Source organism: Bos mutus, chromosome 23 (assembly GCF_027580195.1).
Source record: "Bos mutus isolate GX-2022 chromosome 23, NWIPB_WYAK_1.1, whole genome shotgun sequence".
Lineage (NCBI taxonomy): Eukaryota > Metazoa > Chordata > Mammalia > Artiodactyla > Bovidae > Bos > Bos mutus.
The window spans coordinates 39,605,172-39,668,363 of record NC_091639.1 but is presented as its reverse complement, the minus strand read 5'-3'; the positions used below and the strand labels follow the sequence as shown (position 1 = coordinate 39,668,363).

The 63,192-nt window shown below is 45.8% G+C and overlaps 1 protein-coding gene, 1 long non-coding RNA gene and 1 pseudogene across 7 annotated transcripts; 1 reads left to right on the top strand and 2 right to left on the bottom strand.

The window, feature by feature from the left end:
- Positions 1-3,135: 3,135 nt before the first annotated feature.
- On the bottom strand, positions 3,136-50,524 carry BNIP5 (BCL2 interacting protein 5). 4 transcript variants are annotated; one of them, XM_070360867.1, is made up of 12 exons: positions 46,795-50,524; positions 24,739-24,985; positions 17,179-17,804; positions 14,535-14,599; positions 14,061-14,301; positions 12,880-13,011; positions 11,301-11,362; positions 10,766-11,003; positions 9,813-9,944; positions 8,935-8,999; positions 7,094-7,336; positions 3,136-5,366 (listed from the first exon to the last, which is right to left on the bottom strand). In XM_070360867.1, the coding sequence occupies exons 2-12, from the start codon at positions 24,768-24,770 to the stop codon at positions 5,331-5,333; spliced, it is 1,872 nt and encodes a 623-aa protein (XP_070216968.1). In that variant the 5' UTR covers positions 24,771-24,985; positions 46,795-50,524; the 3' UTR covers positions 3,136-5,330. The 4 variants fall into 4 exon arrangements, with proteins under 4 accessions (XP_070216968.1, XP_070216969.1, XP_070216970.1 ...); XM_070360868.1 differs by having other exon boundaries at positions 24,739-24,957; XM_070360869.1 differs by lacking the exon at positions 24,739-24,985.
- Positions 15,668-24,730, top strand: LOC138984920 (uncharacterized). 3 transcript variants are annotated; one of them, XR_011462172.1, is made up of 4 exons: positions 15,668-15,754; positions 17,738-17,900; positions 18,490-18,540; positions 21,256-24,730. It is a non-coding gene; the product is annotated as an uncharacterized lncRNA (long non-coding RNA). The 3 variants fall into 3 exon arrangements; XR_011462171.1 differs by lacking the exon at positions 15,668-15,754 and adding an exon at positions 16,362-16,474; XR_011462170.1 differs by lacking the exon at positions 15,668-15,754 and having other exon boundaries at positions 17,674-17,900.
- Positions 50,525-59,169: 8,645 nt separating the features above from the next.
- On the bottom strand, positions 59,170-60,896 carry LOC102273382 (heterogeneous nuclear ribonucleoprotein A1-like; annotated as a pseudogene).
- Positions 60,897-63,192: the final 2,296 nt, after the last annotated feature.

The window sequence follows — 63,192 nt, the reverse complement described above, 5'->3', positions numbered from 1 at the left end:
GAGACCACATCTTCTCCTGCTATTTGTTTTTTGTTCACACAGTACACAAAAGGCTTGACCTGGAACCAGCGGACTCCATCTCGGCCACTCACGGGAATCCCCTGGAGGCGCTGACCTGGCCAGAAGCCTTTACCAGCTTTTACCCCGGGGATTACTGGTGCAGCTGGGGGAGCGGGCGGCCCTGGCCTTCCCCAAGTCCTGCTGTGCTGACAGAGGAAATGGGAGGCCGTGTGTGCCCTCCCCTCCCCTTTCCCAGCCCAGATGAGGGCAGACTCTGTCTGCTGTTCACACCTCAGTGAAAACGGTCCACAAAAAGGAGGCCTTTAACTTCAATTTTTGCAGCCTGTCCAGAAAAAAAAAAAAAAAATTAACTCACTGCTTGTGGATAACCTCTGGCTCCAGCCAGACCCAGTAAGGAAAAACAGGCTGTCCACAGGCCTCAGATGCATTTGCTCAACAAATCCTAGAATGCAAATCCTAGAAGACTAAGTGGAAGACAGCCCTGCACTGTGGCCCCTGAGAAGGACGCATGCAAATCTAAGCCCATCTAAGGTGGGTGGGAGGCTATGGCATGGAGACGGGTGGACCCTACACGGAACAGGACCATGTGAGGGAACAAGAGGCCACACACATCCTCTTCAGACGGATCTCCCTGGAGGAATCTAAGTACCTTTGAGAGGCCTGAGAGGAACCAAATCTCAGGTGTTCTAGTGTCCGCTGCCTTGTTCAGTTCTGTGGCCCCGCCAGTCAAGAGAGGAGCCCCGGGAGTCAGGTAGAGCAGCCCTGCTGCCTTCAGTCCTTTCCCTAAGAAGGTCTTGCTGTTTGCGAGTGACTGTGTGCCCAGAGGCCCTGGGAATGTGAGCCGGGAGGGAGGGTTGCAATCTTGCGCAACTCAGGAATGCTTATTCCCTGGTGTGAAAAGGAGAACTGAATATAATATTAACTATTGCTCTAACTCAAAGCCTGTATTTGAGCCCAGATGCTCTGAGGTAGTTAGAGAATTGTTCTTGCCTGAATTCCAGGGTAGCTAGAGAGAAAAAAAAAGATACAGGACTCCTTGTTAAATTTTAATTTCAGATAAACAATGAATAATTACCTCATGTCAGGGTACCCCCAGCATTGCAATTATTTGTTGTCTGAGGTTCAGGTTTAACTGGGCCACCCATATTTTTCTTTGCTAATTTTGGCAGCCTTAATAGTTCCTCTCTCCTTTTTATGCCTTGGGAAAAAAAAAAAAGAAAACAGCAACAGGAATGGGTTGTGTTTTGAAATCAGAAGGTGTCATTGGTGCCAAGGCCAGAACACTTGCTAGTTTTCCAAACAAGCGTATCTGAGTGACGCACCCCCTGCGGCCCAGCTATCGCCCAAACTCAGCCAGTTCTCTGCTGACCCCCTTACCCCATTATCTCTGGGTTTGTTTTTTTGTGGAGTTGGGTTTTTTTGTTTTGTTTTTTTTGCCACCCAGATTGCACAGGATCTTAGTTCCCTGACCAGATATTGAACCTGCGCCCTTGGCAGTGAAGTTGGAGTCCTAAGCACTGAACTACCAGAGAATTCCCACACGTATCTCTGACCCACCCAGTTAGCCTCCTGACTTGTCAGGACACTAAGAGGTTAGTTAATTATGTCCTGTTATCACTCGCCCACCTTTCAAAAGCCTTTCAAAGCAGCAGGGTCTCCCCTGTGCCTCAGTGCTCTTGAGGCCTCCAAGGTGAGTGGAGGGAACCCCACGGTCCTGTATTCCTCCTGGCACAAGACTGGCACTGCAGCCAGTGAGGCCTGTGAGTGTCCCGAGGGCAGGGGTTGTGTCTTGCATCTGTGGATTCCACAGAGCTAGCACTAGACCCGACACATAAATATTGGTTGAGGGTGGGCGGGCACTACAGAGGCTCTCAGAACAGCGCCCTCGGTGGCTCTGTCTGTCGCTGGCTATGTGACCTGGAGCACTCCCAGCCTCAGCGTCCTAGTCCGTGAGACAATGGTAGTGTGGCTGTCTCCTGCCCTTCTCAGAGCATTAAGGCACACCTTCAAGAGCTGGGGAAAGGAAACTTAACTTTTGAAAGAAGACAAGCTATGCATACAAGTTCCCTTTCCTCAGGTTGCCGCTGGAAGAACTCACATGTTATCTGAGACAGGGGAAAGGAGGCTTTAGATGACTTTCAATGGAGACCACATTTTCTGGACCAAAAACCAGGCGCTGTATTCTGTCCATTTTTATCCTGGTTTGAGTGGCCGAGTTTGGGTACCAGAGTTTAGGAATCAATAGGACAGATGAAGCAGCATTAGGACTGGCCCAGATTTTCCCGGACATACAATTCACTGTCACCTGAAGAATCACAGAGTTGTAGAATGGCGGGTCTGGAAAGCAAGAATCTTGTCTCCAAGGTCATCAGCCTGAAGGCAGCTGGATTAAAACCCAGGTCACCCAATGCTCAAAACAGGGCAGCTTTTTTTTTTTTTTCACTGCCTCAGCAAGTTGGCACCACAAGGATGGGACACCTGAATAGCATCTGGACAGGGCCCCCAAGCAGGGAAAAAGAGGCAGACCCCCGCAACCTTGCAGGCTCTGGACTGGCCTGGACATGGCAGGTGGCTCCATCTTGCTTCCACGGTGAATAATCCAATCCAAGTCAGACTTCTGTGCAAACCAGTTTCTTTATTTGCTCAGATAACACAGTACAAAAATGAGACTCAGATGCCAGCATCGAAAACTCATACCAAATACTTACATAACTTAAACAGCATCATTTCAAATAAGAAACTCTGTACAGAAGGTGCCTGACCTTCTTCTCAAAACTGATTCTGATCTTTCACATTTTAGTGCTGTGTTCCTAAACACTGCCTAAAATGAATCCATAAAATAAATAAACCTCCCCCACTTCTTGGGAGCAGCAATAACACTAAATGACTTTCAGAATCTAAAACTTTGCCTCAAGTTTGAGGCCAGTCCCTGCTAAGTGCCCAAGTCTCTCTGCCCTTGGCTTCTCCCCCACCTCAGCTCTACCCTATGGGGCTCGTCATAAGAGCAAGACAGTGTCCACCAAGGATAACAAGGATGGGTTGGCCATCCAGGTTCTAACACCCTCTCCCCAATGGCCATGTGTTCTAGGCAGTGTTAGAGGGCTGTGTTCATAGCCCTGTCAAGCATTCATGCAGATAATAGACACATGCCCATTTGACCAGCTGAGCCAGGCTGTTGGAACTGTTGAGCTGTGTAGAAGACAAAACCTTGCTTTGGTGCAAAAACAAAAAGGAGCCCATTTCTCAAGATACTTTTCTGCCATCAGCTGGAAAATCATCATCATAAATCTATAAATCCACAATGTCTCAGGAGTCAATGTCTCCTGCAGTTTGGTGCTCTTGAGCAGTGCACACTCATTCAACCCTCCCTGGCAATCTAGCTTGAAGCCCTCTCCCATTTCCTGAAAACTACCCAGATTGTAGCTATCATAAGATTAGCAACGTATATAGACATGGCACTGTGTAATTCCAGAACTCTTTGTGCTGATTTTCTTAGTGACTTTTGGCAAATCCCCACGATTGAACCCCATTCAATTTCCAAATTTAGTTTTAAATATCATTGCATGGATTATTTGGACTTCCCAAGTGGCTCAGTGGTAAAGAATTTGCCTGCCAATGGAGGAGATGCAAGTTTGATCCCTGGGTCAGGAAGATCCCCTGGAGGAGGAAATGGTAACCCACTCCAGTGATCTTGCCTGGAGAAACCCATGGACAGAGCAGCCTGGCAGGCTACAGTCCACGGGGTCACAAAGAGTCAGACATGAATTAGCGACTAAACAAGCAAAACATGAGATGGCAGAGCTGAAAGGCATCAGCTTCATTTCTCGGTTGTAGAATTACAGGACAAAGGGCTGCTGGCTGCTGCTGCTGCTAAGTCGCTTCAGTCGTGTCCGACTCTGTGCAACCTCATAGACGGCAGCCCACCAGGCTCTGCCGTCCTTGGGATTCTCCAGGCAAGAACACTGGAGTGGGTTGCCATTTCCTTCTCCAATGGACAAAGGGCTAAGAGGATTCTAAGAAAGGCCAGTTGACCCCACTCTGCTGCTTCCCCATCTAGAGGCTGCAGGGTTCCTGGGAGGGTCTACAAATCCATATGGGCACTAAGTACTGTTGGCAAGCTGAATAGATTATATGATCCCTGTAGCTGCACAGCTGTCACGGGCATGTGGATGTTCAGGTGAGAGACTAAGCATAGATGTATTTTTAAAACTAAAGTCAGTCAAAGTCGTTCAGTCATGTCCGACTCTTTGCGACCCCATGGACTATCCAGTTCATGGAATTCCCCAGGCCAGAACACTGGAGTAGGCAGCCTTTCCCTTCTCCAGGGGATCTTCCCAACCCAGGGACTGAACCCAGGTCTTCCGCATTGCCGGCGGGTTCTTTACCAACTGAGTCACAAGGGAAGCCCATGAATACTGGAGTGGGTAGCCTATTCCTACTCCAGGGGATCTTCCCAACCCAGGGATCGAACTGGGGTCTCCTGCATTGCAGGCAGATTCTTTACCAACTGAGCTATCAGGGAAGCAAGAGACTTATTTAAAAAACTAACATCTGAAAAAAGTATCAGCAGCTCTTCTACATGACATGGGCATATTTTTAGCCCTGATGAACCAAGAAAACACGTGATAAACAAACAAACAAACAAACAAACAAACAAGGGTACATAAGTCAGCACTAGGCCCTAAGGCTGGCCCCAGAATGCAGAGGCCTTGATTTCTGGTCCAGGGCTCTAGACCACTGGTCTCACAATTCCAGTTGAGGACCAAGGCCTCCCAGAGAATGTCTGGCAGAATTGCCTGGATCTCAGGAGTTCCATTCATTCATTTGGTCATGAATGAACTTAAAGATTGCCTCCAGCTATGTGGGGTGGGTATATTTAGCCACAGAGTGAAAGCACTTGCTATCTCTCTTTAGAGATATTTTAGCATAAGACAACCAGAAGGGGTCTGATGGGTCACTAATCCAGCCCAGAATCCAAGGTCTGGAGAGGAGAAGGGACGTGGGACTTATACAGGGTTTTGCAGCAAGTTTGGAGGTAGGTCAGCACGTGGAGTCCTGGTCTCCTAATTCCCAGTCCAGTGCATTTTCCCCCATGGCCTTTGCCTCCAGTTTTGTAGACGAACACCTTGTTCATTCTCTGTCTCAATGAGCCCACGGTGGTGCATGGACACAGAATGGCTGTCCACGCTTGTCTTCAGTCATGTCTGTGAAGCACTGGATTGGGAGAACATGGAGCGTTTTCAGGGTTTCCTGGCTGAAGCTACTAATGTTTGCATAGTTCAAGGGAACTTGAGTGCAAAGCACAGCTTTCAATCTGGACTCTGGATCTGAGAACTTGTGATGTTCTGGGAGGAGAAAAAGAACACAGATTTTAGCCATAGTCCAATTACGTATGGGTCCCACCCTGATAACAACAGACTTCTCATTAACCCACTAGCTCCCACCTCTGGGTCTTTGCTCACAGAGTACCTCCTGCCTGCAGTGTCCTCTTGGTCCTTTCTCCCCATCTACAGCCTCTCCATCCTCAAAGGTCAAAATCAATGCCTGCTACCTTCTGGAAGGCTCCCAGAACCAACTTGCTTTATTGGCCACAGCGCTAATTTGGCATTTAATTGATATTTACTTTTATTATCAGTCAACAGTCTGTCTTTTTCCATTAGAACCTTTCACAGGCCCTCAGAACCTTTCACAGGCATCTTACACAGCTGGGCTAATAGGAGGCTCTCAATATGTACTGATTGGATGGATGAGTGAATAAATAAATGAATGGCTAGCAAAACCAGAAGATACAGTGTTAGGGCTACTGAGGATGTCAGAACTGATGTCTCTATAATATCTTCCACAAAGAGCTCAGATCACTCCATCTGGTGTTACCTAATCCACCTTAGAGGGCAAATCGTCCCTAGTCTCCAGGAGAAGACAGTGAGTCTGAGAAAAGAGAGGTCTAAAGTCATAACGGGTTCCCACCAGGAAAGCCATTGAAATGATGAGATACAAGTATCATGAAATAAGGCCTGCTTTCTTGAGAGACTTATCACAACAGCTTCTAAAGTTAATTCCAGGGCGAGACAAAGGGTTTGAGTAAGACTGACATCATTGCAATAAAGGTCCGGTTCCCCAGGGGACCATTTGGATCTGGAAGTTCTGGTCCACTTTGGCGAACTCCAATAGGACGTTTCATTGCTTTAAAATCACAATTTCCCTCAGTAGTTTCTGCACTTTGCTACTGCTAAGTCGCTTCAGTCATGTCCGACGCTGTGCGACCCCAGAGACAGCAGAGACGGCAGCCCACCCGGCTCCCCTGTCCCTGGGATTCTCCAGGCAAGAATACTGGAGTGGGTTGCCATCTGCACTTTAGAAGTGGTTAAATGTTTGTAAGCTGGTCATCTTAAGTGAATTTGAAAAGGGCGGGGAGAACTTAAGAGTCCAGCAGAAAATTCAGATTTTAAAAAAGATAATAAGTTTTCAGTAATAAGTTTTCTGTCTACAGGGACCATTCCAGAGCCTCAGGGAAGGAAGGATTATTAGGGAAAGCCTGAAACCAATCAAAAGAGTGAGTGATGGCAGAAGAGAGGCTATTCATAATCAGTCAAGGCAAGGTCCTTGAAGAATGTCCTCTGAGAAGCCTTTCAGAACCAAACAGCCCCAGGGAGCCTTCTCATCTACCTCACCATCCCTTATGTAATCTTACTGTACTTTTTTCTTTAAATTTTATGACCGTCTCAGTTGGCAAGCCAAACAGCCCAACCCCTGAAACAGCAAGAGGGTGAAGCTAAGATAGTAGCTGGTCCGATATTCCATACTGATATCAAGAAGTATGAAAATACCCCTCCTGTTGGAGACCAGAGCCAAATAAAGGAGGATGCTAATTAGCTTATTAGCAGGTAAAGCGGGGAGGCTGGGAAAGATAAAGACCCCTGTGGTGCAGAATTGTCTCAGAAGGCCTGGACAAGGAGGTGGCATTTGAGCTGGATCCCACAAGCCCTGAACTAAGCAGGGGAGGGGAGAGGACACAGAGCAGGTCCTTGTGATCTGAGTCTGTCACGCCCCGTGCCACGGGGCCGGTTCTCACCTGCTGGGCCTCCTCGTATGGGAACTGGCCGTAGCTGGGTCTCCTGTAGTGTAGGCCTGTGAGACTGAGGACGGTGTGGTAATTGTTGCCAGCACCTTGGTTTCCCAAGCCAAAAACGAATGGGTAGGTTCTCTTGGGCTCGGTGGTGTGGGCCCCTCGGCTGCGCAGCGTGGCTACCAGCTTTCTGAGGGAAGAGACTGAGGGCTCGTATAAAAATTTCTTAAAGCTTGGGTGTCGCTTGATCTGGAGGCAGAAATGAAGGCAGGCCATCAGTGTGGCTGGCAGGTGGGTACTCCCCTCCCACTAGCACCCCCCTCCACCAACCCCACGCAGTCAGGCTGGGCACCTCCCTGTCCCTGGGACAGCACGCCTTGTTAAATTCCTCCACCTTCCCTGGCCTCTCAGAATCTGCTCTGCAAGGTACAGCTCCAAGCAGCACTACAAAGTGGGGAAAAAAAAACCCAAAAGACAAAATCCAGGTCTTTGGATTCAGATAATGGATGCTTAAATAGGATTCACTAGCTGTGTGACCTCTCTGAGCCTCTGTCATGTGTAAAATGGGGGTAATAATACCTTCCCCCAACACACTATTGTTGGGGGGAGAGGATTAAGTGAGATAGTTTAATGTTTTGTGAAAAGTGGATATTGGGTGAATTTCAGTTCCCGCCCTAAGCCTCCTCCTCCTAATACCTAAATGTCTTAGGTTGGGTTCCCCCAGAGGCAGATCCAAAGACTAGGACTTAGATGCAGCTCCCTTCTGTGGTGAGTGATCCAGGCAGACACGGATGGGGGAGTGGAGACAGGGGGGCAAGAATGGGAAGCACCCCCTCCGGCTGGCAGCTGAGCCCGATCCCCTTGGGGCACTTTGGGAGCCCCCCAGTTATCCCCTCAAGGTGGGAGGGAGCTGGGGTATGTACACACCAGCTCCCATCAGCCGATGATTGAGGGCTGCTCCTGGCAAGGTGGAGAGTGTCACACTGGCCTATTGTATGGGTGTAAATGGCTCCGGAGGGGCCAGTCTTCAGGCAAAAGGATGCAGGTGCTGGCAGTCGGGAGCTGGGCCAGGTGATCTGTGGTGCCAGAAGAGGTACCAATAACATTGGCTACAGGCTCAGCTGTGAAGAATCTGCCTGCAATGCTGGAGACCACCTACAATATGGGAGACCACCTACAATGCAGTAGATGCTGGTTTGATCTCTGGGTCGGGAAGATCCCCTGAAGGAGGGCATGGCAACCCACTCCAGTACTCTTGCTGGGATAATCCCATGGACAGAGGAGCCTGGTGGGCTACAGTCCACCGGTTCACAAAAGTCAGACATGATTCAGTGACTAAACCACCACACTGATCACTCATCTATGACCTGCCTCTTTGTATGTGATCTGTGTCTGTCTCTCCAAGTAGACTGTGAGGTTTTCAAAAGCGAGGAACCTTATGTTACAAGCTATCTAGCAATAGAGGGAACTCTAAAAGCTTGAAAGAATTAGAGGCCTTATAATTGCTGAAGCATGTGCCAAGACAAAGTGAAGGGCAGATAGAGGACGAAATCAGAGGGACTTGGGGAAGGAGGCTTCCTTGAGCTGAACTTCAAGGATGATTTGGACAGGGGGAAGTTCTGGTTGGCAGGTGGAGACACAGAGCTTTCCGTTATTTTAAATTAACATTGATCTCCTCTGCTGTGTGTCTGGCATATTCTATATATGCACTAAAGTTGGCAAGTAGGTATTTATACTCCATTTTGCAAAAGGGAAAACAGGCTCACAGAAGTTATGGGGCAGGCCACGGTCACCCAGATGGGGACTGAACTCCGGTTCAGTCCTTGGAGGGACTTAGCACTCCTCACCTGCTTTCCCAATTGGCCATCCACTTCTTGGAGAAGGGCCACCAGCTCTTGGATGATCAGTTCCTCTAAGAAAAATAAAGAAGGATTGAGGGACTGTTGACAAGTTCTGCAATAACCCATCCATCGATCCCAGAAGTATTTTGCCTCTAAAACACAGCACACAGATTAGTTATGAAGAGCAAAGAAAAATCTTCCCCTAAACTAGAGCTGGAGCATGAGGGTTTTGTTTCGTTTTGCTTTATAGACAAAGAAGGCTCTTGGACCTGCCGAGCCTCACCTGCCACCACATTCAGCTCCATTTTGACAGATGGGGAAACTGAGACCTTATCTAGGCTGCAGAATAGCCTGCACCATCAGCCTGGGCCGTAAACAATGGCGTGTGGGTGGTGCGGCTCTTACCAAGACTTAATTATGAATATTCGGAATATTTGGAGACCCATAGTTATAAACTGTTGGCAACTTGAAATCAGCCAGGGTGGGAATTTTATACCACAGAAATCTGCAAAGGCTACAAATCAGGGCTTCCCCTGGACCCCAAGCCCCTAGTGTACCGGAGCTTGTTTGCAGTAGGCCACTAGTTATGAGATCCAGAGCAAGCTCGGAGTCTTACATGAAACATTCACGCGAAGCAGTGGCATGCCGTGGGGGTGAAAGTGCATCCCACAGAAGGGACAGACACTCTCTACCTGAAGAAGGCTGTCCACCTGCAACTCTGCCCCAGTTCAAAGGTCAACCCTTGTCCTCTCTGCCCTTCTAGAGTCTCCTAGGGTATTTGTAAAGCCACCTTCCCAGTTCCCTACTAGGGTTCAGCCTGTGGAAGCCATGCAAAGGGGAAGCCCCGGGGCAGCTGTCCCAGGAGAGAGCAGGGTGACACTAACTGGATTCATTCGCTCCATCCGGCTGACGTCCCGCTTCCGGCTTGTGGCTTCTGGCCTGGGAGGATGCTTCTGGGGCTCCAACTGGCTCCCCTTCTGTGGGTGGGGATCCCTGGAATTCGAGATCCTCCGGATCTGAGGGCAAAGAGGAGTTGGTGTGAATGTGTTTGCACCTGTCTCAAATCCACCAGCACATCACTGAACCCAGGTTCTGACAAGAAGCTGTCCAAAGTCTCTGTCTTAAGAGGGGTCCTGGTTTCCCAGGCTCCTCAGGGAAGCCCCAGGCCCCTGGACCTGCCTCAGAGGAGTTCACAGTGCTCTTTGTCCCTCCAGGAATTGCATTCTCTCTTCCACCTACCCCCTCTGCCTCCTTATATCTGGGAGGAAAGCAAGCAGGCCTGCCAACAAGTCTCAGCAAGTGAGCCCCCTTCCCCTTTAACTTGGTAAGCCTTTGCTGAGTCCCTTAGCCTGTCTGAACCTCACTTTTTCCATCTGTCAACTGGGAGAGTTGTAAGGGGGGTTAAATGAGATAGTATGTGTGAACGCAGCATGCAGCGGGCACTCTGCCAATGTTGGGGGGGATTGTTGTACCCCAATGGTCCTCACACCTTAGTGTAGTGAAAAAGCAGAGGCCCAGGACATGTCCTACTTCATCAAACCTGAGTCTCTATTTCTCTATCACCTTTCCAGGTGATTCTGATTTATGTATGGTGATGCTCTCATACCATATTTGTTTTTAGGTGTTTACGATGGGCTGGGGGAAAGTGTGTGTTGTGGGGGGTGAATCCTGGCATCAACCAACTCCTTTCTTCTCTTGTGCCCCCACACCGCCCTACTCTGCTCAGAGTGAAAGTCAAGACTGAACGGTACACCACACATCTGGCCAGCCCTGCCCTGGAGGAAGCCACGGGGCCAGAGGCAGCCTCTGTTACCATGGCAACCCTGGGTCTGCTCACCAGAGTCGCTGGAGACGGAGGGCCAATGGCCACCGACACACAGGGGCAGAAAGCTGGGCTTCTTGGGTGGCCGGGAGTCTGGGCTGGCAGCACCTGCAGCCCCTGCTCTCTTGGGGTCCTTGGAGCTGTGTTTTTTATAGAAGGCTTTTCTGAAGTTTGACTTTCTCTCTTGGCATTTCTTCCTGTAGGCTGGGGCCAAGTTTTCTACAGCTACCTCCGGCTCCTGGACTTGAAGTTGCTGCAGGGGAGATAAGGGAAACTGAGTCAGGGCCCCTGACTTTACAAGTCAGCTGAGACCAGCAGCCCCAGAAACGGAGACCCACTGTGGGCCAGATGGTGTGGTTAGGGGAGAAGGGTGATGATGCTCAGAGCTGGGGAGACAAGCACAGCCTGCAGCAGTTAGGGGAGGCTCCGGGAAGGAGGGGAGAAGGGAGCCAGGCTCTGGCAAGATGTAGGATTGGGGGAGGGGCTGTGCCAGGTTGTGGGGGGTGTCCAAAGTGAGGGTCAGGGTCTACGTGGGGAAAGTCTTCCTCACCTTGCCTCTACACTGCTCCTCTGCATCTTGGAGTAGGGCAATGATCTTCTGGATGAATTCTTCTAAAAAAAAAAAAGAACAAAGGGGATGCTCACACTTGAGTGCTGAGAAAAGCTTTTCTGTGGTTAGTCTTCATTTCCTAAGACCCGGTGGCTCCCTGGGCGATTCTCACAGGCCTCCAGGGTGGATGCTAATGAGCTTGCATTTGAGGTCATCCCTGGCCCAACCCATGGTGGGGACCACAGATTCCCCAGAGGTGGCCTGAGGGCAGAGCTGGTTTCATGGGAACATGTGCTTAGTTGCTCAGTCGTGTCAGACTCCTTGTGACCCCGTGGACTGTAGCCCTCCAGGCTCCTCTTTCCATGGGGACTCTCCAGGCAAGAATACTTGAGTGGGTTGCCATGCCCTCCTCCAGGGGACCTTCCCAACCCAGGGACTGAACCCAGGTCTCCCACATTGTAGGTGCATTCTCTACCATCTGAGTCACCAGGGAAGCCCCAGAATACTGGAGTGGGTCGACTATCCTTTATCCAGGGGAACTTCCTGACCCAGGAATCAAACCAGGGTCTCCTGCATTGCAGGCAAATTCTCTACTAGCTGAGCTACCAGGGAAGCCCTGAGAACATATTCATTTATTCATTCACTTATTCATACCATGGGAACATATTCACTTATTCATTCATTGCTGTGGAAGGGCCTAGATGTGCCTTGTTATGTTTAGGAAAACAGCCGAGACCCCTGCCTCCAGGGGAAGGTGTCTCAAGGCCTTCTGGTCCCAAATCCCCGCTCCCTGTTCCTTCCTCCACTTCTAGGTAGATCAGGGGCCCTTCTCAATTCTCCTTCAAGGCACGTCCTCTGTGAAAAGCAAAGAAGGCAAAATGGGAGAGGTAGGTAGAGCTGATCTTCAGACAGACAGAAAGGACAGTGATTACATGACTATAGGCTTGGCTCCACCAATGATAAAATAATAATGATAAAGGTGGCAGCCACCATCAGTTCAGCTTCTCTCCTAAGGCCTCGCCCCCTCTTCCTAGCCTCTTTATTTCTCCTGAGGCTCTGCTCTCAAGCAGGGTTACATGACAACACTAATAGTCACAATAAACTGCAGCTGACATTTTTTTTTAGCAGCTCCCAGGTACACCTCTAAATGCTTCATCGCCACTAATTCATTGAGAACTTCCACCAACTCTAGGGAGTGGGTACTATTCTTATCCCCAATTTATAGATGAGGAAACTAAGACCAGAGATGAAGGAGCTTGTCCAAGATCACTCAGCTGGAGAGGTCAGAGCTCAGGTTCAAATCCAGGTTCTAAAGATGTACCTTCTACGGAGCCCTTGCCACAGGCCAATGCTTCCCTTGCATCTCCTAGTGTCGGCCTCCCCAAGGAGGGCATTATTACTTTTGTGGTTTTACAGCTGAGGCTCAGTTTGGCTTAGGGCCCGTGTTCTGGACCCCGAGCTGCCTCCCCAGCCCACAGTGCTCAGAGGCAGGAAAGGACAGGTCACTGCCTATCTCTGGTTCAGTTTCTCTTCTGACATTTTCCAAGGGGCCTCTGAGAAGAGAAGAGTGGGTACTGACTGAATTCTGTGGCTCTGTCCTGCTGCAGGTCCTCGTCGGGTCCCCCACTTTCTGCTGGGGTGCAAAGCTCAAAGGGACTTGGATCTCCACCATCTGTAGTTACAGCCTCTTGCACTTCAGGTTCTTCCACACCTAAAAAGCAAGAGGAAACGGTGGGTGAGCTTCACCAGCCTGAGGGTGTTGACTAATGCACAGAAGTCAGCAGAGACTCAGAGTGCGCTCCATGGCTAGCGCATGCAGAGGCCTTTTTGGGGTGGCAGGGGGCTGCTGGGCAGGGCTGTGGCTCCGCTGTACTGAAGACCAAGCTCCCTCACCCCTTTGCACGTCCATCCGTACAGCTGTGCCTGTCCTGGGCTTCTCCACCACCACCACCACCACCCTCTTCCCCTGGAAGCTCATCCCGCCACCATCTTGGCTTCACCTGCGAACTGGAGAGTAGATAGATGCCTGATGCCCTGGCTTGAATTAGACCGATTGCAGCCAGGCTCCGCCTACATGAAAATATCTCCCTTGTGGCCTGAAATCCCACCACCGGGGATCCACTCTTACTAGTTCAACATTGCTTCCTCCTTTTTAAAATGTGAATTCCCCTGGCCAGGATGACCTGCTAGGCTGCTCCTCCCTGACACCAGGAAGACCCTCTCTCCCGGTAACTCTGGCTCCATCGTGATGGGCCCCGTGACCACACACATGATTTTACCTCCCGAAACCCTAGTTCCCTCATCTGTGAAATGGAGATAATAAGCTGTACTTCCTAAGATGAGGACTGGTGGCCAACAGACACACAGCCAGAAAATGTCTTATTTTTACAGGCGAGGAGATTTGAGGCACAGAGTTAAGGATTATACAGCCCAGCACCTGGATCTCCTGCCTCCCAGTCTCCAGTTCCCTTCTGCACGTTACCCGCTGCCAGGGTGTGGAAGCTGAGGCTGCAGAGAGACCACGCTAGTTGGTGGAATTCTCTGAACACAGTTTCCACCGGGGGCTTAGCTGGGTTGCCTAGACGATGAGGGGTGGTGTGTGGAGGTGACCTTCTGGCATTCCTTTTGCCCTCCCCACGCTGCTCAGGGCAGAGCAAAATTTAGAACTGGGACGGCAGCTCTGCACATGGCCAATTCAAGCCGTAGGGAAGGTTCCAGCGCGGGAGGCAGTGTTGCTATGGTAACCGTGAGCCTGCTCACCAGGGAGGCTGGAGCTGGAGGGCCGATGGCCGCCCACACACAGGGGCAGAAAGTTGGGCCTCTTGGGCTGCCGGGACTCTGCGCTGGAAACACGGGCGGCCCCTGCTCTCTTGGGCTCCTCGGAGCCATATTTCTTAAAAGAAAAGGCTCTCTTGAGGCTAGACATTTTCTCTTGGGATTTCTTCTTGACGACTGGTGCTGGGTTTCGTGGGGTCACCACAGACTGAAGGGCTTGATGCTGCTGTGGGAGAGATGAGAGAGAAACTGAGTCAGGCCCCTGACCCTCAGGAGAGGGGAAAGGTCCCCAAGAAGCAGCCGAGGAGCACTCAAGGGCTTCAGGGTGGCCCCAGGCACGGCTGGTGACAGAGGCCAGAGCAGGGGAGCAGGGAGGCCCGCAAGCACAGGTAGGGTCTGAGCGAGCAGGAGGGAGGGCAGCGTGCCCCTGGGCATCTGTGCGGACGGTTCGCGTCTCACCTCGTCCTCCCACTGGTCTCCCACTTTTTGGAGCAGCTCCACTATCTTCTGGATGATGATATCCTCTAGAAGAAAACCAATACACCTGGTTAATCTTTGTAGGCGCAGAGAGGACTCTTTTTAATGACTGCCTTGGCCTTCTGAGACCAACTTGGGACTTCTGGATTAAGTGAGGGTCCTCTTAAAACAGCTCCTTTAGGCCGCAGACTGGGGATGGGGGAGCACAATCTCAGGGCCTGGTCCTAAGAAAGGCTTGGAAGGTCCACAGGTGAAGGGTACTAGGCCAAAGCATGCAATTTTACGCAGAAGTTTCGAGTCAGTCCTTCAGGCATTCAACTTGTACCCCACAATTTCCTTTGAACTTTGCAGATTTGTAAACATCTACTTTGAGTTTGTGACCCAAGCTGTGTGACCTTGGGTAAGTGTCTTAACCTCTCTGGGCCTTCATCACTTCCTCTGTGACATGTGACTCATAAGTCCCATCCTGGATCCCTCAGGAGGCTGTCTGGCCATCAAAGGAGACTACGTTTGGAAATACCTTACAAGGTTAGAGATGATTCGACCCACAAAATTTCAGCCAGGGAAATGATGGAGCACCAGCCCATCTGAGGTGGACAGAGGCACTCCAGCAGGCAGGACACAGATAGCCTGCCACGCTGGTGCCCCAACCACACTGCCAAGTCTTTACACAGAAGCCCAAACGATGTAAATGGTTTTCTTTTGATATTCCAGTTGACCTACCCAAAGACAGTGTGCCCAGAGTGGCCTCTGCTAGTTGCAGCTGATCAGATTACACAAAAGAAGGTGCAGACAAGATCCCCTCTTCCCAGACTGTCTGCAGATGTTCTTACCCCTTGCCTCTCATTTATAAACCCTGTTAGGCTTTTGTTCCTTGACTCAGTCTACCAGCCATCTCCCTCTCACATGAGAAAACAATCATCCTGCAGATTTCCTGCAAAATAACCAATTAAATGCCTTTGAGCTACTCCTTGACAGATGCATAGCTCCTCCATTTTCATATCTTTTAAAATATGCCCCTTCTTAGTAGGAAATTAGATTCATACAGCCTTATGGATTTTATTAAGGGCAATAACAAGACTGGGGTAGTGTATGAGACTGTCCTTATTTCTTGCAGATGTGTGTCTAAGTATTTAAGGATGAAGCATCACTTTACTTAAAGGGGTTCAGCAACAATGAAGCAAGGCTGACTATTAACAATTGTAAGTATGTGAATGTGCACAGAACTATTCTTTCCACTCTTCTATATATTTAAATATTTATGTATATATATGTGGGTGTTTATATATATATATGTATATATTCCTTCTATAAATTTTAAATGACTTAAAAAGTTCCCATGCTCATTAACACATAAGGCAGAAGCATTTTCCAGAGACCAGTCTAATTCCTGAGACTCCCTTCTGTGAAACTCTAACATAAATGGACCAGAAGCACCAGAAGAGCCAAGGTCAAAATTGGCACATGCATTTTGTGAGGTCTAAACATCCAAGGTCCAATCAGTTGTCTGGAGCAATCCATTTTGTTTACAAACAGTAATATCGAGCTTTCTGAGCTTGTCTTCTTGCTGGTGACCTACGGCTTGGAAAGAAACTTTCCAGACTCTAGCACCCCCACCTTCGAGGAGCAAGAACTGGTGGAAATCAGAGACTTCTCCACCGATAATAAAGATGAAACCAAGTGTGTGGGACTGTGTGTGGGTGTCAGTGAGATTCTTCTGACTTTGTTAATCAACACAGTGCATGGAATTCACAGCAGGCCAGGCACTGCTGGAGCCAGCTCTTGGCTTAACCAAAACAATCAGAAACCCTCCTAGGTTTCCATTTGAAAAGAGGCTGCCTCAGCCCAGACATCTTTCTCCACTCTCCCACCCCCAAGTATCCTGGATCTTCCTTGGATTTCTTCTCCCCCTGAAAAACATGGTGAGTTTTGAGTCCTGTAGGGCAAATTTCCATCTTCCTCCAGCTGCCTGTGGGACATTCAACTCTAGGACACGAAACATCAGAAACGGAAGGCACCTTAGGGACCAGCTCACTCATTTTACAAATGAGAATCAAAGATATCAGAGAGGGATAGCAACTTGCTCAAGGTCACACAGCAAACTTATCCCAAACTTGATGGAATCAAGTCTAGAACCAGCAGCCAGTTGTTTCTACTTCCCTGTCATCTACCCCAGGCCTCACACGTAGATTAATGTTGAGGGATAGAGCTTCCTGCTCAGCTTCCCCTCTGCCTTCATATTTCTCCCTGGCTGTGCTCCTCAACTCTGAGTACTTAACAATAATAGCATCTGCCACTTATGAAGCCCTTGCTGTATGCCAGCTCTGGACTACGGCTACCTGTTATAGTCTCCGTTGTATCAATGAAAAAAAAAAAAAATTGAGGCTCAGTGAGGCAAGTCTCCAGCCCCAGGTCACCCAGCCGGTGAGTGGTGGAACTGGGGTTTCACCTCCAGTTCTCAGCCCCCTGCACCTCTGCCTCTAAGAAGAGATTTTGTTCCTGATGGTAAGCCCTACCTTCCAAGTCCCTTTCTGTTGAGAGGTTTGAGGAAACAGCTCAGAGCACCCCAGCCCCTGGGGTAGGGATGGGGGTGGGGTCACCATAGAAACAGGCACAGTCTGCTCACCCCTGGCTGCTGGGCCCAGGTCAGCCCCCTCGCTGCGTGAGGCCTCAGCCGCCTTGGCCTCTTGGCCCTCGGCCTCCTGGTCTCGGGCCCCCCTGGCCTCCTCCGCACTGCGTTTCCTTTGACTGTGTTTCTTGCGGCTGGCCTTCTTGCTGTGGGCCTTCTTCCTGGGAGCTGGCTCGCCCAGGCTCTCGGGGGTTTCTGTGGGCTCGGAGGGGCCCTCCTTCCCCTTTGCCTTCTTGTTGGTCTTTTCCTTGGGCTCCTCAGGGCCTGTCCTGAAGAATAAGTTCACCACAAACCTCAGCCATCCCTGCGGGGCCTGCCACTGGGCCTTGTCCTTCTTGGCGTCCTGCAGAGGCCTCTGCTCGCTGAGAAGATCCTTGGTCTCCTCTGGGCTGGGGGCAGCAGCTGTGGTGTCCTGAGCCTCCACAGACTGAACTGGACTCTTGAGACATCTGGCCCCATCACTGGCCGTCCGACAAAGACCTCCCCTGAAGGGGCCGGTGGGCAGGGAAGGGCCCTGGCAGTCCCACGACTCTGAATCCTTCTGGGCGTTCTGCAGCCTGTCCAGAGACTTGGCTCTCCTCCACGACAGAGGCTTCCTCGGGCTCCACGGAGGCTCCATTGCACTACAACCGAAACAGACAGCTCCCTTAGAAGAGGCCTCGGAGATTGTGAGGTGGCTACTGGTGCTGACCTGTGTGCCCATCCAACCCACCCGTCATGTGAGTACTATCAACTCTCAAAGCCGTTGTCTTGTTTAAATTCCTCAGCATCCCTGGGAGGGTCGAGTATCCTTGTCCCGTGTCCCAGAGGAGGAAACCGATCCAGAGGAGGTCATGCCCCAGATCTCACAGCTAGACCCCTAGAACCTCCAGGAGGAAGACCCTGACAACACATTGATTGTAGTCCACGAGACTGAGTTTGGTGATCTTAGTTCCCTGACCAAGGATTGAACCTATGCCCTCAGCAGTGAAAGTGCCATGTCCTAACCACTGGTGTGTCTGTGTGTGTGTGTTCAGTCACTCAGTTGTGTCCAACTCTTCGTAACTCCATGGACCGTAGCCCACCAGGCTCTTCTGTCCATGGGATTTTCCAGGCAAGAATATTGAATTGCCATTCTCTTCTCCAGAGGATCTTCCCGACCCAGGGATCAAATCTGGGTCTCCCTCATTGCAGACAGATTCTTTACTGTCTGAGCCACCAGAGAAGCTCTAACTTCCCAAAGGGGCCCTCCTATTGGCAAGATTTCTTCACATGTTTAGCGGTTTGTTGCCTGAGCCTCTCTGCCTCCCCTCTTGTCTGTTTTGCTAGGTCTTGTTTCCTGAGTACCTACGAAGATGCCTGGCACATCACTGGCACATAGTAAGTACTTATTAAACAAAGGAATAAATGTATAATGAGCATTTAGTAAACTGAACAATACCTAAGAGTGTGTAGTTAACATACAATAAATGAATTTGGACCCGCTCCATCTTAAAGCAGCCGGGACCCTTCTGTTCTCCATCCAAAATGAAGCAACTACTGATGGAAAAGAAAAAACAACCTCCTCTTTCTGGGCAGCATTTTAACCAGGCTGGGGTGTGGGCAGAGCACTTGAGTTGTGTGCCTTTAATCTGAAACTCCTGAGGCTTTCCAATTTTCCTGAAGTTGTTCAGAAACCCTTTGCCCTTTGGTGGAAGTTAAGAGAAAAAGGAAATATGGTTTGGAATCTCAGTCCTGAGTTCCAGAGATTCCTATGCAGTTTAGATTTATGGGTTGCCTACTCTAATTTGTGGAGAAGGCAATGGCAACCCACTCCAGTACTCTTGCCTGGCAAATCCCATGGACAGAGGAGCATGGTAGGCTGCAGTCCATGGGGTCGCTAGGAGACGGACGACTGAGCGACTTCACTTTCATGCATTGGAGAAGAAAACGGCAGCCCGCTCCAGTATTCTTGCCTGGAGAATCCCAGGGACGGGGGAGCCTGCTGGGCTGCTGTCTCTGGGGTCGCACAGAGTCGGACACGACTGAAGCGACTTAGCAGCAGCAGCAGCACTCTAATTTGTAATACAGCTTCATCATGCATTTACTATTATTAGTGTATTAAGTATTAATGTATCTACATTATATCTTCTGTGTTTCCCAACTGATTCATTACTTTAAAATGTATTCTATTACTATGTCCAGCTTAGAGACAAAATGAGAAGCTATAATTGTAGTTTCATATGTGCAGGGATCCGTGTGAATGTGAGGAAGATACATAAAGAGAGGGAAGAAAAGGCACAGGGAAATACAGAGAGATTTGAAGGTGAGAGTTAGCAGTCAATGATGCCTTTCTTCCTTCAAACATGAGTTTCAGGAGGAAGGGTAGGGAGGATGGCCAGAAGCCAGTGGGTACCACCCGGCGAGGCATCCACATGCTTGCAGTCTTGGAGGAAATGAGGTGAGGAAACAGGCAGTTCGTATGGATTTATTTGTTGCTCAAGGTTCCTTAAAGAAGCGATAGAGTTACGTGAAAACTTTCAGCAATGTTATTTTATCTGAAAGTTGTCTAATGTTCTTGAAAGCCTCAGAAGCCGCCTTACAGTTATGCATCCAAAATGTGGCATTAAGTGGGATAAGAAAAGAAATCATGGAAGAAAATATTTTGCTTTCTTATTAATTTCTTTCAGCAAACCTTTAACAGGCGCCCACTATGTACCAGGAAGTGCTCGGTGCTAGGGAACGAAATGCAGCTGGAGCCCTCACGTGGGCAGGGGTAGAGGTGTACGTGGTGAGGGCAATAATTCTCTATTCCCCTGATAGCTACTCTCACTCTTTATTTATTTAGTTATTTTTAATTTTATTGGGTTTTTTTTTTGCCTGTGCCCTGTGGCATGCGAGATCTTAGTTCTCCTACCAGGGATCGAACTTTCCACCCCGAGGACTGGAAAGGCGGAGTCTTAACCACTGGACTGCCAGGGAAGTCCCTACTCTCTCTCTTTAATAGCACATGGTTTAAAGAGAAGATAACTTGAGGTCGAAGTTCTATTTGATGTTAAGATCAAAGTTAGCTGAGCCAGAAATATTCCTTGAGGGACTTCCCTGGCAGTCCAGGGGTTAGGATTCGCTTTCACTGCCGAGGCTACATCTGGGTTTCATCTCTGGTGGGGAAGCTGAGATCCCACAGCTGCTGGCCAAAAAGAAAAAGGGGGAAAAAACAGAGATATTCACTGAATGATGTCAGGGTGCTCTCTGCTAGCTCCATATGTTCCTGTGATCGGGCAAATTGGATGAGGTTGGCAGAGAAGCTGCTCAGTAACAGAACCACCAAACCAGCCCCTTTGCTTCCTGCACTAACTTGGCTCGAGGGGGTCTCCCACACAGAGGGCCTGGCATCTTTGTTCAACGAAAGAGAAAAGAGGCGCAGTTATTACTGAAAAAAACCTGTCATTGCTATGGAAACGGTTTCCCCCATTGCTGATGGTGGCAGTGTCCTCCTACCACATTCAAAGGACACTCTGCTATTTCTAATCAGAGCATCAAGACAATTCTACTTGACAGTGGTTTTCCTTCGTGCAGTTTTTTCAAGAAAACTGCCTTGATTTGGCCCTTGCTTTCCTGAAACAACAATGCTCCCTAGCCCAGAGGAAGGGGAGGGAGGCCGAGAGGAGGAGCAGCTGCAGCGGCCCCAGGGGCAGGGCGAGGTGGGGGGTGGGGGGAGGGGAGCATGACCTTGGCATTCCAAGAGTGTTCCCCAGGGAAGAGAAACTCCAGGGTAGCCAGATAAAGAAATAAACATTTTTTTTTAAAGGCCTACCCTCCTCCAAGGAGACACCTGGAAGATCTGTGGGGCAGATGTGTCCTCAGACTTTTAAAGTCTCTAAGCCCTGCCTGAGAAGATTGTGTTTTAATATTAACCACCCCCCCCCCCGACACACACACACACATACTACCCACACCATACAAACACACACACACAGATTCTGTGCGTGCTGAAATTAAATCTTTCCAGACTTTCTAATTATAAAATTCTGCCTGTCCAGAATTCATCAAAGCAAATCTTTCTTTTTCCTTCCTCTTTTTTTTTTTGTTGTCCTGTATCCCTGCTTTGCCTAGGACATCATCTAAGTTCTGCCTGCCCGTCGGGGAATTCCACCCTGTCCAGGTCACGCCTCCAGATGGTAACCCTGAGACAGCTGCAGACCTTGGCTGCATGAAACCCAGCTGCTCTTATCAACTTGTTCATTGCCTTGACAGAAAGTGGATTTCAGAGCAAAGTCCTAGTCTGCTCAGAAATACCCGTAACACCCCAACAATCTGCCGATTGCAGGACTTCTGACATGTACTGATGACGTATTTAAAAACAGCAGTAAAATACCAGAGAAAGTGCACAGAGCGGACCTTGAGTTACTGCGGAAAGGGAAATTGGCCAGTTTTTCACACGTGTGCTGCCATTTGGGGTTTATTTTCTAAATTATACGCTGACCTCATCTATACATCATTCTCTAATTCACGCAACTGCCAAGCTCCTCTGTAACAGCTCTGTCACCGCTCCCTAGAGGGAGTTTAGCTGCTCCCCTTCTCCACTCCTGGACTACAAACAATAGATACAACAAACAGCCGGCCACTCCGAGGGAGCGTGGTGTGGACCCAGGGTCACATCCACAGACTCTCACTGCTATAGACTGGAGGTTTGTGTCCCGCTCAGATTCATATGTTGGAACGTAATCCCCAGTGGGATGGTAATACAAGTGAGGACCTCTGGGATAATTAAGTCATTTGACCAGAGCCCGGATGGAAGAGACTAATGCCCTTATACAAGAGATCTCAGAGTGCTCCCTCACCCCTTCCACCGCGTGAGCACATAGAGAGACCCGGTCTCGGAACCAGGAAGCCTCACCACACACCGAACCTGTGGGCGCCTGAGTCTTGGACTTCAGCCTCCAGAACCGTGAGAAACAAATCCCTGCTGCCTCTAAGCCACCCCGTCTCTGAGAGTTTGTGACGGCAGCCCAGTCGGGCTAAGATGCTCATGTGACCCCGAAACATGCTCTCGTACCGTCAACCTACGAGAACTCATAACACCCTAAAGTTTCCCTCCTGAGCCCCAAGTGTAAATACAGGGCCTCATTCTCCGGGTATCCGTCTGCCCTCTGCCCTCCCTGTCTCGATCCAAGGTCCAGAGAAAGGGCCCGAGTCTGCCTGGTTTCTGTTGTGTCCACACTGCCTGGGAGGCTCTCAGTGTTTCTGGAACAAATATACAAACACAATCAGCTTACCAGCCACAGGGCACCCAGCACATCCTCCATCCACAAGCTCTCAATTCAACTTGGCCCCAGCCTGGCAATGAGCCAGGCTGGCAGTGGGAGGTTGAGGCTCTGACAATTATGAGATTTCCCCAGGGTCTCACAGTCCAGAAGCAGGGAGAGACGGGGCTTGAATCCACTTCTCTGGATTCTGAATTCTTTTTCCAGCACAGTGGCCTCCCGTAAACACACTCACACACACACACACACACATACACACTTAGGGGTGAACAAATCTGCTATTTCATGCTGACATTGATAACCATGTCCGTACACGTGCCTGCTGTTACTTGTACGGCTGGAGTCACACACTCACGTGTGCCCAGGTATTAACATTTCTGTCCCAGAGGCAAAGATTGTAGACACAGGGTGGGACTCACAGACTCTTGGCCGGAAGCCAGTCGGTGAGTAGGAGAATCAAGGGCTGACGCTCAGCTCACGTTTCCTACTCATCAGCACAAGTGAGCCCACGGACACTCCGAACACCGAAGGTCAGTGCCTGTTTGAGGTTAAAGTCTTCCATTTGGGCTCTCAAGATGACTGGTCCACACCCACAGCCCACACCCTCTGGTAGGACAACTCCAACAACCACTGGAGGACTGGAGTGGGGGACAAGGTGGTCATCTCTTCCCTCAACACTGGACCCATCCAGCTCTCACACCTGCCTCCCAAGTGTTAAGTGGAAACAATCCAGGTATTCCTTCTCCTTCATGGGGTCCCTAGGCGGTTCCTAGAATTGAAGAGTCCTGAGAAGTGTAGGGCTCCTTCGTACACTCGCCTCCCCTGTTGGGACACTCCCTGCAATGGGAGCTCACCACCATTCAAGGCAGACAGTTCCACCATCAGCCAGCGGGAATTAAGGACAGGCCTCCCTAAACAGGGGGCTCCCCAGGAGGCGCTAGTGGTAAAGAACCCACCTGTCAATGCAGGAGACATAAGAGATGCAGGTTCGATTCCTGGGTCAGGAAGATCCCCTGGAGGAGGGCATGGCAACCCACTCCAGTATTCTTGCCTGGAGAATCCCATGGACCAAGGAGCCTGGTGGGCTACACAGTCCATAGAGTCACAAAAAGTTGGGCACAACTGAAGGGACTTAGCACACACACACTCCTCAGAGCTGACCTGGCTAGCGGCAGGCCCTCACGCCCTGAGGAGAGGCTACCTCACCCCGAGTCCCTCCAGCCAGCCCATCGCCCAACAGCCCAGGTCTCTAGATGTGTCCTCGTATCTCGTTGCTTCTGGACCCTTCTCCTGCCTGGATATCTGTCCCTGAGAACTCTCCAGCTCGTCCTTGGCCACCTTAAAATGTGAGGCTGGGCAGGGACGAAGGGCTGCAGCCATGGCCTGACCACAGCAGAGCCCAGTGGGGTTTTGCATGAAGCTTCAGATCAAAGAGGCATCTGAGCCTGGGGCTGGAAAGCTGGGGTCAGCTCTGCCAGAGCCAACCTGCAGCTCAATGTCAAGAGCTAGACTTGGACCATCTGCCCAATCTGATTGTCACCATCAAACACACATCACCTGGTACCTATTTTCCAAAAGGTTGGGATTTGCATCTTTTGAGGATCTTTTGAAACCCAAAACAATGAACTCCCTAACTGTGGACCTTCAGACTCTGAGACACAGCGGTGGGGCAGATTGTGGGGGCAGTAGGGTCATCAACACAGAGCAGGAGAACTCCAAAAACAACCACGGCACCCCTCCATCCAGCACTAGAGTTTGTGCAGGTACCCCCATCCCATCCTCACCCCATCTTGTCCTCTATCCACGACCATAGACCACAGGCCATGCAATGTTATAATTGCCCCTAAAATCCCTGTTGGAGCAGCAGGCCACCAGAACTCTTTTCATAAGATCTCCCTGTCCTTGGACTAGCTTCCAAGAAATGTAAAGTGATAAAACCTTCATCCGACCATCGGTAATAACACCTCTGTTTCTGCAAACTTTCTCTTTACTACATACCTTCACGCCAAGCTGTCACTTGACCTCCACAACATCCAACAGGGAAATGAGCAGGAGAGGTATGTAATGCTGCCCCCATTCTACAGATGAAGAAACTGAGGCCCAGGGAAGTGAAGTTCCCTGCTCAGGACTGCTAAGCAAGAAAGCAGCAGGGCTGGGACTTGAGTTCAGAGCTTCTAAATCCAGGTGAGTCCCCAGCTCCTTGCATGACACCTGGCTGAAATCATGTCATTGAACTTTGTACTTTTCTAGAGATGAAGAGACCAGGAAGCTAGAAGCAGTGTTGGGACTGGACTCGGGGTTTACCCTCCTTTCAGGACCCCAAGATACCCACCTACTACTCCAGTCGTCTAAGGAGAGTATCATTCAGTCAGCTTCAGAGCATGGAAGTCGCTCCTGTCGCAGGACACTTGTGATCGGGAGCTCCCAATCAAGGGGCTTCGCGTCAGGTACTGCCCACGTCTGGGCACCACTCCCTGTCTGCTGAAAGGTGTATCCAATGAGGGGTAGTAGTTCCAGCTCTCCCAGGGAGATGATGCTGCCAGTTTCCAGGCTGTCTCAGAAGATGCTTTGGTCAGAACCTTATATATCATGCCACCCAGGGGGTGAGCTCATGGACAGCCAATCCCGGCCCCCGCCCCCGCCACCTGCCCATCCTATCCCAAGGGCTGCTTCCTGCTCCCCCAGAGATAGCAGGCTTACTGCAGCTACTCCGGAAAAAACAGTTTCGCTTGACAACTTCCTTATTACACCCAGGATGAAACCAATGTTCAGAAAAACAAACTTAGACCTGGCTGGAGGAAGCCCAGTGCATAGAATGGAAAACAAGAAGTTCTTATGGGAAACACTAGTGGGGAGATGGGAGGAGGTAGATTCAGCATCTGCACACCCTCCTCTGTTCTCTCCAGAGAACATCGAGGAGGGGATGATAAAGAAAGAAAGGTCACTGAATGTAACATAAAATCCCTGACCTGGAGACAAAACATGGAAGGAGGAGTTGATGAGGAACATGCTTTCCAAATCCTGCTACCCCTGGTAGGGTCACCGTGAGTCTTGACAGAACATTCTAAGAAGTCTTAATTAATAGTTTCATTTTCTGTAGTGCCTGAATGTTTTAATTTTTAAATTTTTTATTTTATTTTTAAGTTATTTTATGCCTTGGCCATGCCTTGTGGCTTGTGGGATCTTAGTTCCCTGACCAGGGATTGAACCCAGGCCTCCACAGTGAAAGCAACAAGTCCTCACCACTGGACTCCCAGGGAATTCCCATGCTTGAATTTTTTTTAAAAAAAAGAACTTATACATGCTTGCAATCAGGAAAAACTAGTTTTATTCAAACGAAAGTAAAATGTGTCAGAAATCCTGTTTTGGTTAATTGACATGGGGAAGTGTTGCAAAGTAAATACTGAACCCACTGAGCTTTGGAATCACCCAGACCTGGAACCATCTGCCAGCTGTGTGACCTCTGGCAGGGGACACCACGTCTCTGAATTTATTTCTCACTCAGAACTGAATGACCACCTTCGAGGATGATTGCAGAGCCAAATGTGATACTTCTCATAAAGAAAAAAAAATATATTGAGCTGCAGTCCATGGGGTCTCAAAGAGTTGGACATGACTCTGGGTGATTGAACAACAACAAGTACTTTTCTAAGTCCCTTCTGTGTATTGAGTACCTAGTCCCTGGTAAGTACTTAACAAAGAGTCAATATTTTATTAGTGGAGCAGAGTTAATGCTTTATCCACTCCATCAGCAAAGAGGTTTTAGATCCAACTTTGCCTGGCTACTGGCTCAACACTGAATTTAGAGAATTTATTAGTCCAAGAACCAGCCCAGATTTCAAACAAGGGTTAAATTATATCCCATATTTTTATTTAACAAAGCTTTTTGTTAACCATGTTCCCCAGGTCCTGGGTGCATCATACATACTCTTCTTTATTCTGAAGACAGTGCCCCCTCCTGGCCCTCTTGCAGTCTTCCCTGGTGGCTCAGTTGGTAAAGAATCTGCCTACAATGCAGGAGACCTGGGTTTGATCCCTGGGTCGGGAAGATGCCCTTGAAGAAGGGCATGGCAACCCACTCCAGTATTCTTGCCTGGAGAATCCCATGGACAGACAGCCTGGTGGGCTACAGTCCATGGAGTGTACATGTAGCTGGGAAGAGACACAAACAAGAAAAAATATATATAAAAGCAGGTGTGAAGTAAGCCAGAAGGAAAAACACCAATACAGTATACTAACGCATATATATGGAATTTAGAAAGATGATAACAATAACCCTGTGTACGAGACAGCAAAAGTGACGCTGATGTACGGAACAGTCTTATGGACTCTGTGGGAGAGGGAGAGGGTGGGAAGATTTGGGAGAATGGCATTGAAACATGTAAAATATCATGTATGAAACGAGATGCCAGTCCAGGTTCAATGCACGATACTGGATGCTTGGGGCTAGTGCACTGGGACGACCCAGAGGGATGGTATGGGGAGGGAGGAGGGAGGAGGTTCAGGATGGGGAGCACATGTATACCTGTGGCGGATTCATTTTGATATTTGGCAAAACTAATACAATTATGTAAGTTTAAAAATGAAATAAAATAAAAAAAAAAGCAGGTGGAAGAGAATGGGGAGAATGGGGAATTAGTGTTTCATGGGTACAAAGTATCAGTTTAGGAAGATGAAAAAGTTCTAGAGGTTGATGGTGCAGATGGTTGTACAACAATGTAAATTAATGCCACTGGGCTACAGACTTTAAAATAGTTACTATGGTCAATTTTATGTTCTGTATATTTTATCACAATTTTTGTTTTTGAAGGCAGATGGAAGCACAGGGCAGAGAGCCATGTGGGGTATGGTGCATGTACCTGCCCTTTGTTGGTTGTTTTTAGTCACTAAGTCGTGTCCAACTCTTTGAGGCCCTATGGACTGTAGCCTGCCAGGCTCCTCTATCTATGCGATTTCCCAGTCAAGAATACTAAAGTGGGTTGCCATGTCCTTCTTCAGGGGATCTCCCCAACCCAGAGATGGAATCCATGTCTCCTGAATTGGCAGGTGGATTTTTTTTACTGTTGACCCACCAGGAAAGCTCAAAAGGCTACAAGAGTCAACAAATAATTACAATGATTTTTGATTTAACAAGTACATACAAACTATGCTGCCAAATTTTTAAAAAAAAAAAATTCACATTTCTTTAACAGATGAAGAATCTGATTCCAAAATTAGTGATTTCTAAATAAGGTGAGAAAAACAAAATAAATCCTTCCATCAAGCAAATTAGTATGTTTTGAGAAAGATAATCTTCTAAAATTTCAGCAAAATCAAGTAACAATAAATGTAAGTTTCAACTGACCTAACTGCTAGCCAAAGTCAGCATTTTAACAGTGACTGTACATATGACACTGACAGAATAAATCTTCCTCTCGTTTATAAACTGAAAAGAAAGCCAATAATTTTAAACACCTATATTAGAACTAGGTGTACACTTGGTCTCATAAGAAGGACATTTAAATTACTACAGCACTTTAAAAAGTACGTCAATTTCTTCTCCCATCTGACCAGGCTTTTCAGAGCACAGTTTCTTTGTTAAAAATTCGTGCTTAACAAGTTAGAGTTTTGGTACCTGTGTGTGCCTGCTCAGTCGTGTCCTACTCTTTGCAACCCCATGGACTGCAGCCCACCAGGCTCCCCTGTCTGTGGAATTTTCCAGGCAAGAATACTATTTGCTATTTCAGTATACAGTTTTGTAAAATGTGCCACATCATTAGACTATTTTTACATTAATTGGACCCTAAATAAAGAACATCAATAATTAACCAGATTAATACACCTGATTGCCAACTTAATCTTAACTGTGGACTCTGTTACACATGTTTACAATATAATGAAACCTGTTAATAATTTCCTAAAGCATACTTAGGTAAATATAGATAATTGCATAGCTATTATTAAAATAAAGGATATTGCTCAAGCATCATAACCCAAAATAGTATGAACATGTTTTATGTGAACTGTTGACTGTATTTTTCAGGATTAAAGAGAAAGCAATAAGGAGAAAATGAGAGAAGCAATATCATTGAGCATTTCAAACTATCCTAAATTAAGGGTTCCTAACCCCAGACCTTTGTACCTGGGGCAGGTAAAATTATCTTTGTTGTCATGAAATTTAGCTTGTCCTTCAATTATTATTGTAGGCAACAAACCACATTTAACCACACTTCTGTGATTTAATCACTAACAGAAATCATGTATTTTCATGTTGCTTTACGACTGTTAGGCTCTTAGTATCTTGCTTATGTTCATTATGATGGCTTGTAAACTGCCTCTATCTCATGCATCATATGATAAAGAAGTAAATATATCATTCAACTTGTTAAATATTGTGTCTTCCTGGTGGCTCAGACAGTAAAGAATCTGCCTGTAATGCAGGAGACCCTGGTTGGGAAGATCCCCTGGAGAAAGGAATGGCTACCCACTCCAGTATTCTTGCCCAGAGGGTTCCATGGACTGACGAGCCTGGTGGACTACAGTCCGTGGGGTTGCAAAGTGTCGGATATGACTAACAACTATATTGTTGTAGCTATTTTTATACAATTGGCTTCCTTTGTAATCCTACTTATACTATACATTTTGAAACAGTATTCTGAGAATTCAGCCTGAGATCTCAACTAACTGCTAAGAGGTTCATGACACTAAAAAAGGAATCCTTGCTCTAAATACATCTTAGGTTAAGTTTATGGCAATAGTGACTAGACAAGTAGCTTAACTATCCAAAACAAAATTATCCCTAAGTAGAGTTAGTTTGTAATGAACTAAATGAAAAATATCTTTTCCGTACTTTCAGGCTATCTATATTATATATCTAAATATAAGCTGATATTAACAGTCTTATGAAACCAACTCATTATACCAAATGAAATGAAATAGGACACAAAAAGGAATTATTCATTTTGTCAATTTCCAAACCAGATCCCCTCATAAAATCACAAAGCTACCCTAACAGTTATAGAAAATAACTCAAAACTTAAAAAAAAAAAGTCCTTTGATGCCCATTTAAGAAAGCCGTGATAAAAGAGCAAAATGTACAGAAAATCACGTGCTGCGTTTAGGCCTTTGGTTCAGTTCTCACGGTCACTAATATTGTCCTCTCCTCAGTCCTGGTTCTCAAGGCCGCTGGGACCTGGACTCAGTAACCGAACGTTTCTATCTCCTTTTTCCTTTCTGTGTGTATCTTCTGCTCTTATCAACCTAGGAGCACACCAGGGTCATTTCCATCTCCATACCTCTGTTCTCTTAACTGTAGCAATATACGTTCCACTTGTCATTCAAGTTAGGGCTATGCAAACCTGGTCCTCACTGATCCCTCCCCTGGTCTGATAGGATCCTTGACCAACAACCGATTTAGCACTTAGTGCATCAACTGTTTCACAACTCTTTCATGCACTGTCTTACTATGAACATTAACTCTGTTCGTGCATGCAAGCGTGTTCAGTTGCTTCAGTCGTGTCCGACTCTTTTCAGCCCTATGGACTGTAACCTGCCAGATTCCTCTGTCCGTGGGATTTTCCAGGCAAGAATACTGGAGCAGGTTGCCACGCCCTCCTCCAGGGGATCTTCCCTACCCAGGGATCCAAGCTGCATCTCCTGTGTCTCCTGCATTGCAGCTGAATTTTTTTACCACTGAGCCACCAGAGAAGCCCCTCGCTCTCTGTTCACTATGGACAAAACCTATGTTCCTGGAAGGACATAACAGTCAACAGTTAACTGACTAATATGGGCAAAAAGAATGTCTAAAACTGCTACTAAACTAACACTCTGCACAAAAACACTAAATCGTGACAGTTAAGTCATCACTTCTTAAAAAAGCCTTGTTAATACCTATAAGGCAACACAGCAGAGTTGCTAAGAGTCGCACTATCTATGCAACCTCACAAGTCACTTTTTTTCAACCTCAACTACCAGCTCGGGTGACTATTTCTGCATTATCTATTGAACATGTATATGTTAATATCTAATTTTAAACCTTTAATCCACTAGGTTCTCCACTGGAATTTTCACTTTTTTCCTGGTATAAACAAGTCTTACAAAGCACAGCTCAAGATCCACCTCTTCCATAAGTCCTTCCTTCCCCAGCTAAGAGTACGCTCTCCCTAGGACCTGGACATAAAGGGTCTCATCAATTGTTACCGAGTATTTCCTTGCACCATTTAAATGACCAGATGAGCCATAATAACTAAACTGAGAGCTGAACCTACACCGTGTGTGTGTGCTATGTTGCTTCAGTCATGTACAACTCTGTGTGACCCTATGGATGGTAGCCTGCCAGGCTCCTCCGTCCATGGGATTCTCCAGGCAAGAATATTGGAGTGGGTTGCCATACCCTCCTCCAGGGGATCTTCCCGACCCAGGGATCGAACCTGCGCCTCTTACGACTCCTGCATTGGTAGGCGTGTTCTTTACCACTAGTTCCACCTGGGAAGCCAAACCTACCCTATGACCCAGGAATTCCATCCACAGGGAAGTGCAATTCCATGTTCCCGCAGGAGGGAGAACCATCCTGGGGCCAAACTGGGCCTTTGGCATGTTCTCTATTCAGGAATAGGGGCACCCTGACCTTGTCCTCAGAGACCAAGCTGGGAAGGGGGCCTGTGTAGATTCTGAGGGTGCCCGTGGCCAGGGTGGCTGCATGACATCTGAGGCTCAGTCCCAAAAGCAAACAAAAGGCCCCTTGGGCACCAAAAATTTCAAGACAAAGATGGCAGAGCATGAAACCAATTGCAGGCCCTTCTGAGTGTGGGACCTGTGCAACTGTACAGGTTGCATGGCTGAGAAGGGGCCACTGGTGGGGACAGTTCCCAACCAAGTACTATGAGGAAAGATGACAGAGGGAGAGAGAGGGGGAGGTTGAGAGAGAACTTCTTTAGAAATTTTTATTTAAGTATAACAGACAGGAAAGTGCATGAATCCTGACTACACAGCTTGGTGAATTTTCAGGGCGTAAATTTGTGTAAGCAGCCCCTGGATGAAGCAGAACATCACCTGCACCCCAGAAGTGCCCCCTCCTGCTTCTCATGGGTACCACTATCCTGTGTCACATGGCGTGTGTTCTGTTACGTCTGGCTTTTTTCACTCTATTCCGTGTTTCTGTTTCTGAGGTGCAGCCATGCTGCTGTGTGTGGCTACAGCTGTAAACTCTCCAACTGGTGACACCAAGTCAGAGCGGACGCGGGCCAATCAGATGCAGCGCTGGTGGGAGTGGACAGTGACACAGCTACTTTGGAGAACTGAGTACTGCTGCTGCTGCTAAGTTGCTTTGGTTGTGTCCGACTCTTTGTGACCCCATAGACGGCAGCCCACCAGGCTCTCCCGTCCCTGGGATTCTCCAGGCAAGAACGCTGGAGTGGGTCCAATGAGTACTAATATCTAGTAAAGCTGACCCAGCACCTCCACTGTTTTGTCTTTTTAAATATTTTTCTTTCTTTTTTGGCTGTACCAGCTCTTAGTGGCAGCTTGTGAACTCTTAGTTGTGGTACCTGGGATCTAGGTCCCTGACCTTTGGGAGGGAACGTGCATTGGGAGCACAGAGTCTGGGACTCTGGGATGTCCACTCTTAGATACATACATGACAGAAATGCACGTGCTACCCCAAAACAACGTTTGTAAAACTGCCTTACATCAGCACTATTTGTTATAGCCAAAGACTCAGAAACTTGAAACTACCCAAATGCCCCAGAACAATGAGATGAGTAAATAAATAAATGGTAATATATTCACAAAACGGATATTTTTGCCCCTGAGAGTCTGAATATTTGTTTATTTAGAAAGTCTATTTACCCTCTTGTGTGGCCTGGGTTTGCAACGTGGAGACACAGAAGATAAACTTCGTCTTGAGTGAAAATGCAGGTATTACATGCTAAGAGAGATGGATAGGACTGAGGGCCCCAGTCTCAGGAGCTATCAGGAGAGCAGCTCTAAGCAACATATTTGAGAAGAAGAATTTTCACAAGAGACACTCACACCTGTCTATGTTTGGAAACTCAGTTCCCACAAATCTGCCCCCAACCTGGCAAGAGAATTTGCATTATGGAAATACTGTGCGTGTGCCTTTGGTGATTCCCAAGAGCAAAGAGCAAGTCCGCGAATGCACCTTCCTTCCCAGAGCCACACCCTCTGCCTGGAATCAACCAGGGCAAAGTCTAGCCCCCACTCTGTGTTTGGGCTCCAAGTTTCCTGGAGGGATGTCTTCTTTCTCCTCGATGAGAGGTCCCTGAGAGACTGTGACCTCACTCTTTCTCAAGCCAGGTAAGGACCAAGGACCAAAGTCCTGCAGTCAGAAGGTCTTAATCTTTTGGGGGATTTCCTGGCGGTCCAGTGATTAGGACTTGGCTGCCTGTTGTGGTAGCCTGGCCTGGGTTCGATTCATGATCAGGGGACTAAGATCCTGCAAGCTGCTCAGCATGAAAAAAAAAAAAAAAAATATATATATATATATATATATATATTCTTTTGGTTCCTGTGCAAAATGACTGAATTTAGGTCTTGCACCTGAAGTGCTCAATGAATCTCAATCTCCATTTACACTTCCCTGTCCCAGTTACTTTTTCTCTCCCTTCAGTGGCTCCCAGAATCTCCCCTCCCTCAGCTGTTTCTAGGTCTCCACAGCAAGTAGCTGACTCAGGTGGTCATGATGATGACCTGGCTTTGACCTTTGCACTACAGCCCAGCTTCTCAGCCCCAGAGGGCATATTGAGAATAGTAAGAACAACAGCCATTTGTGAAATGTTCACCATCTGTCAGGCCCTGTAATAAGAGCTTTTACATGGATTATTTATTTTTACTCCATAATAACGTTTATAAAGTATATAGTGTTATTTTGCAGATATGCAAAGTGAATGCTCAAAATGATAAACGCTTAAGGGACACTGCTAAATGGCAGATTAAAATCAATCTGTCTCCAGAACATGCCATTAACCATGGCACTCCATTGTTCTTCTGAACCTCAATTTTCACAGCTGTACAATGGGAATTTAAACAAAAAAATTAATCAGTCACTCTAAGAAAGAAGTGGAAAATTTTATTCAAACCAAACTGAGGATTATAACCCGGGAACAGCTTCTTGCAGAACTCTGGGGACTGTTCCACCCGTTAGAGGTCAAAGCACAGTTATATACGTTTTTGAGACAGAAAAGGGAAAGTGTTAGTTGCTCAATCATGTCTGACTCTTTTGTGACCCCACAGCCCACCAGTCAGGAGCCCACCAGCTCCTCTGTCCATGGAATTCTCCAGTCAAGAATGCTGGAGTGGGTAGTTATTCCCTTCTCCGGGATATCTTCCTGACCCAGGGATCGAACCCAGGTCTCCTGCATTATAAGCAGATTCTTTACCATCTGAGCCAACACAGGTGTACATTAATAATGTACTATTGATGGGTGACACAAAACAAGTGGTAGGTCATGGGTCAGGGTGGCCCCTTATAAGATCAAAAAGGAAGGTTATCTTTTAAGGAGTTGTCTTGGTGTTAGGAGAATGTTGCTGTTTATGGTTGAGCAGGTGAAAGCATGTAACTCAGATTGGGACTTGAACCTATGGTCTTTTAACTGAGATCACACACTTGGTGTCAGGACTTAATGAAACTCGGGTTCTCAATGTCTCATGGCAGAAAGAATTCAGTGAGACAGCTGCTGCTAAGTCACTTCAGTCGTGTCCGACTCTGTGTGACCCCATAGACGGCAGCCCACCAGGCTCCCCTATCCCTGGGATTCTCCAGGCAAGAACACTGGAGTGGGCTGCCATTTCCTTCTCCAATGCATGAAAGTGAAAAGTGAAAGTGAAGTCGCTCCATCGTATCCAACCCTCAGCGACCCCATGTACTGCAGCCCACCAGGCTCCTCCATCCATGGGATTTTCCAGGCAAGAGTACTGGAGTGGGGTGCTATTGCCTTCTCCATCAGTGAGACACAGTGATAGGTAAAAGTGGATTTATTTAGACAGAAACACACTCCACAGACAGAGTGTGGACCATTCTAGAAAGGGGTATGGCATCAGAGTATGGGGTTGTCAGTTTTTATAGGGGTGGGTAACTTCACAGTATTCCAACTATATGGGGGAAGGGGTGAGAATTTCCAGAAGTTGGGCCACTGCCCATTTTTTGACCTTTATGGTCGTCCTTGGCACTGTCGTGGTGCCTGTGGGCGTGCTACTTAGCTTGCTGATGTATTACAGTGAGAGTATACTGAGGCTCAAGACCCAGTGGAAGTCAACTTGTGCACCTTCTTGGGCCTACTTGGTTCTGATCAGTTTATGTTGTGTTTTCTGGCTATGTCATTCTTTTAAAGGTTGTGCCCTGCCCCTGCCCTCCTGTTTCACGGGTATTTCTGCCAATGGGGAGGCTTGGTTGATGCACGATGCACAGTAGAGGGGAGAGAGGTGGCCAAAGGGCAGAGAAAAGTATTTGTGTTTAAATTTTCCTTGACTTGCCTTAGAATATGAATATTTATTTCATCTGGAATAAGTGATACTGACCTTTCAGAATCACTGGGAAACTTCGAGGAGGCAATTCACGTGTGCACCTAGCGCAGGGGACACAGCAGGCACGTGGGCACAGGCAATGTTAGATCTAGAGAAGCCCACAGAGGAGCCTGGCAGGCAAAGAGTCAGACAGGACTGAAGCGACTTAGCACGCACAAGCCTATCATGCAAATGACAATGCAAACATCTTCTTCCTCCAACAACATGATCTGATCCCTCTGGCCATGGACATGCTGTTCTCTTTGCCCAGAATGTTCTTCTTGCCACCTGCCGTTATCCATCTTCACATGGCCAATTCCTTCTCACTTTGTAGGTCTCTGCTTGGATGGAACTAAAACACTTTAACCTCAGACAGGGACTTGACCCCATGTGCCAGGGCTTGAACCCAGCAAGAACCCAGTTTGAGACTCTAACCCAGAGGGCTAGGACTCACACCCAGCCAAAACCCACGGTCTTCCAACTGAGATCACACACCTACCTTTAGGACCTAATGAAACTCAGGTGCTTGATGTCTCATTGCAGAAAGAATTCAGTGAGAGACAAAGTGATAGGTAGAAGTGGATTTATTCAGAGAGAAATACGCTCCCCGGAGTGTGGACCATCACAGAGGGTGAGTGCAGCCTCAAAATGTGGTGTGGTTAGATTTTATGGGCTGGGTAATTTCACAGGCTAATGAGCGGGAGGATTACTCCAACTATTTGGGGGAAGTGTTAGTCACTCAGTCATGTCTGGCTCTTTGTGACCCCATGGACTATAGCCTGCCCACTCTGTCCATGGAATTCTCCAGGCAAGAGTACTGGAGCGGGTTGCCATGCACCTCCCTCCCCACCCTATCCCTCTGGGTTGTCCTGTAGCACTGGCTTTGGGTGTCTTGCTTCATGCATTGAACTTGCACTGGTCATCTATTTTATATATTGTAATATACATGTTTCAACCTTATTCTTTCAAAGCATCCCACCCTCGCCTTCTCAGAGTCCAAAGTCTGTTCTTTACATCTGTGTCTCTTTTGCTGCCCTGCATGTAGTATTGTCATTACTGTCTTTCTAAATTCCATATATATTTATTAATATCCAGTATTTGTGTTTCTCTTTTTGACTTACTTCACTCTGTATAATAGGCTCCAGTTTCATCCACCTCATTAGAACTGACTCAAATGCATTTCTTTTTATAGCTGAGTAACATTCCATTGCATATATGTACCACAACTTCCTTATCCATTCATCTGCTGATGGACATCTAGGTTGCTTCCATGTCCTAGCTATTGTAAATGGTGCTGCAATGAACATTGCAGTACATGTATCTCTTTCAATTCTGGTTTCCTCGGGATGTATGCCCAATAGTGGGATTGCTGGGTCATACGGCAATTCTATTACCAGTTTTTCAAGGAATCTCCACATTGTTCTCCATAGTGGCTGTACCAGTTTGCATTCCCACCAACAGTGTAAGAGGGTTCCCTTTTCTCCACAACTTCTCCAGGATTTATTGTTTGTAGACTTTTTGATGACAGCCATTCTAACTGGCATGAGATGATACCTCACTGTGGTTTTGATTTGCATTTCTCTAATAATGAGTGATGTTGAGCATCTTGTGAAATACTGTTCTTAAAAACACTTTTTTCAACCATCTGAGAAATGTAACAACTACTCTCAAAGGTTCTCAAGCCATACAAAAACAGGTGACAAATGATAGTTTGCTGACCCTGTTAATACTGAGGGTCATATGCTTCGGGTTTTCCAAGCTACTCTCAGGGATGCAGCAGAATCACTTAGAGCAATGACGCACATGTGCTAAGTTGCTTCAGTCTTGTCCAACTCTTTGCAACCCTATAGGCTGTAGCCTGCCAGGCTCCTCTGTCCAGGAGGCTACCCAGGCAAGAATACTGGAGTGGGGTGTCATTTCTTCCTCCAGGGGATCTTCCCAACCCAGGGATCAAATCTGCGGCTCCTGTGGCTCTTTCATTGGCAGATGGGTTTTTTACCACTAGCGCCACCTGGGAAGCCCAGAGCAATAATGGTGCAGGGAAAAGTGGGGCATAAGAAGATGATCCCAGAGAATTTGACTTTGGAGGCCAGTGGGATTTGATTACAGAACTTTCACAGGACTGGGGGAAACAGACTCTTGGAGGGCACAAACAAAACCTTGTGTGCACCAGGAACCAGGAGAAAGGAGCAGTGTCCTCACAAGAGAGTGAGCCAGATTTGCCTGTGAGTGTACAGGAGTCTCCAGCAGCAGCGTGGGTTGACAGTGGCCTGCTGTGGGGTCAGGGGTACTGAATACAACAGTGTGGGCAGGCATAAATCCTTTTGAAGAAGGTTGCCATTACCCCTACCACAGTTGGCCTCAGGCCTAACAACAGGGAGGGAACACAGCCTTGCCCATCAACAGAAAATTGGATTAAAGATTTATTGAACATGGGCCTGCCCATCAGAACAAGACCCAGATCCCCCCCAAAATTAGTCTCTCCTATCAGGAAGCTTCCACAAGCCTCTTATCCTTATCCATCAGAGGGAAGAGAGAATGAAAACCACAGTCACAAAAAACTAACCAATCTGATCACATGGACCACAGCCTTGTCTAACTCAATGAAACTATGAGCCATACCCTGTGGGGCCACCCAAGACAGACAGGTCATGGTGAGAGTTCTGACAAAACACGGTCCACTGGAGAAGGGAATGGCAAACCCCTTCAGTATTCTTGCCTCGAGAACCCCATGAACAATATGAAAAGGCAAAAAGATAGGACACTGAAAGATGAACTCCCCAGGTTGGTAGGTGCCCAATATGCACCAGAAAAAAACTGGAGAAATAGAAATAACTCCAGAAAGAATGAAGAGATGGAGCCAAAGTGAAAACAACCCCCAGTTGTGGATGTGACATGATGGAAGTAAAGTCCAATGCTGTAAAGAACAATATTGCATAGGAACCTGGAATGTCAGGTCCCTGAATCAGGGTAAATTGGAAGTGGTCAAACAGAAGAGGGCAAGAGTGAACATCAACATTTTAGGAATCGGTGAACTAAAATGGACCGGAATGAGCGAATTTAATTCAGATGACCATTATATCTACTACTGTGGGCAAGAATCCCTTAGAAGAAATTAAGTAGCCCTCAAGGTCAACAAACGAGTCTAAAATGCAGTACTTGGGTGCAATCTCAAAAATGAAAGAATGATCTCTGTTCATTTCCAAGGGAAACCATTCATTATCACAGTAATCCAAGTCTATGCCCCAAACACTAATGCCAAAGAAGCTGAAGTTGAACAGTTCTATGATGACCTACAAGACCTTCTAGAACTAACCCCCAAAAGAGATGTCCTTTTCATCATAGGGGACTGGAATGCAAAAGTAGGAAGTCAAGAGATACCTGGAGTAACAGGCAAGTTTGGCCTTGGAGCACAAAATGAAGCAGGGCAAAGGCTAACAGAGTTTTACCAAGAGAACACACTGATCATAGCAAACACCCTCTTCCAGCAACACAAGAGACGACTTTACACATGGACATCACCAGGTGGTCAACACCGAAATCAGATGGATTATATTCTTTGCAGCCTAAGATGGAGAAGCTCTATACAGTCATCAAAAACAAGACCAGGAACTGACTGTGGCTCAGATCATGAACCACAAATTGCAAAATTTAGACTCAAATTGAAAAAAGTAGGGAAAACCACTAGACCATTCAGGTATGACCTAAATCAATCCCTTATGATTATACAGTGGAAGTGACAAATAGATTCAAGGGATTAGATCTGATAGAGCGCCTGAAAAACTATGGACAGAAGTTTGAAATACTGTACAGGAGGCAGTGATCAAAACCATCCCCAAGAAAAAGAAATGCAAAAAGGCAGAATGGTTGTCTGAGGAGGCCTTACAAATAGCTGAGAAAAGAAGAGAAGCAAAAGGCAAAGGAGAAAGGGAAAGATATGTCCATCTGAACACAGAGCTCCAAAGAATAGCAAGGAGAGATAAGAAAGCTTTCCTCAGGGATCAGCGCAAAGAAATAGAGAAAAACAATAGAATTGGAAAGACTAGAGATTTCTGCAAGAAAATTAGAGATACCAAAGGAAAATTTCATGCAAAGATGGGCACAATAAAGGACAGAAATGGTATGGACCTAACAAAAGCAGAATATATTAAGAAGAGGTGGCAAGAATACACAGAAGAACTATACAGAAAAGGTCTTAATGACCCAGATAACCACGATGGTGTGATCACACACCTAGAGCCAGACATCTTGGAATGCAAAGTCAAGTGGGCCTTAGGAAGCATTGCTATGAACAAAGTTAGTGGAAGTGATGGAATTACAGTTGAGCTATTTCAAATCCTAAAAGATGATGCTGTGAAAGTGCTGCACTCAATATGCCAGCAAATTTAGAAAATTCAGCAGTGGCCACAGGACTGGAAAAGGTCAGTTTTCATTCCAATCCCAAAGAAAGGCAATGCCAAAGAATGTTCAAACTACCGCACAATTGTACTCATCTCACACGCTACCAAAGTAATGCTCAAAATTCTCCAACTAAGCTTCAACAGTATGTGAACCATGAACTTCCAGATGTTCAAGCTGGTTTTAGAAAAGGCAGAGGAACCAGAGATCAAATTTCCAACAGCCATTGGATCATAGAAAAAGCAAGCTGCTGCTGCTGCTAAGTCGCTTCAGTCGTGTCCAACTCTGTGCGACCCCATAGATGGCAGCCCAGCAGGTTTCCCCATCCCTGGGATTCTCTAGGCAAGAATACTGGAGTGGGGTGCCATTGCCTTCTCCAGAAAAAGCAAGAGAGTTCCAGAAAAACATCTACTTTTGCTTTATTGACTATGCCAAAGCTTTTGACCGTGTGGATCACAACAAATTGTGGAAAATTCTGAAAGAGATGGGAATACCAGACCACCTTATCTGCCTCCTGAGAAATCTGTATGCAGGTCAAAAAGCAACAGTTAGAGCCAGACATGGAATGATAGACTGGTTCCAAATTGAGAAAGGAGTACGTCAAGGCTGTATATTGTCACCCTGCTTATTTAACTTACATGCAGAGTACATCATGAGAAATGCTGGGCTTGAGGAAGCACAAGCTGGACTCAAGATTGCCGGGAGGAATATCAGTAACCTCAGATAAGCATATGATACCACCCTAATGGCAGAAAGTGAAGAGGAACTAAAGAGCCTCTTGATGAAAGTGAAAGAGGAGAGTGAAAAAGTTGGCTTAAAGCTCAACATTCAGAAAACTTCCATACTCTGCAGGCAGATAGGGAATATATGGACTGGTACAGCCATTCTGGACAACAATCAGGCCGTGTTAGTGAAAACTGATGTCTACTTTCCAGGGACTAGCAATTCCACTCCTAGCCATTCTCACAAAGCTGTTTAAGGGCACATACACAAGCTGTGAAAACAAGAGAAGTGAAAAGCAAAGGAGAAAAGGAAAGATATACCCATTTGAATGCAGAGTTCCAAAGAATAGCAAGGAGAGATAAGAAAGCCTTCCTCAGCAATCAGTGCAAATAAATAGAGGAAAACAACAGAATGGGAAAGACTAGAGATTTCTGCAAGAAAATTAGAGATACTGAGGGAACACTTCATGCAAAGATGGGCTCAATAAAGGACGGAAATGGTATGGACCTGACAGAAGCAGAAGATATTATGAAGAGGTGGCAAGAATACACAGAAGAACTGTACAAAAAAGATCTTCATGACCCAGTTAATCACGATGGTGGGCTCACTCACCTAGAGCCAGACACCCTGGAATGCAAAGTCAAGTGGGCCTTAGAAAGCATCACTACAAACAAAGCTAGTGGAGGTGATGGAATTCCAGTTGAGCTATTTCAAATCCTGAAAGATGATGCTGTGAAAGTGCTACACTCAATATGCCAGCAAATTTGGAAAACTCAGCAGTGGCCACAGGACTGGAAAAGGTCAGTTTTCATTCCAATCCCTAAGAAAGGCAATGCCAAAGAATGCTCAAACTACTACACAATTGTACTCATCTCACAGGCTACCAAAGTAATGCTCAAAATTCTCCAAGCCAGGCTTCAGCAATATGTGAACCGTGAACTTCCAGTTGTTCCAGCTGGTTTTAGAAAAGACAGAGGAACCAGAGACCAAATTGCCAACATCCACTGGATCATCAAAAAAGCAAGAGAATTCCAGAAAAACATCTATTTCTGCTTTATTGACTATGCCAAAGCCTTTGACTGTGTGGATCACAATAAACTGTAGAAAATTCTGAAAGAGATGGGAATACCAGACCACCTGATCTGCCTCTTGAGAAACCTGTATGCAGGTCAGGAAGCAACAATTAGAACTGGACATGGAACAACAGACTGGTTCCAAATAGGAAAAGGAGTACGTCAAGGCTGTATATTGTCACCCTGCTTATTTAACTTATATGCAGAGTACGTCATAAGAAATGCCAGGCTGGATGAAGCACAAGCTGGAATCAAGATTGCCGGGAGAAATGTCAATAACCTCAGATATGCAGATGACACCACCCTTATGGCAGAAAGTGAAGAGGAACTAAAGAGCCTCTTGATGAAAGTGAAAGAGGAGAGTGAAAAAGTCAGCTTAAAGCTCAACATTCAGAAAACCAAGATCATGGCATCCGGTCCCATCACTTCATGGGAAATAGATGGGGAAACAGTGTCAGACTTTATTTTTCTGGGCTCCAAAACCACTGCAGATGGTGATTGCAGCCATGAAATTATAAGACGCTTACTCCTTTGAAGGAAAGTTATGACCAACCTAGACTGCATATTAAAAAGCAGAGCCAACAAAGGTCCGTCTAGTCAAGGCTATGGTTTTTCCAGTGGTCACGTATGGATGTGAGAGTTGGACTATAAAGCGCTGAAGAATTGATGCTTTTGAACTGTGGTGTTGGAGAAGACTCTTGAGAGTCCCTTGGATAGCAAGGAGATCCAACCAGTCCATCCTAAAGGAGATCAGTCCTTAGGTGTTCATTGGAAGGACTAATGCTGAAGCTGAAACTGTAATACTTTGGCCACCTGATGTGAAGAGCTGACTCATTTGAAAAGACCCTGATGCTGGGAAAGATTGAGGGCAGGAGGAAAAGGGGATGACAGGGGATGAGATGACTGGATGGCATCACGGAGTCAATGGACATGAATTTGAGCATGCTCCAGGAATTGGTGATGGACAGGGAGGCCTGGCGTGCTGCAGTTCATGGGGTCGCAAAGAGTCAGACACGACTGAGCGACTGAATTGAACTGAACTGAACTGAACTGAACTGAAACAAGGATATCCATGGCAGCACCATTTGTGGTAGGGAGTTGAAAGATCCTGGGAGAAGGACAGATAAGAGGTAGTGGATGGACACCCTGGAGAATTATTTACACATTAGAAGCAACCAACAGAAATGTGGAAGTATCCTAGAGATGCAGTGTTTACCAGGGGGAAAAAAGTGAAAAAGAGAATGCTGCTAAGTCACTTCAGTCGTGTCCGACTCTGTGCGACCCCATAGACGGCAGCCCACCAGGCTCCCCGGTCCCTGGGATTCTCCAGGCAAGAACACTGGAGTGGGTTGCCATTTCCTTCTCCAATGCATGAAAGTGAAAAGTGAAAGTGAAGTCGCTCAGTCGTGTCTGACTCCTAGCGACCGCCTGGACTGCAGCCTTCCAGGCTCCTCCGTCCATGGGATTTGCCAGGCAAGAGTACTGGAGTAGGGTGCCATTGCCTTCTCCAGAAAAAGAGAATGAGATGTACCAAATAACATTATGTAAATTAAAAATACAAATTGGAAAGACAACAATGCCAGTTTTGTAAGAACACATGCAAAAAGATACACATTCAGCAGTAAGCAGGATTCCTCAGGGGGAGAAAGACATATATGGCATAAACACATACAGGCATCCCCAAAGAGAGTACAGAAGGGATTGTCTTCCCAGGATCCAGAGCCATCCCCAAAGATAACCACATAAATGAAAGACAGTTCTCTTGAGGGCTGGCAAAAGGATTCAAGCTGCAAATGCAGTGGAATCCACATCTCTATCTAGCCATACCTAGCCACAAATGGGGTGCAACAGACATTTCTGTCTGGCCATATTTGGGGATCCCCAACCTGATGAATGCCAAGCCAAGTTCTCAGGACACAAAATGAAACAAACAAGAAGGTAACAGCTAGCTCAGGAGAGAAAATTCAATAACCAATGTATCTGGATTCCAAAAGGAAGGGACAACATGAAATTCTATTTTCTTCTCTTTCTTAGGATAGACAGATTCAGGAATGTTGACTCTAAACGAATTCTGACCCTTCACTTGGTCTCTGCCAGTTTTCCTAGGATCCAGTGTGTAGGCTCCAAAGTGAGTGGGGTTTAAAATATAGTGTAATTCTGGTCTTTACCAAAATTTGGCAAGGTTTTCCATTACTTTTGTTTGTTTGTTTTCTTGGCCATGCCACATGGCATATGGGCTCTTAGTTCCCCGACCAGAGACCGAACTTATGCCCCTTGAATTGGATGCTCAGAGTTTTAACCATTACTCTTAAATTTAGTTTCCCCTTGGCTATTTAAGGGAATAATTGGTAGCAGTTTACCAGAAAACCCCTCAGAATCCTGTCAAATCTGGGACAGACACATGTGGGGGCCATTCTTTGAGGGTGGATATGAGGATAACTAATTCTGTGGATTTTTGTTTACAGTCCTGTAGTCTCTTCAGAGTGGAAAGGCAATTCAGAGGAGAATTGGTAGAATGAGTACCCAAGTCAAGGAGGACAGAGGGCAGCAGTAGGCGTTACATCAGTCTTCATAGTCTTTTGTTATAGGTACTTATATCTTTAATTTTTATTAGCCTATATCTTTAATTTTTATTAGCCTTTCACAATGAAGTTTTCAGTGAAGTTTTCAAATTTTGGAATTTTGAAGTTTTTGGAGGCGTCTGCATACCAACTATAATATGTATCCATCCTATTTGGTTTGGGAACGCTTGCCTTCAAGCACATCTCTTAAATGAATGATCTTGTCTAATTGGAACAGTCTTCATAATGGACAGAATAATTCTAGGTTGTCATCAGTAAGATTAGTCCATTCACATGTGGAGACACTGTAATTTTTAAACATAAAACTGGCTGGGGTTCCTAAAGAGGAGCCAACCTTAAAGCCTTTAGATGACTAGGATCCCATTTTTGGAGTTTTTCTCCAAGAGCAAGCACACAAAGTCCTAGATAGCCAAAGGGATATGCTTAGGGCTGGGGCTTGAGTTTTGTTCACAGTGTGACTTTCATGGGATACTTCTTTTTTCTGGCGGACAGCCTTTGCCCTCTTTGTCCAACCTGTGCCCTGGTGTCCCTTGTTACATGGAATTTTCTTGTGAGTGGTAAGTGGCCTATCGGGAAATCTGCTCACTTGTGACCACTTTATTCTTACACAGGAACCTTGTGCCTTGAGGATGGTTGTCTCTCATACACAAGTGGCGAGCACTCTGGCAGCATTTAGGGGTTCAATCTGTGTCTGCCAATTTTACTTTTTGGTTTGCTCTCAGGAAAATCCAAGTGTATTCTAATTCAAAAACTAAAAGATCACTCACTGGAAGGACAATCTGTCCTTATCCAAATCCTAAATAGATTTGGAGAGTGTGACCTAAGGGAGGGAGCTTGAAATCCAAGAGCAGACTCATCAAGCCGGAAGAGGCGACTCTAAGAAGCACTGATCACAAGGGCTCAGCACAGGTACCTTGCTCACTGATGAGAGTCACTATCCCTCCTGAGGCGCTCTTCCTTGGATCCCACTTCTGACACCATTCAATGTCAACCTAAATAAGGAGGTAAACTGAGGCAATCTCAAATTACCAGAAATTTTAGATTTGAGAGTAGCAGAGGAATTGCAATTTGGGAAATGCATGCTGTAGACAGGATTAATTGATGGTTTGGGAAGGAGTCTATTTATGGGCAAGGAGTGCAAAGATAGGGAAGTCCAACCAGAGACCAAACAGTAAGCTTATTGGCTTGAGAACGGGGAGAGATTCTTGACAAATGTTCATTGGTAAGATGTCTCAGTCTCCTGTAAATCAGACCTTTAATGGAAATAAATTTCTCTTTTCTTTTTTAAAACAACATTTAAGTTCAGACAGGATCTTTCCTTGGGGCACATTGACCCTCTAGTTGTAGTGTGGCCTCAGCAGTTGCCATGTGGGCTTAATTGCTCCACAGCATGTGAGAACTTAGCTCCCCAAACCAGGATCAAACCTGAGTCCTCTGCAATGCAAGGTGGATTCTTAACCACTGGCCCACCAGGGAAGTCCCAGTCTCTCTGTTCTGAAGTTGTTATTCTGAGGGCACATGTGTGAGATTCTCCATTTCATATTTTCATTCATTTTATATTGAAATCCTTTCTAGATATGGATGATACAGATATAGATATAGGAAGGCAATATTGTTATCACTTGTAAAAATATTATACAGCCAGAAAATTGGAACCTACTAAAAACTCAGAATAACACAAAAGAGTCTGTGTGCCAAATAAATGTACACACAAAAAAGTCGTTTTTCTATTTACTGTTACTTTTCTATTTACTGTATTTCTATATAACCAATTAGAAGATATGATAGCAGAAAATATCCTAGCCACGACAGCAATTTTTAAATATTCTAGTTACCCTAAAGAAGAAATGCATGAGATCCATGAATGATATAAAAGACATGAGAAAATTTAGAAACATCCATGAAAAAAATGTCAACTCTGTTAATTCATAATCCATCAAAGATCCAGTTAAAATTCAAAAGAAATTGACACAGAATTTTAAAACTGACAAAAATTCCCCTAGCTCTATATCACTAGAAAATTAGCAAGTGAGTTTACAAATTTTTGGAAAAGAAAAATAATTAAGATGAGGAGGGCATGTTTTCTCTGCTAGATAGTAAGTGTATTACAAACAAAGAAGTAAATCAGGATGCATCCAGAAGAATTAATGGGCAAATCAATCAAGGAAAAAAATAAGCTCTGAAGCCATACAAAATAACATACAAATTTATTGAGAAAGAAAGCTCACAAACCAAAAAGAAGAGGGGATTGATGATGCAGTAAATGATGTTGGAGAAACTGGCCGGAAATCAGAGGAGGATCGTTTTGGATCTACACTGTAGTTTAAAATATTTTCCAGACGCATTAAAGCATTACATATAATAATTCCACTTAAAAAAGCAAACAAAAGAACTTAAAAAAAAAAGGTAGATAAATAAATTTGGATAAAAGACTTTGTAGGAACAGAAATAATAACCAGACGTTAGCTGCGCGGGGCGCACTTGGCGGCCGCAGCCGAGGCTTCGCTCGGGAAGAGACGCCAGACGCGGCCGCGCTCAGGCCCCGCCGCCCACACCGCGGTCTCGCGACCAGACGCTGAGGCGGCAGCGATTTCAGCCTCCGGACCCCGAGCACGCTCTTGGCTGCTTCCAGCCGCTCCCTTCTTCCTTTCCTAACCGCAGGCCCCGCTCGGTGCCGGACGACGCCGAGGGCTGCCAGCTTGGGTAGAGAGGAGCCCTGCCCTCAGCCTCGCCCGCCGCCGGGCCTGCAGGGGCCGCGGGAGCTCGGCGCCCGCCCTTCCGCGAGCCTCTCCGTCGGCGCGCGGGAGCGGCGGCGGCAGCCCCGCCGGCTCCCTCCCGCCCGCGGGTGGAGACTTCCGGACGCCGCTGAGGAGATTCCAGCCGGCGTTCGCGGGGGCGCAGAGCAGTGAGTGCGCGGCTTCCCGCGCCCGCTCCTCCCCCAGCCGCCGCCCGCGTTCACCCACCCCTTTCGGCCGCCGGTTTCTCATCGCCGCGACCGCCGGCGGGTTTCGACCTCGCGTCCCTGGCTCCGCCGGCTCCTTTCCCGCCACCCGGCCCTCTCCCCGCCCAGCCCCCGCCGCCTGAGCGTCCCTTCGGGGCACTGGACTCACTCACCCCCGCTCCCTGCTCGAACCCCAGCCAGCTCCTGGCTCTTATCCCGGCTGGTCAGCTCCATGAGGCCCACCCGGGAAGCCCCGCTCCGGATCCGGCCTCTTCGTCCTTCAGGGAGGGTGCGGTCTGGGTTCTGCTTTCCCCAGAGCCTTGGCCCCCAGAAGTGCGAATCTTGTGGAAGGAGGGAAGTGGAGGTCCTGGGCGCTACTTGGGTTGTTTCCCCCTGGATGGGGAGCTGGTGTGGGTTATGGAGGATGTGGCTTCCCTTGTAGCTCAGTCGGTAAAGAATCTGCCTGCAATGCAGAGTCGGACACGACTTGGCGACTAAAACCACCAACCATGGAGGATGTGTATTTGGATTGGAGGCGACTTGAGGATGGTGTGGTTGGGGAGTGAGGGAGCCGTGGGGGCGGTGGCGATTTTTACCCCTTGGGTTAGGCTGTGGCCTGTTGGAAAACCTCCTTTCCTTCTCTTGACTTGCATCCTTGACAGTTCTTTTGGCAACGTTGATGCTTTTCCTAATCTGTGCCAGATGCAATTTTAAAAAATGTTTATTTTTATTTTACTTACTTGGCTGCGCTGCGTCTTAGTTGTGGTAGGGGATGTGGGATCTAGTTCCCTGACCAGGGATTAAACCAGGTTCGCTGCATTGACCACAGGGGAAGTCGTGATGCAGTGTAATTCGTCGGCCTACTTGGAATTTTTCACACCTTTCCTTTCCTTTTTCTCGTCTCAACACGAAGCAGTGTCTGATTCTCCTCAGAGTGGTGCAAACAAGAATTACTGGGGAAGTGTTAATTATTCCATTTCTTCTTGAGTATTTTCCAATTATATATTTAAGATTTCTGTGAGAGAAGACTTTAGAATAAGGGACATCTTTGTTTTGTAGGATTTCTTTTGGGGTTAGGAGTAATACAGAAGGAATAGATTCATCATCTAGTTATCTCAATTAGATTTAAGTATGTACTGCCTTATGTAATTCCTTCCAGTTAGACCTGGGAAATAATTTTTCTCCTTTCTTACATAATCTTTTCTCCCTGCCCCCTTACTAGGTGTCCTCTGCTTTTTTTTCCTGAAGTAAATATAAACTTGTTTCATTCTGTTTTTAATTTTTTTTTTTATTATCAAAGTGTGATAAATTTACAGGAGACCTGGAAAACACACAACAAGTAAACTTGTTTCTTGAAGGAAATAATGTAGTTAGACCTATGAGGTTGATCCTTGTCCAGGCATTTTATGACAATTTCAGGACAGTGCCATACGTAAAATATAGTCTATTAGTCATTAAATAGGGATCTAAAATACTGTGCACTTATTGCCTGTTTTGATGCAGAGCTATTTAGTTTGTATGAAAAATCCATTGATCTCTGTCCTAGAAAGATTTTAGGATGAATAGAGGTCATAAGTATCTGTGCATCTCCTTTGAATTTCTTGAGTTGTATTTTAGTATTTATTTATTGGCTGTGCTGGGTCTTAGTTGCTGCACAAGGGACCTTCCATTTTCATTGTCGCATGCAGGATCTTCAGTTGTGGCGTGCGAACTCTCGGTTGTGGCATGTGGGATCTAGTCCCCTGACCAGGGGTCAAACTGGGGCCCCCTCCATTGGGAGTCCAGAGTCTTAGCCAGTGGACCCACCAGGGAAGTCCCTTTTGAGTTATATTTTAATTCACATTGCAGAGTTTTATGGCTTATCATTTAATTTAAGTCTTTTACTAACTTCCCTTCCTTCCACCATAATTCCTGAAGCCATCTTATATATGTTTTTTAAAAGTATACTTGGTTTTGTTTAAAACAGTTTTAGATTTACAAAAAAATTAAGATCATGCAGATACCCCCACCCAGTATCCCCCGTGATTAACATCTTACATTGGTATGGTACAGTTGTTACAATGAATGAACCAATCTTGATACATTATTAACTAAAGTCTGTAGCCTATTCAGATTTCCTTCTTTTTTTTTTTTTTCCTGTTTCAGTATTCCATTCAGGATATTTTTTACTCTTCTTTTTAAAAAAATTTATTTATTTGGCTGCACAAGGTCTTAGCTGTGGTATTCGTGGTCTCTAGTTGTGGCTTGTGGGATATAGTTTCCTAACCAGGGATGGAACCTGGGCCTCCTGCACTAGGAGCGTGGAGTCTTAACCACTGGACGACCAAGGAAGTCCCTCCATTTAGGATGCCACGTTACACTTGGTTGTCCTATCTCCTTAGGCACCTGTTAATTTTATTTTTTTTTTAAATTGTGTTTACAAACTTTTTAACTCTGTGGAACTGTGAGGTTAATTATCTTAAGAGGCTACTATATTGCTGAGTAATGCCATTCATAGCTTTGACAGTGAAAGATTGATCGCTCTCTCCACTGGCAGTGTCTATATGCTGGGAGCCAGCGTGAGGAACTCCACCCGTGACAAAGGTCATGAGGAAGGAGGCTCGGCATACGCGCAGATGAGCCTCAAGAGTCCCCCTGGCAATTCTCGAGCATCTACCCCCAAAACCAGAGTCTGCCTACTTTACTACTTTGTGCTCTCACCTATACCTCTGACTTTATGGGGGGCTGTCCCCCACCACCTCTCTCTGAAAAAGGGTTAACTTACAGCTCCAGTTAATAAAGTTCCTGGGTGTGACAAGAGTGTTTCAACCTACAAACTCCTTTGGAAGTCCTCTAGCCTGCCTGAATAGGTTCTTCCGGCCATATGTGATTGTTCACAGCCTCCCAACCATGAAAGGCATGAGATGTTCTAAACTGTCTTATACAGATTCCTTTGAGCAGTTAAAAGATTGACTAGAAATTGTATTAGTGAAGGGTTTTTCACTTGTTGGGCCAATGTTTGCTGCTAAGTTTCCATAGCCCTTACCTACTGTGTCCCTGGCAGTGTATTGATTAATATAATTGGTGTATAGGAATGTAAGTAGTAGCTGTAATGTTTGTAACCTTGGACCCTTGAGTTAATTCTTTTCTTGTTATAGCCCACCACACCTTTGCCCTATAGGGATGTAACTTTATCTAATGCTTTTGGAGGGTGGTGCCTGACTTTAGAATAATCACCTTTAGAGAAAAATAAGTTTTCTGAAGAAAGGATCTTAAAATGTTAACAGGCCTCTTGGCCAGAAGATGATGTAATTCACCTAAACTTTTGCATATGATAAGTTTGCAGGAAGAAAGCCTGGCTTACTGTTGACTCTACCCCCTTCCCCCATTATCCTCTATGCACAACTTAAGGTATAAAAACTACTTTGGAAAATAAAGTGCGGGCCTTGTTCACCGAAACTTGGTGTCCCCATGTCGTTCTTTCTCTCACCTTCTGGCTGAATTCCCATCTGGAACGTGGAGGCTTGTCAAGCCTACTAACTATGCCTGGGCTTCTAAGATCTGACTGGGGAGGCCTTAGTGTCTCCTCTCCTTTGGGAGAACGGGAGGATGCCTGCGGCCTACGTAGGTGACGTAAATTCCTTATCTTGGAATTTTATTAGCTTTCCACGTAAACAAAGTTATTCAGCCTCTTTTCTCCACTGAATTTTCTCACTGAGCTATCCTTATTTGATCACTATATCTTTAATTCTACCGTATCCTGATCGCCAAAGCCGTCTCACCTTCAAAACCCCTGACTCCACCGGGGCTGGACCCCGGTATCTATAGTTTTCTAATATTTTAGCAAAGGTCCAAAATCTATGTCATCTTGATGTAACTCTTCATGAATTTTTTATTTTTAGGTTTTAGAATTCCACAGTTCAGCTTTCAAGGTTTTGGCAAAGTCTTGTTTGTCTCCTTACTAGAATTTACCACACTTACGATTCTTATTATTTTGTGTTTGTTTTTGTCTATTTCCCACAGCAGAATAAAAGTCCCATGATGATTAAAAACTATTAATTTTTGTTGTTCATTGTCTCCCAGTGCCTAGAATAGTGCCAGGCTTGTTGTGGGTACTCAGAAAACTCAGTGACTGAATGGTGGTTGAATCTAATAGTAACCAAAGCTAGTAGTCATCTTTGCTATGGTGAAGTCTACATTTTTTCCTTATGCAATTAATAGTTTAACAATAATATTTTATACTTACATTTTTTCATTGTATACAGGGTTACTCCAGATGTTTAGGGGGCAGGGAACTCAATAATTTATAGCTTTTACCATCTGACTTTAAAAAAAAAAGTATGACTGACCAGAATTTTATACTTTTATTTTAGTTAAATCGTTTTGTTAAAGTTATTGTTAAATTATTTGCTATTCATATAGCACCTAAAATTATGTCAAATAATTGTTAAAGATGTTCATGGAACAGGATTTGAAGTTAAGTAGGCTGTTTTGATGCTTTTGAACTGTGGAGTTGGAGAAGACTCTTGAGAGTCCCTTGGACTGCAAAGAGATCCAACCAGTCCATTCTGAAGGAGATTAGCCCTGGGATTTCTTTGGAAGGAATGATGCTAAAGCTGAAACTCCAGTACTTTGGCCACCTCATGTGAAGAGTTGACTCATTGGAAAAGACTCTGATGCTGGGAGGGATTGGGGGCAGGAGGAGAAGGGGACGACAGAGGATGAGATGGCTGGATGACATCACCGACTCAATGGATGGGAGTCTGAGTGAACTCCAGGAGTTGGTGGTGGACAGGGAGGCCTGGCGTGCTGCAGTTCATGGGGTCGCAAAGAGTCGGACACGACTGAGCGACTGAACTGAACTGAGACTGTTTTATTTAGCTTTTCAAAGTTTTACATTTCTGTGCTGATAATGAAGGTGAATTGTTTCAGTACATGAAGCCTTGTGTTGAATTAATGACATTAGTCTTGGTAATCTTCCTGTAAACTCTTGTGATTTCTTTATATTTCAGTAGTATACATGGTTCGATAAAGGAATGTTGACATAAAAACAAAAACCAGCAATAATGAGAAAATGGCCTGCGCCCTTATCAATGGGGGTTCAAAGGGAGGATTCCTGGAGTATCTCCGCCAATGACAGCTTCCAGTTTGCTGTGTCTCACAGAAACCTTCCTTCCTGTTCACTTGGCACCTCAAACATGTCACCCAGGGCTTCAGTTTCACAGAGAAATTCTGGCTGTGGGCCAGGCCCTCTCTGTCACTACCTCCCTCCCAAAAAGAATGCCAAGCAGTGGCTCTGGCTTTCTGGCCACTGAACAAACCCAAATCAAAGCTTCGCATTTGGGAGGTTGGTGAGGAGAGAGATCCCCACCAGCAGAAGGGCCTGGGACTGACAACAAGCAGAAGGGAGGAGAGGGGTTTCAAGAAGGCCCTATTCCTCAGGAGCTGGCCGCCTACCCGCAAATGCCTGTCTATTTCTCCTTCTATTCAGCATCCCTTCTTCCTCTGCAAATGGGCTTCATTACACCCATGTTCCTGCCAGGTCTGAACTGGCTGAAACAATGCAATTTAGTCCCTGGGAGCTGGGACCTCTTTTACAGATAGGAGGTTATGCAAATTACTAGGCAAAGAGAGTTTTGCAACATGCCATGAATAATTGCAGTAGCTTGAAGGGCATTGAGAGCAGCAACTATCTTCCATCCCGATGTGTCCCTCTCTTTAGTGGGCTGAGTGATGACCCCCAAAAGGCTGTGTCCAAGTCTAAACCCCTGGAGTCTATGCAATGTGACATTATTGGAAAAAGTCTTGGGGTGTAGTTAAGGACCTCAAGATGAGATTATCCTGGATTGAGAGTGGGCCCTAAACCCAATGACAGATCTCCTTATAAGAGAAAAGCAAAAGGCTATTTGAGACACATAGAGGGAAGACAGCCATGTAAAGATGGACGTTGAGATGGGCGTGAAGCATCTATAAACCAAGGGATGCCAAAGATTGCCATTGGAATCTAGGAGAAAGGCATGGAATGGGTTCTCCCTCAGAACCTCCAAAGGGAACCAGCCCTGTTGATAACTTGATTTTGGACCTCTGATCTCCTGTGCAAGAATAAATTTCTGTTATTTTAAGCCCCTAGATTTGTAGCAATTTGTTATGGTAGCTACAGGGAACTAATACAGACTTTCACACACAGTCATTCAGCAATCTAGGTCTCCAGCTCTGGGCACCCCTACCCAGCTAACTCAAGTCCAGGTTCACGACTCAGCTGTCTGTCTTCTCTGAGTCACAAACCCACTGAGATTCCCCCTCCTCCTCAAGGAAGCCCTCAGGAGCACTGACTTTATTAGCCTGACTGTCCAGTAGAAGGAGTGCATGCCAGGCAGATGATAGTACCATCCTGTTACTTTCAAAGTGTTCCCATCATGGACTCTAAAAAATGAGCAAATAAAATGAAATAAAAGAGAAAATAGTTCATCTTGAAATAAAAAATGCAAAACCAACATCGAAAACAGTGAAGCTAAGGTTGATCCCCAAAGCGTTACTCTCTCTCTGCAGAGAGTCGGACACGACTGAGCGACTGAACTGAACTGAACTGAAAGCATTACTCACAGGCTTTTCTGTCCTTAGTGACTTTTGTTCTTAGCACTGACTTTCTATAGAAGTCTGGGGTAGGAGCAGGTTTCCACCTGCAGAGGTTGCCCACAAGGTGAAACTTGAGAGCCAGCCTCTTCCTGACGGTTCTGAAATTCCCCTGGGAAAGTTATCAGATGGTGGGATTTCAGGTACCAGGGTCCAACCAAGAAGGAGCTATGTTTCAAGGAATAGGCGGACCTTAGTATTAGCAGGTGACTGCACTCTCCGTTGATAAGGAAGGTCACTCCACTCACCAGGAAGCTATCCAGAACAGAATTTGAAGGTCTTACCAAAACAAAAGCCATACTGACAGGCAGGCCTGTTGGGCCAACTGCTGGGAGCAGAGCCGTTGCACTGTGTAATACTTATCTGTGTATGACCTAAAATACCAGGACCCCATAACACCCCCACATGTGGGAGAGAGTCACTGTTTTGAATATATTCTTCTGGGACTTTTTTTTCAATTTTTCTAGAGTTAATTTTTTTAGAAGTTTTAGGTTTACAGAGAAGTTGGGAAGATAGTACAGAGTTCCCATATACCTCACACTCAGTCTCCTCTATTAACATATCACATTAATATGACACAATACTAATTTGTTACAATTAATGAACCAATTTTTATTATTTTGTTGTTTAGTTGCTAAGTTGTGTCCAACTTTTTTGCAACCTCATGGACTGTAGCCCACCAGGCGCCTCTGTCCATGAGATTTTCCAGACACAACTACTGGAGAGGGTTGCCATTTTCTTCTCCAGAATGGGGTACTTTTAATAGCAAAAAGTATATGCTGTTTTCTATGATTCATTGTTGTTGTTTTTATTGTCACAGATGGGAACATTCATCATATACTGTTCCACAAGTTGCTTTTTTTTTTTAAGATGTTCTTGTGGTCGTTCCACAATAAACACAAAGACAAATAAACTATCTTAAAGGAGTTTTTGGCCCAAGAGAAAAGAAGACTCCTTTCTGCCTTCTAAACCCCAGATGATCTTTTTTTAAACTTAGTGTGTGAAAATGTTCAGAACTCCAAGAAGCAGTCAGTACTCAGGAGGGGTGTTCAGCAGTGTCCCTGTATTTCCCAGCAAGGTGACATGAAGAAAATTGCATTTTATCCACACTGGCTCCTCGGCCTTCTATGGATGACTTTTCTCCTTGAAACTTTCAAAAATTGGAACTCCCAGCTCAACTTAGGCAGGCAGGGGAGAGGGGAGGAGACCAAGAGGTGGGCTTACATCAGCTTATCCACAGCTGGGTCCCTCCCTCCCTTCCAAAGGTAACACTCCCTCTGCTTTTAACCCAAGATGGTTGACAATAAGGAGATCCAAGTTGAACATTTCCTTTCTCACTTGAGATTCTGAGAGGTAAGTAAAATTCTCATGACTTAGTGGAAGACATAAAGACTAGTGAATATCCCATGCTTTCAGTTTAATTCCTTGATACAGTTTTTACAAACTATCTTATATAACAAAATCAACCCAAGCCTTGCTGTCCCATGTTTTCTGAATCAGGGTTTCACCAGTTCCAAATATTCATAGACCAGGATAGCATCACCATTTGACAAAAAGACCAAGCCCCCCAGCCCTGTGCCTGCAGAAGTATCCACATATCCATTCACGTCACTGCTTATGAATCTACTTTTCTTTACATTCAGTTCCGTTAAGTCGCTCAGTCATGTCCGACTCTGCGATCCCATGAATCGCAGCACGCCAGGCCTCCCTGTCCATCACCAACTCCCAGAGTTTACTCCATGGAGTCGGTGATGCCATCCAGCCATCTCATCCTCTGTCGTCCCCTTCTCCTCCTGCCCCCAATCCCTCCCAGCATCAGAGTCTTTTCCAATGAGTCAACTCTTCACATGAGGTGGCCAAAGTATTGGAGTTTCAGCTTTAGCATCAGTCCTTCCAAAGAACACCCAGGGCTGATCTCCTTCAGAATGGACTGGTTGGATCTCCTTGCAGTCCAAGGGACTCTCAAGAGTCTTCTCCAACACCACAGTTCAAAGGCATCAATTCTTCAGTGCTCAGCTTTCTTCACAGTCCAACTGTCACATCCATACATGACTACTGGAAAAACCATAGCCTTGACTAGACGGACCTTTGTTGGCAAAGCAATGTCTCTGCTTGTTAACATGCTATCCAGGTTGGTCACAACCTTCCTTCCAAGGAGCAAGCGTCTCTTAATTTCATGGCTGCAATCACCATCTGCAGTGATTTTGGAGCCCAAAAAAATAAAGTTTGACACTGTTTCCACTGTTTCCCCATCTACTTGCCATGAAGTGATGGGACCGGATGCCATGATCTTCGTTTTCTGAATGTTGAGCTTTAAGCCAACTTTTTCACTCTCCACTTTCACTTTCATCAAGAGGCTTTTTAGTTCCTCTTCACTTTCTGCCATAAAGGGTGGTGTCATCTGCATATCTGAGGTTATTGATATTTCTCCCAGCAATCTTGATTCCAGCTTGTGCTTCATCCAGCCCAGCGTCTTTACATTAGCTGCGTGGTATTTCATTGTATTTATTTATCCAAACCCCATTGCTGGTCATTTGGATTTTTCCCAAGCTTTTGTGACAATAACACAGTGCTTCAGAGAATATCTCTTTGAATATATGTTTGTACTATGTGAGAATATTTCTGAAAGGTATATCCTTAGAAATAGAATGGCTGAGTTACAAGGAAGACACGTTTAAAACTTTGGTAGACTACCAAATTCTCTTCCAAAACTTTGCACTTCTTCACACCTCCAGCTGTGGTTTGTGAATGGCTGCTTCTTCCCACTCCTGACACCCCTGAGCCTGTTCATTGCTGTCGATCCATAAGCCACTCTCATTTGAACTATTCAATTATTAATGAAGTTAAGCATCTTCTCAAATACTTCTAGGCTTTTGAGTTTATTCATGAGCAGCTGGTTCTTTAATTGAAAAAAATATTCAATTTGTCAAGTTGTATTGTTTCCTCCAGGAAGTGCTCATTATGCTCAAGAGAATACAAGGAAGCTCTTGCTTCCCATATATTATGCACAGGAGTGTCTCACTTCCTGTAGAGAAAGCAGTTATTCACTTCAGTGTCAGCCATGCAAAGCACTCAGAGTCAGATATGAGCACTTCTCAAAGGAAACCACTTCTCCAGATTCCAAGGACCTGCTTCAGGGGTCAATCTCTAGATTCCACAGATGGGAAAAAGTCATTTCACAAAACAAATGCAAATTTTACAGACACACACAAAAAGGATCATCCGTTATTTAGCTCAAGTAAATACTGAACCTTGTTAAATATAATTTAATGTATTAAATGTTAAATTTATTTAAATTTTAGTAAATTTGAAGGCCTTTTAAAAAATATTTATTTAGCTGCGTCAGGTCCTAATCGCGGCATTCATTGCGGCCTGTAGACTCTTCAGTTGCAGCCTGTGGGCTTCTCTCTAGTTTGTGGCTCATGAGTTTTGTCGTTGTGGTTCCTGGGCTTAGTTACCCCGTGACATTTGGGATCTTAGTTCCCCAACCAGGGATCAAACCCATGTGCCCTGTGGCAGATTTTTAACCACTGGACCACCAGGGAAGGCCCTAAATGTTAAGATCTTGATTGTCCTGATGGATTGACCCCATTCACATGTATCCCAACCTCCTCCAAGGTCTCTTCCTCTACCTCATAGGCTGGAAAACTGAAGAGTACATTTCCCAGACTTACAGTTAAGAGTTTCCGGTTTGAGTTCAGATCTGACAGTTCACATGCCCTGGCCCATGATTTGGAAGTAGCAAGTTAGATAAGGGCAAATTTCTGTGGATGAAGATGCTGCTGGAACAAAGCAGGGTTAAAGAGAACCTGTGTTCTTTGTAGCAGCAAGATTCCAGCATGTTGCTGTCTGGTGGTGGTGTTCTGGAACATTCCTGGAGGTCCCACCTGGAACCTACTCCTCCAGCCCTTTCAATGACTTTGTAAACCCCTGCTTCCTTTTCTGCTAAAATTAGCTGATGGACTTTCTGTTTTCCTCCAACTAAAGCCAGACTGATAAAACTCACAAATATTATACTTGACAGGCCCATGTGAGATACAAGAAAGAAAAGGGTAGGCAAAGGGCAGTGCAGCCATGAATCATGCTTATTATGACTTTCCTAAGAGCACTTTAATCAGATAGCTCATCCCTGAAAGAAATTTGAAAATGACAGAAAAGTTGCAAAGAAATACCATCTGATTCCATAAGAATTAAATATTCATGAGAAGAAGACATTCAGGTCCTCATCACCCTGAAAAGAAGTCCCATAGCCATTAATCGTCGCTCCCCATTCCCTCTTCCCTCCAGCCTCTGGCGGCCACCAATCTGCCCTCTATTTCTATGGATCTGCCAGTTCTGGACATTTCATGTAAAAGGAATCATACAATAGGTAACCTTTGTATTTGACTTCTCTTACTTGGCATAATGTTTTCCACCTTCATCCACGTTATAGCGTGTATCAGAACTTTCTTCCTTTTTATGGCCAAATAGCATTCCACTGAATGGATATGCCATGTTTGTTTATCCATTCTTCCATTATTTGTTTCTTTGGGTTGGGTTTTTTGTTTTTTTTTTTTTTGCTTTACAAATAATGCTGCTGTGAATCAATTCAGTTCAGTTCAGTTCAGTCGCTCAGTCATGTCCGACTCTTTGCGACCCCATGAATCGCAGCACGCCAGGCTTCCCTGTCCATCACCAACTCCCAGAGTTCACTCAGACTCACGTCCATCGAGTCAGTGATGCCATCCAGCCATCTCATCCTCTGTCGTCTCCTTCTCCTCCTGCCCCCAATCCCTCCCAGCATCAGAGTCTTTTCCAATGAGTCAACTCTTCGCATGAGGTGGCCAAAGTAGTGGAGTTTCAGCTTTAGCATCATTCCTTCCAAAGAAATCCCAGGGCTGATCTCCTTCAGAATGGACTGGTTGGATCTCCTTGCAGTCCAAGGGACTCTCAAGAGTCTTCTCCAACACCACAGTTCAAAAGCATCAATTCTTCGGCGCTCAGCTTTCTTCACAATCCAACTCTCACATCCATACATGATCACAGGAAAAACCATAGCCTTGACTAGATGGACCTTTGTTGGCAAAGTAATGTCTCTGCTTTTCAATACGCTATCTAGGTTGGTCATAACTTTCCTTCCAAGGAGTAAGCGTCTTTTAATTTCATGGCTGCAATCACCATCTGCAGTGATTTTGGAGCCCAAAAAATAGTCTGACACTGTTTCCACTGTTTCCCCATCTATTTCCCATGAAGTGATAGGACCAGATGCCATGATCTTCGTTTTCTGAATGTTGAGGTTTAACCCAACTTTTTCACTCTCCTCTTTCACTTTCATCAAGAGGCTTTTGAGTTCCTCTTCACTTTCTGCCATAAGGGTGGTGTCATCTGCATGTCTGAGGTTATTGATATTTCTCCCAGCAATCCTGATTCCAGCTTGTGCTTCTTCCAGCCCAGCATTTCTCATGTGAATATTTGTGTGTAAATATACATATTCATAAATTTTCAGTTCTCTTGGTTATGTGCTCAGAATAATATTGCTGGAGCATATCATAAATCTGCTTTAGCTTAAGAAAATGCCAAACCATTTTTCATAGCAGCTACATATCAGCAATATATGAGGATTTCAGTTTCTCTGATCCTCTCTGATACTTGTTACTGTTCATCTTTTTTATTACAGCCATCTTAGTACATATAAAGTAGTATCTCATTGTGGTTTGATCACATTCCCCTAATGGTTAGTGATTTTGAGAATCTTTTCATGTGCTATTATTGATATTTGTATATCTTCTTTGGAGAAGCATCTATTCAAGTCTTTTGCCCAATTTTTAATTGGGTTATTTGTCTTTTTTTTATTGGGTTGTAAGAATCCTTCCTGTATCCTGGATATAAGTCCCTTGTTAGGTATACAGTTTGGAGATATTTTCTTCAATTTTTGTGTTATCTTTTTAGTTTTTTTTTTTTTTTCAAGAGGGTATTAAATCTTTTATTGATTACACATGATAATGGATGATACACAAGCATCATTCCCATCTATAACTTTATCTGGTACCATAATTCAATTTAGATATATTGCATAGGATGTACCAACAATCATTAATAACCAAAAAAATTTAAAAACTCCATGACTTTGCATGGCTGACCCTTTTAATGGTGAACTCCAGGTCACAACACAGTAACTGTCAGTTCAACTACACCAAGGTTCTGAAGACAACAGCTTCTCCACCAAGCAGGTTGTAAATAAATTTCAAATGGAACCTGGCATCACCCTGAAGGAATTCTAACTTCACACTGTTGGGGTAGTTTACCAAAATGGCTTCAGGAAGACTAACTTTACACAGCACATTAAAAAAATAAAAAGACATTTATTCAGCGTCATGATCAGACTATTACATTTAGCAATCAACAGCATGGGTACAAAAAAAAAAAATCTACATTAAAACCCTTTGTTGGAATGCTTTACACTTTCCACAGAACAGAAACTAAAATAACCTGTTATACAATTAGTCACAAGTACAGTCCTTGAGTTTTTTGCCCATACACATGAGTATTGTCTAAAACATGTCTTCTCTGTAGCAGCTAGGCCCTGCCACCTCTGTGCTTGGCTGAGTTCACAAATCTGTTGTAACCTGTAGCTTCCCTGTCACTTCTCTGGCTCTCCTCTCCTGCTAAGCTTTGTTTCCTGGCAGTAAGTAAAACCTTCTCCCACTGCCATAACTACTGATGCTGCTGGAGCCACCATAGCCACCTTGGTTTCGTGGTTTGGCAAAGTATTGGCCTCCACCACCACAGGGGCCAGAACTTCTGCCTCCAAAGTTTCCTCCTTTCATGGGTCCAAAATTTGAAGATTGACTGTTGTAATTGCCAAAATCATTGTAGCTTCTTCCACCTCCAAAATTGCTTCCGTCATTACCAAATCCATTATATCCATCCCACTGCCACCATATCCGCCACCACCATGGCTGACACCAAAGCCACCTCGACCACTGAAGTTTCCTCCACGACCAAAGTTGTCATTCCCACCAAAAACCCTCCACCACCGCCACCAAAGTTTCCAGAACCACTTCGACCTCTCTGGCTGGATGAAGCACTAGCCATCTCTTGCTTAGACAGGGCTTTTCTCACTTCACAGTTGTGGCCATTCACAGTGTGGTATTTCTGAATGACAATCTTGTCTACGGAGTCATGGTCATCAAAGGTTACAAAAGCAAAGCCTCTCTTTTTGCCACTGCCTCGGTCAGTCATGATTTCAATTACTTTAATTTTCCCATACTGTTCAAAATAATCTCTCAGGTGATGTTCTTCAGTGTCTTCTTTAATGCCACCAACAAAAATCTTTTTCACAGTTAAGTGGGCACCAGGTCTTTGAGAATCTTCTCTTGAGACGGCCCTCTTTGGTTCCGCAACTCTTCTGTCCACCTTGTGTGGCCTTGCATTCATGGCCGCATCCACCTCCTCCACCGTGGCGTATGTGACAAACCCGAAGCCTCTGGAGCGCTTGGTGTTTGGATCCCTCATTACCACACAGTCTGTGAGCGTTCCCCATTGCTCAAAATGGCTCCTCAGACTCTCATCGGTTGTTTCAAAGCTCAGTCCTCCGATGAAGAGCTTCCGCAGCTGTTCGGGCTCTTTGGGAGACTCTGATTTAGACATGACGGCAGTGGAGGCGGGGAAGACTTCAACGATGCTTTCTCGGCGGCGTCCACGGGCAGAAAGGAGTAACCCCACGAACGTATCTGCCTCTTTTTAGTTTCTTGATAGTATCCTTCGAAGCACAAAAGTTTTAAATTTTGATGAAGTTTAATTTATCTAATTTTTTCTGTTGCTTATGCTTTTAGTGTCATATTTAAGAAACTATTGCTTAATCCATGGTTATGAAAATTTGCTCCTAATTTTCTTCTAAGACTTTTATGGTTTTAGCTCTTAAATTTATGTCTTTGATACATTTTCAGTTAACTTTTATATATGATGTGAGGAAAAGGTACAACTTCATTCTTTTACATGTGGATATCCAGTTCTCTCAGTATCATTTGTTGAAGAGATGATTCTTTCCCTGTTGAATACTCTTGACACCCTTATTGAAAATGTGTGGGTTTCTTTCAGGACCCTTTATTCTTTTTTTTTTTTTTTTTCCAGGACCCTCAATTCTATTTGATTGGTCTACATGTCTATCCATATGCTGGGACCACACTGTTTTGATGACTGTAGCTTTGTGGTAAGTTTTGAAATCAGGAAATGTGGATCCTCCAACTTTTTTTTTTTTTTTTCCAAGAGAAAAGAGGAGGACTCTGTACACTGCAGGATCAATGATTTTACTGGGAATATTCTTGCCACCCAGTTAAATCTTTTGAACTCCAGTGCAATAATTCCCTCTGATTCATCCTAGACAAAGAACATCCCTTCTCTGCTTGAAAACCTCTAGTGATGGGGAACTCACCTCCTAGGAAAGAGGACAGTAGCAGGCTTGGGTGTGAACTTGAAAGGTTCCAAGTAATCATTTGACTATACCTCAAAATATAGTCATATGCTTCTTCTTTACCTAAGACAGAACCAGCTCAAACCATTTTAAATGAGAGACTTATTAGAAAGCTATTAAGTTTGTAAAAGAATTGAAGGGAGATCCACAGGGACTAGGACAGCTCAGAAATCCTGCCAATTGGATGTGAGAGACCAGTCCGTGCTGGCACCCACATCACCTTTCCTGCTTCCCTGGCATCCCCTCATGGCAGAGGATATGGCCACCACCAGCTTGGGGATAACTTCCTTGCCACTGCAATTAGAAAAATCCTAGGGAAGGTCTCTGATTGGCCTGTCCTGGGTCATGTGCAATCTCTGGAACAGTCACTGTGGTCAGGGAACTTCTCTCAGTGAACCTGCCTAGGTTACAGAGCTCTCCCCATTGCCAGGATCAAGAGACTATGAAGGAATAGAAGAGGAGCTGCTCCCAGAGGCAAAATCAATTATTAGCAGGAAGATGGCAAGAGGTGTGCTGAACTAATACCTACATTACCTCACTGCCGGTCTCTTTTAGGGGTTATGCATTAAAGATTCATGTTTAAGTTTAGATACATTATTGAGGGAAATTTGAGGGGCTCCACCACCTCCATGGGGCTTCCCAGGTGCTGCAGTGGTAAAGAATCTGCCTGCCAGTGCGGGAGACAGAGAAGACACGAGTTCATTGCCTGGGTTGGGAAAGTCCCCTGGAGTAGGAAATGGCAGCCCACTCCAGTATTCTTGCCTGGAAAATTCTATGGACAGAGGAGCCTTGTGGGCTGCAGTCCAGGAGATCACAAAGAGTTGGACATGACTGAGCAGCTGAGTGCATACATCACCTCCATTGAAACGTTATCACAGGTTAATTTATCAAGGTACTGAACCATAACACAGAGAAGTCTTAAAGGACAGAACAGGTACTAGTCTGCTAGGGCTGCCGTAACAGAGTATCACAGACTGGGTAGCTTAAACAGATATTTACTTTATCACAGTTCTGGAGGCTGGAAGTCCAAGATGCAGGTGTGGGCAGGGCTGGTTTGTTCTGAGGCTTCCCTCCTTGATTCCTGACGGCTGGCTTCTCACTGTTCCCTACCATGGTTTTTACTCCGTGTGTGTACGTATCCCTGGTGTCTCTCTGACTGTCCTAATCTCCACTGTTTATAAGACACCAGTCAGATTGAATTAGGGCCCACTGTAATTAGGGCCTTTAACCTAATTGCCTCTTTAAAGACACTCTCTCCAAACATAGTCATATTCTGAAGTACTGAAGGTTAGGGCTTCAAAACAGGAATTTGGGGGAATTCAATCTATAAGAGGAAGTTAGAAGGTATATGGCAGGCTATGGATCATTCAGGGTTGTGTGCATGTGTGTATATGATCTTCTGCTGCCCCCTTCTCCTTTGGCCTTCAATTTTTCCTGGCACCAAAGTCTTTTCCAATTAGTCAGCTCCTCCAATACTGCCAAAGTATTGGAACTTCAGCATCAGTCC

Bases quoted from the DNA above. Each gene is read 5' to 3' on its own strand.
- BNIP5 (XM_070360866.1), bottom strand. From the start codon at position 17,884: ATGGGCACACAGGTCAGCACCAGTAGCCACCTCACAATCTCCGAGGCC. The intron at 13,012-14,060 runs GTGAGCAGGCTC...CTTGCTTTTTAG, and splicing joins CTCCAGCTCCAGCCTCCCTG to GTGTGGAAGAACCTGAAGTG. The intron at 11,363-12,879 runs GTCAGTACCCAC...TTTTTTTTTTAG, and splicing joins GGACAGAGCCACAGAATTCA to AAGAATTCATCCAGAAGATC.